The sequence below is a fragment of the Notolepis coatsorum genome (genome assembly GCF_963971535.1).
Source record: "Notolepis coatsorum genome assembly, chromosome: 15".
NCBI lineage: Eukaryota > Metazoa > Chordata > Actinopteri > Aulopiformes > Paralepididae > Notolepis > Notolepis coatsorum.
This window is the reverse complement of record NC_140179.1, coordinates 2,430,616-2,493,997: the sequence shown is the minus strand read 5'-3', so window position 1 is coordinate 2,493,997 and position 63,382 is coordinate 2,430,616. Positions and strand designations below refer to the sequence as shown.

At 46.7% G+C, this 63,382-nt stretch overlaps 2 protein-coding genes across 2 annotated transcripts; one reads left to right on the top strand and one right to left on the bottom strand.

Moving 5' to 3' along the window:
• Positions 1-3,131: 3,131 nt before the first annotated feature.
• LOC311242217 (dehydrogenase/reductase SDR family member 11-like) lies at positions 3,132-25,078 on the top strand (the record flags this gene model as incomplete). The annotated part of the gene is made up of 7 exons (XM_084331174.1): positions 3,132-3,263; positions 9,275-9,484; positions 10,134-10,228; positions 22,249-22,378; positions 24,204-24,296; positions 24,398-24,463; positions 25,037-25,078. 7 exons carry the CDS (start codon positions 3,132-3,134, stop codon positions 25,076-25,078), a joined length of 768 nt encoding a protein of 255 aa, XP_084187300.1.
• Positions 25,079-59,576: 34,498 nt separating this feature from the next.
• On the bottom strand, positions 59,577-62,454 carry LOC311241940 (inhibin beta B chain-like; the record flags this gene model as incomplete). The annotated part of the gene is made up of 2 exons (XM_084330894.1): positions 59,577-60,397; positions 62,061-62,454. 2 exons carry the CDS (start codon positions 62,452-62,454, stop codon positions 59,577-59,579), a joined length of 1,215 nt encoding a protein of 404 aa, XP_084187020.1.
• Positions 62,455-63,382: the final 928 nt, after the last annotated feature.

The following is a 63,382-nucleotide window of genomic DNA, read 5'->3' as shown; positions in this document are numbered from 1 at the left end:
AACTCCAGGGAAGATGTTAAATAAGCTAATTTCCCAAAATGTTGGAGTTTTCCTTTAAAGCAAGGGTGTCAAACTCATTTTCACAGAGGGCCACATCAGCATTATGGTTGCCCTCAAAGGACCAAAGACCGTATAAATATTAATTAATGTAAAATAAATGTAGCTACTCATTTACATATTGTTAAACATGTTGTTTCTGTATTTATTACTTATTCAAGTTATACATATTGCATATGCATTTGCATAGATGTAAAAATATATGTTAGCTTATGTTATTTTAACAAATAATTTTAGTTTATCAGAACCCCATATTACTCCATTAATCAATCAAACCATTCAAGTAAATAACAAAGAAGAAGATCATCAAATACAAGCTATGACATTAAGTTTGTTCAAAACCTTTTTGTCACAGTCAAGAGGGGCAGAACTAACAACTGCGCTGCAAAGAACACGTGGGACAGATGTAGCAGATGTTACAAAAACAAATGGCTGCACACAACCTTGCAGAGGCCATACATCCAACTAATGGAAGATAGTTTAATTAACTTTAATTAACAGATTGCAGAATGGGTACAGTACAGTACAGCTCAATACACACAATTTTTAAGGGGATGCAGACCAGAGAAAGACTTTCGACTTGTTTACATCAGGGTCCACCATTTTCAATTCGTAATGAAATTGCTATTATGTGTCTGCATGAACACACAACTGTGACTGTACTCAAAAATAACAAAATAAGGGTTGTCTCAGTTCACAACTATATTGGTCAAGTTTTGGGTGGGACTTGTTTGCGTCCCTACAGCTTCTTATTCAATTGAGCGAGATGCTCGGTTATGTCACACAGCCAGTTTGCATCTGACAGTTCAGACAATATTTCTTCAACCCTTTGTTACCTATTCCGCCTGGATCTTTTTTGTATTTTGGGCTGTAAAATTGTCAAAGAATGTCTGAGGAGTAAGTGCTTTTGGCTTTTTTCCTTTGTTACTTCATCAATACCTCAGATGTTCAACATATATGTAAGAATGTGTAATAACTAAGGCTGTCAAAGTTAAAGCTTTATTAACACATTAACCCACAATTATTTTAACGCCGCTATTCTTTAACCCAAGATTAATGTTTAATGTTTCTGAGCTCTTGGGGGGCCACATCAAATGACGTGGCGGGCCACGAGTTTGACACCTATGTTCTAGAACATCGAACATTCTAGAACATTTGTGGTGATGTCGATGTCATGACCGAACCTTCTAGAACATTTCTATACAGTATATTCAGCAATTCTCTCAGCCAGGTCAGTGTGCATCTTTGGACCATCCATTTGGATATCTTTGTTTTACACTGGAGTGGCTGTGGACATAATTCTTCTTTATCAACGAACGTACTACTCACGAGTAAGTAATTGTAACCAGTCATAGTACTGTATCTACAAAACCTTCTGTTGAATCATCTTCCATTGATTAATTTGCTTAGATTTTTCAGGTATAATAATAAACTTTATAATAAACTTTATTTGTAGAGCACCTTTCATACAGAAACTACATCTCAAAGTGCTTCACAACAGAAAAAAGACAGGCATAAAATGAGCACATGAGACATATAAAATCTGTTTTTCACATTAGGATCTAACATCCCAACAGGCCACCTTGTTTATGGTTTGATTCAGTTTTAAATAGACAATAATAAAAAGATGCCAAAGATGTCCATCATTATCATTAAGTTATGGTCAATGTGTTACTCATTCAATATATACATAAATCAAAATAAACACAACCATTTTATGCCTGATATTCTATATTCTATAATCATATTTCAAATTGCATGTGTCCGGATGGCAGAATTCAGTACTTGTAGGAGCCAAAACTATATTTAGGTTATTGTATTATATAATTGTCATAATAGAACATTCTAGAACATTTGTGATGTCACAGTATGATGTCATGTTCCGAACATTCTAGAACATTTGTGATGATGTCATTGTTCTAGATTCTAGAACATCGAACATTCTAGAACATTTGTGGTGATGTCATAGCCAAACATCGAACATTCTAGAACATTTGTGGTGATGTCATGACCGAATCTTCTAGAACATTTCTATACAGTATATTCAGCAATTCTCTCAGCCAGGTCAGTGTCAGGTCTGGTCAATTTGAGCATGGTGTTATTCACAGTCAAAGATACACATTTTTTGTATTGATATTCTCATTTGGTTCATTACTATTTACTCAACCCTAGTAACAGACACACTGGGAATACATTCCCTGAGATCCATAGATGGCCCTAGAATCAGATACAATACCAAGAACATGCAAATGCAGGGACTATTTTAATCGTCATGTTGGCGTGACTATGCTTCAAAGGGTTAAATCGGGGGCGCCCCCCAGTGGCGAACCACATAGCGCGCTCAGTCGCGGCACGGCCGACCCGGGTTCGACTCCCAAACCTGTCGTTATTTGCCTAATGTCTTCCCCCCACTCTGTCTCCCATTCCTCCTGTCTCTCTACTGGACTGCCCAGTAGAAATAAAGCGATAAAACGCCAAAAAATAAATCTTTAAAAAGGGCTAAATCAAGCATTTTTAAGGGCTTTAGAGGAAATGTCAAAATATCGTGATGTACATCGTGTATCGTAACATAGCCAAAAAATATCGTGATATCATTTAGAGGCCATATCGCCCAGCCCTAGACTCTCCTCCCCATCATATGTACTGTATATATTTTCTGTTAGGATCTCTGGGTAACAGTACTGTATATTTGCATATCATATACATCACAAATGTAACAGTACTATATACCTGTATGTCATGTATGTCATAAATGTCATGATGTCATTGTGTATGTCATAAATATCACTATGAATTGAAAATGGGGGACCCTGATGTAAACAAGACAAACGTCTTTCTCTGGTCTGCATCCCCTTAACAATTGTGTGTATTGAATTTGAGCCGTACTGTATTGTACCCATTCTGCAATCTGTTAAATAAAGTTTTCATTCATTCAGCTTTTAGTTTGAAAACTTCGGACCGGAAGTCCACACGATCCAGGTGTCAGTGTCACATGTTAAGTGTATTTAGTTAGTAGACTAATCGATAAGAAACATCTTCAAAGATTCCCACCTCGCTCGACTTTGGCTGACATCATGGATCGCTGGAAGGGTCGAGTGGCTCTGGTGACCGGAGCGTCGGTCGGGATCGGTGCGGCTGTTGCCAAGACACTCGTTCAACACGGCATGACCGTCGTGGGCTGCGCGCGGAACGTGGAGAAAATAGAGGTGCGTGATTCTATTCAATTCCATGGATTTTTGACATAATGTAGACTGTTGAATGTTTTTGATGAACGTAATTACGTTGTGCGTTTTTCTGCGCCTCATTTTGGCTACATTATATGCTAAGCATTCTGTTCAAGTTTCAAGTTTCTTTAATAGTTGTCATACAGAAGTACAGAATACTTTCATACAAAATGCTTCTTACTGTTACGCTCCAGAGACTGTGCTAGACAAGATAGTATCAAATAACATAGTATAGCATGTAGTTTAGAAGAAGAAAATTAGGTCACAGTGTTCGGTATAGACATATGTACAATGTTCTGAGTTACCATATAATATACAATACTATGCAGTGTACTAATGTACAGTACTATATAGTGCAAAGCAGAAATGGGATGAGGTACAATTTAGGTACAATTTACAGTAAGGTGTACGAGTTGTAGTGCAATCCTTCATCAATAAATATAAAGTGTGGGGAGTGGGTGCTACAGTGTGTTTGTTTAAAGTGGGTGTGTGCTATAAAGTGTGTGGAGTGGGTGCTACAGTGTGTTTGTTTAAAGTGAGTGTGTGCGTGTGGATGTGTGTGCTATGTGCGTTTGGTGGTTGTTGTTGTGTAGGGGAGGATCTATGGTGGTTGTTGTTGTGTAGTGTTCATTCATTGTTCGTTTAGCAGCCTGATGGCCTGGGGATAGAAGCTTCTTCTGAGTCTTTCTGTGCTCGCCTTGAGACTCCGGTATCGCTTGCCTGACCGCAGCAGTTCAAAGAGGCAGTTGTTCGGGTGACTGGAGTCTTTAATGATTCTCTTAGCCTTGCCCTTGCAACGCTTGTTGTAAATGTTCTGGAGGGTGGGGAGCCCCCCTCCAATTGTGCGTTCGGCTGAACGTGTCACTCTTTGTAGTCTGCTTCGGTCTTGTGCAGTGCTATTCCCAAACCAGGAGGTGATGTTGCCGGTCAAGATGCTCTCTATTGTACATGAGTAGAAGTTCTTAAGGATCTTCTGACTGACTTGGAACTTCCTTAGGCGCCTGAGGAAGTAGAGGCGTTGTCGTGCCTTCTTCACAACACTGTCAATGTGTGTGGTCCATGACAAGTCCTCGGATATGTAGGCTCCGAGGTACTTAAAGCTGTTGACTCTCTCAACCGGTGCCCCGTCGATGCTGAGGGGGCTGTAGTCCTTGACCCCCGACCTCCTGAAGTCCACAATCATCTCCTTTGTTTTGCTGACGTTCAGGGAGAGGCTGTTTTCCTGGCACCATCCCGCCAGGACCTTGACCTCTTCCAGGTAGGCCCTCTCGTTGTTGGCAGAGATCAGGCCCACCACCACTGTGTCGTCAGCAAATTTGATGATTGTATTGCTACTCCGCTGAACCACTGTTTTATGTTGCACCCTCGAATTGATTGAAAAACTTTGAAAATGGGGGACCCTGATGTAAACAAGACGAAAGTCTTTCTCTGGTCTGCAACAATTGTGTGTATTGAGCTGTACTGTATTGTACCCATTCTACAATCTGTTAATACAATTTTCAATCAATCAATCAATTGCAGAATGGGTACAATACAGTGACTACGGCTCAATACAAACAACTAGCCAGTAAGAGGATGCAGATTGCAGACCAGAAAAATACTTTCGTCTTGTCTACATAACTTATCATAAGGGTCCTCCATTTTCAAGTCATCAAGACATTTATGACATACACAACAAGATATACAACTATACGGTACTGATACCCTGGTCCACCTGGGGGCCGTAACATTATTCACTTTTCATGTAATTCACTTCAGATAGTAACAAATACATACAAAGTAAGATATTGTTTTGACTAGAGATACAAGAAAACATGCTTAATCCCATTTGGAAGAGTAATGCTGCAAGTTCCGTTTTCTCATATTTGAGGTACAGCGTGGAGAACTAGCAGGTAGCAGGTGTAATCTTCTAAGCAGATATAAGCCTACTTCAAGTGTTACTGGACTGTGCCAAAGTGCAGAAGGAATAAGTAACTCAATCATATGATACAATAACCTATAACTCCTCCAAGCAATGGAACCTTGGTGTTGTCCTCGACGACCAGTTGAACTTCTCTGCTCACATTGCAGCGACAACCAGAACCTGCCGATTCCTCCTGAGCAACGTCAGAAGGATCCGCCCCTTCCTGACAAAAGAAGCCACCCAACTCCTTGTCCAATCAACAGTCATCTCCCGCCTCGACTACTGCAACGCACTGCTTGCTGGCCTCCCGGCCACTGCCACTAAGCCTCTTCAACTCATTCAGAACGCAGCGGCCCGCCTGATCTCAAACCTACCGAAGTCGGCCCATGTCACCCCACTTCTTAGGGACCTGCACTGGCTCTCCATTGCTGCACGAATCCGCTTCAAGGCCCTCGACCTAGCATACCGTGCGGCAAAGGGAACTGCTCCCGCCTACCTCCGGTCAATGGTCTCTAACTACACACCCTCAAGACCCCTACGCTCTGCATCTTCTGGCCGCCTCAGACCTACTCCTATCCAAGCTCCGGGAGGCAGGGGTGTAGCTCCAGATTCTGGGCCCCATGAAAGATTGTATTTGTATAGTGAATGCGAGTGCGCGTAAGCGAAAAAAAATTTGGCCATTTCTTTATTGATGAAAACGCATAATATGGTTTTTACCTATACATTCGGATCAGCAGTTCAGCACCTGCACTGTTGGTGGGTGAGCCTAGTAAAGGATGTCGCATTGCGTTCATCTTCAATGAATGGACCAATGCAATAGTCTACCAAAGCCCCCCCTCTCTCTATATATATCTCACACACACACACTTCAGAAACAAACATAGTATCAATGAGAGCATCAATAATACACCTGAGTGATGTCTAGTAAAAAAAAAAAAAAAAGAAAAAAAAATCTTTTTTTTTTGGGCCCCCCCCAGTGCTGGGCCCTTGGAATCATCCTAAGCTACCCCCCCCCCCCCCCAGCTACGCCCCTGCCGGGAGGGTCATCAAAGAGAAGTCACCTATTCTCAGTCCTTGCCCCACAATGGTGGAATGAACTACCCACCCCAGTTATGACAGCCGAAACACGTCCAATCTTTCGCCGTCGACTAAAGACGCACTTCTTCAACCATTATCTGAATTTAAAAAAAAAAAGAAAAAAGAAAAAAATCTAACCCTAACTAACCGTACTGTCATGCACTTGTCCTAATAAACTAACCTACACTGTAGCACTCAACACTTTGATGAACATTGTTGCTCAGCTGATAGAGTTGTGCCCTTCCTGATGGCTTGTCGTACAGAACATGTAAGTCGCTTTGGATAAAAGCGTCAGCTAAATGACTAAATGTAAATGTAAATGTAAACTGACTGCCATTGCTATTGTGAAAGATTGATCACCCAATAGCCTCTTTTATTTAGCTGCTTATCCTATCCCTATTGCATAATTTTTCTAATTATTTTCATTGGATGATTTAGATTTTTGAAATTATATGTGGATAATAATGTATCTTTAGGGGTGATACATGTTTCCTATAAGGCTTTTACAATCTTGGCAAGCCAAAACATCTGGAGTGAAATAAAAGGAAGATTTTTGGCCTTATATTATAGGATCAAGAAGACAGATGCAGTATGTCAATTAACCTCTTGATGGAAGGAAAAAGGGAAAAAACATGGTCTGGGTGAATACTCCTTTCTGAATGGCCGGCAGGCAGGGCCGGACTGGGGAAATAATTCATACCGGGAGATATAGCGCGAAATATAGCCCCAATCAGGCCACTTTTTAAGCCGGGGGTCCCCCACCAGGAAATTTGTTGTTACAAAGACTTAATTTCCTGCATTCTGGTGAATGTTAGTGCATGTGCATCACAAACTAATGAGCCAACAATTGCTTAGTACAATGTACTGTTATGGACCTCAAATAAAACTGTTGTGACACTAGCAATGCTACTCTCTCCACCTTCAAAAAGAAAAAAGCAAGAGCACTACATATTTTTCTATTTACTATTATAATACAGTTAACCACTCTCTCCTGTAAGGGCCTTTCTTTTTCTTTGTTTTATCCCTCTCTCCTCCACCCTTTCTCTTTCTTCCACTGTCCATCTTGACATCAACGTTAATTGACTTTCGCTCTACTGTATCTCTCCCGAGTCCCTCACTACCTGGCTCACTGCCTGGCTGTTATTCTGCATCTGAGTGCCGTCTGCCATTCCATTCGCCGCCTCCGCTGTCAATCAGTTGTATCGCCTGGTCCCGCCTCCACCAATCACAAGCGGCAGCACGGCTCCATTGTGTGTGTGTGATCCGCGTGAGGGAGAGAGTCAGATAGTTCTCCAACTCTGTCGCAGACAGTGAAATCCTGGTTGTTCCCCACCCACCTAGGTTATCTAACTATTGCGCCGCGCCGCCGCCACAACTAGAAACAATGGCCTGGCAAAAAAAAAAAAATAATAATAATATTATTTTTTTTTGTTTTTGTTTTTTTTAATATTTTTTTTTTAAATCTGTGCAGGCCAGGCCACCGGGAAAACTCCCGGTGCTCCCGATGGCCAGTCCGGGCCTGCCGGCAGGTGTGCATTAAAACTGTTTAATGTACACATAGTTTGGCTCAAGTTTATCATCTAAATTCACCTGCTACCCAACCTGCAACCATAGCAACATTAACACTTTGCCGCCCAACCACGAGTTAACTCGTGTTTCGATTCCACCCGTTGAGGACCAGAGCCACGAGTTAACTCATGGCAAGTTGTTATTGTTTTATTCCATATTAATAACGGTATTAACATCCCCGATCGACTTGCAGGATCTGCCCGCATATTTGATTTCCGAAACATGCAATACCGGCCAGATCCTCTTAGGGGCGCCATCGCTCCACTGCAGTATCATTGAGGCCGAATGGGGGAAAAAAAAATTTATTGTCTTGGGGCGTTTCATATGAGCCTGGATCCCAGCCAAACATCATCCATCTTTGATCACGTTACCGAACGCAGATTTCAGCCTGGAATAATGGGATTTATGATCAGCCAATGGACATATCGATCTACCAGATTCCGATGAATAATGACGAAATGTTGCCGGCAATCACATGGGCTGACGGTAGGATACTATTCACCCAAATTACAGCCGGATTGGACATTGTTGTAACACGCAAGCGATCGATCAGTTGAATGTGGCTACTTGAACGCACACTGTATTGCTAATCAATAATATTAATCGGCGTCCCCCGCCGCCCCCATTTCATCCATAGATGCTCTGTAATAGTCCGGATGCTAAGCAGTTTGTTTTATTTCATTCGTATATATACAACAGAAATGGCTTTGATATAACGTGACTAGCCTTTAGCCTCATATCTAGCTTCCCAGAAAAAAGAGGAGACGAAAACTGCGATAAAGCTTATATTCACGCCGCTATAAAATGACAACCAACCGATAGATTTTTATTTTCTTTAAGCCATTATGAAGGCACGGTTTATGCACTCAAGTGACAATGAGAATGGACAGATAGCAATACTATAAAGTATATATATAGCTGTTAGAAAGTACATCGGTTTGTTGACAAACCCTGGTCGTCCAGAACCATATTACACTGCAAACCGTGGTTGCCAATGTGAAGAGCACAGCTGTCAACGCCTACTTGTTTTCAACTACGGCGAAGCACAGCTTGATAAACGAACAACCAGGAAGGAAAACGCACAATGGCAAGTGCAAAACTTTCACCAAAAATGTACAAATGCTTTTATTTTATATTGTTGGCAAATGACCATGGCATAAACAGAAAGAATCAACTTGTAGATGTACGTTTTAAGGCACTTGGCTGCATCCACGTTGTGCCTTAAAACTTAAGTTTATTCTGAATACATTTGTGAATACCTCTCCTACCTAATTTGAGCATTTTGTGCATTTTAGTTTTGTATATATTATATAATGTTGTACGTATATTGTTTCTGGTCTTTTGCTGTTTTGTGAAGCACAATCTCAGGAGGGTCACACAGAACCAAAGCATTTCACTATAATGTACATGTACCTTATATGTGACAAATTAAACTTGATTTCAGAAACTGGCAGCAGAGTGTCAAAGTGCCGGGCACAGTGGCACCCTGGTTCCCTTTAAATGTGACCTCTCCAACGAAGAGGAGATCCTGTCCATGTTCTCTGCCATCAAGGCCCAGCACCAGGGTGTGGATGTCTGCATCAACAACGCTGGCCTGGCTCACCCAGAACCACTGTTGAGCGGCAATACCAGCGGCTGGCGGAACATGATGGATGTAAGTGTGGATTTAATTTTTTTTTTTAAATAACAAGGACATTTTTAAGTATGTCGCTTGCAATACTTGCAATGGGGAACTGCGACACTGGATGGAAGTCTCTGTGATGGGTCAGTCTACGAGGAGTCGTCACTTGCCCATTAGGCTGAGAGGGAGGTTTGCCCTGAGAGCGAGGTTTCCCCTGAGAGGTTATTCTCGAGGTTCGAAGGGGCAAAGTGGGTATCGAACAGGAAGGAATACTGTCCGGTTTTAAACTGTGTGGATAATCAAAACGGGGGAAGGTAAAGGCGGTTTTAAACTGTTAAACAGTAATTCAGAACGATTTCTATTGCACAATTTTACTCAGTCTACTCTATTTTACTCTTTTTATTGTCTATTTTTAAACTGCAATATAATCAAACCACAGACAAGGTGGCCAACAAGGGATGTTGGATCCTAATGTGAAAAACTGATTTTATATGTCTGCGCTTTATGTGCTCATTTTGTTCTGTTGTGAAGCACTTTGAGCTGCAATTCTTGTATGAACGGTGCTCTACAAATAAAGTTTATTAGTATTATTAATACTATAATGCATTTCCCTGAAGGTAATCTATTGCACAGTGTTGTTTCTAAGCTGGATGTCTTTGGATACGTGCATTGCATCTTGCAGGTGAATGTCATCGCATTGTCCATATGCACACGGGAAGCATACCAGTCAATGAAAGATAGAAAGGTCGATGATGGACACATCATAAACATGAACAGGTACAATGCCACAACTCTTACCTAACTGAGAGAGTTATCTTATTCTGGGTTCCCCTCCGGCCTTGAGGACCGCTGAATAATTGTCAACTTTACCCGCACTCCACCTCTGCTTCCAAATGCATGTCGATTTCAAATCTCACTAATCTCAAACTTACTTACAGTCATGTCTTAATATTAATAGACCACCGGTGATCGGGGCTCAACCAAAACAGGGTTTTTGGATAAAGTACTAAGACTAACTGTAACTGAGGGGTACAATTCCCTGACTGTATTAATCAAGTATTAGTATCATTAAACTACTACCGTCTTATGTACATTACTGGCCAATACCGTACACAGGTATATGATGAGAACTTCTCCACAATAACACGGTTTCCACACAAATACTCGTTTAGAATATTTATTACAGCAAGAGGGTATTATTACATTACTTGAATGCGCTTATAAGGCAAATCGAATGTGCATAGGCAAATCAATAGTGAATGTTAGGAATTAGATCTAGGGATATTCTGGGAAGGGGGGGTGTACTACCGGTTGTAAGCCAGCAGGGGGAGGCAATGCTCTATACAAAGTCAAGGGTCCACGGAGGCGATATCACCCCTGTGTCAGCGGGGAAAGCAGCAGCTGTAATCCTAGGGTGCGCGCCGCAGATGAAGCCGTGGAGTCTCTGCTCCGACAGAGACGGGCTCGAGTGATGTCCTCACGGTATATGTGTAGATCCCCCAGCAGCGGGGTGTAGACGGTTCTCTGCTCCAGCAGCTTGGTGAAGAATGAAGGATAATAATAGTACTCCTGCCCGAAAGTGGCTCTGCAATAACCGGGGTAAATCCTCCGTGGTGCGCGGTAGTTCACAGTTGAACTTGACGTTACTATCCTTATTAGCACGCGGCAATAAGTGCTCTATGTAGACGCACAATTACTCACTTCACGTGGTCTTTGACTCGTAATGAAGGTTTACTAGTGAATAGCGAACGATACGTTAAACAAACGTAGTAGAATAACACGACTCTATTTGAGGCAATACGAGCCCTACTCTACCCCACGTTGCATAATGGGGAGACGTTGCTTGGATAACTGGAACTGTACGAGACTGAACGGGACAAAGGACTAAGAGGAATTCTACATTTCTTGCGCCCTATTTATATGCACGGTGAACAAATAGTACCATTCGTATTTCGGTAGCCGTATTCCTACGCGGAACTGGGGCTAGTAAGGGCATGTTCGTCGGCACCTTTCGAGTCAGCTCTAGGGGGTAAGTCACTGGCGCCTAGGGGATCGCTTCCAATAGGAGAACGAATATTATGGTCTGTCCTGTACCAGGTAAAGGGATATTCCGTGTATATGTACAAAGAATATACAAGGGATATCAAACGATATACAAATATTATACATGGGATCTCAGGCAATAAATATATATATTCGGTTTAATCTGACCCTTTGTAACAGCCGCCCCCTAATTAGTCCCACCTAATTAGCTAAGCAGAGACAGATTAACCGCACTGTCCACCACTCAATGTCCGTTGTGAGGGTAGGCAGGTCACAAAGTCAGGGGTCATGGTCGTCATTAAGCGAGTCGGGGAGCCTTGGCGACTCTATCAGCCTCGCCACGGGTCGGTTGTAGGTCCGCCCTTGGCCGAGCACTTCTGCCACTCTGACCTTTCCGTCGGCACCAGTGGTCACTTTGCTTACGCGGCCGGCCGGCCACGCAGCTCGGGGTAGTGACTGGTCTATGGTCATGACGACTGGACGGGATGAAGGGGGGCTTAGGAGGGAGCGGGCCTGAGACTGCTTTGATCTGTGCTTGGCTGTGCTTTCTCCTCCTCCGTCTGTTTCTCTTGTTTGCTCTGTACCCCGTCTGAGGAGGGGCCGGTCCCGGCCGCCCCGTCAAGGAGTCGCTTGGGGTGCTGGGTTCGAGGTCAGCCACGTCTGGAGCGCAGCTGAGGGGGGTGGAGTTCCGAACTCCCTCTGGTGCCCACGGTTCTCTCACGGGCCTCTCGCTTAATGTCAATAGCCTCTGCTGTACGGGGGAGAGGCCGGTGTTGCTCGCCTCTGTGTGTAGGCAGCGTGTGGTCGTGGGTTGACTGTCAAGTCCGTAGAGGGGGCCCTGGAGCGTCCATCCCAGTCGGGTCTGAACCGCGACTGGGCATCCTTTAGGTCCGACGTGGGCCGCCTCAATTGGGAGAATGAGGTCCGCGTGGTCGGAGCCGATGAGCAGGGTCGGTGTGGCGCCGTCGATAAGCGGTATAGGTAGTTGACGTAGGTGCACATACTTAGCCATCAGCTGTGGGATGGGGTAGGTGTACTGAAACAGGCCTATGTCGTGGCTGGTGAAGACGTTAGTTATACTATACTGCTTCTCGGGCTGGTCCACCGCTGCTATCTTGAAGGAGACCTTTTCACCCGTTATGGTCTTCTGGTCCCTTCTGATGGTGCGTATGGTCATTGTATCTTTGACACCTCGCAGGCCCAACTGGGCTGCTGCGGAAGCGAGGAGGAGAGTCTTTTCAGACCCATCGTCCAGGACGGCGTAAGTGTCCAGGACCTTGTCCTCGTAGCTCAGGAGCACTCTGACCACTTTGAGGAGCACACGGGGGGTCCCGCTATGCTGGTCAATATGGAGCACTCCTGTGGGTGGTGACGTAGAATCTATATGGTGCGAGTCGCACCGTGGCTCCCAGTGTCTGCCGTAGCAGTCGGGACACCAGGGAGCGGTCTGGTGGAACTTTGGTGCTGGTGCCACCGCCTCGGCATGGTACATTACCGCGACGGGCCCACTCTGTTGTCCTGGCTGACGCCTGTTGATGTCATGCAGGACCTCCAAGTGGGTACCACCGCACCTGCTGCACTTCTTTTTCAAGCGGCACTCAGCTGCTAGGTGGCTGCGCGCGCAGCGGAAGCAGCGGCGGTGGTCCTTGACCCACTGACTCACATCATCTGTGGTCAGCTTCTTGAAATCTTCGCACTGATACAGCCGATGTTCTCCCTCACAGTACTGGCACTCAATCTTCCACTGGTCCTCTTTCGTCGAGGGGGTGTTGTGGTTCTTGTGTGGTACTGATTCGGCTTGGTGCATAACGGTCACCAACCGGCGGTTATCCGTTTGTCCCCGAGGTCCGAGTCTTGGGCTTGGTCCACTCCATACGAACGTGTCGAGTCGTAGGCTACTGACCTCCCTGGCGAGGAACTCAGATAGGTCTAGGAGGGATGCCTCTGGACCGTTGGGGTCGCGGTAGTCTCTCTGCCGCCTGAAGCGCTCTTGTCGGGCGGGAGGGAGCTTCTCTAATATCCTCTCTACGTTGGAGTTAGCATACAGTTCGTAGATACCCTTTTCCTTTTGGGACCCCAGCATCCCTACCAGGGACTGTACTTTGATAGACAGGTCATCTAACGCTCTGTTGTCTCTGGCTGGGGGGAGACGGTCAATGTCTCTTATCTCCTGTATCACGTAGTCCCATACGCGTCCATACCGTTGGTCGAGTGCTGCTAGAGCCGCTGTGTATGGGGTAGTAGAGTTGGCATAGGCCAGCGCTATATTGTGCGCTCGGGGCACCTTGAGGTGCTTCAGTAGGGTAGCATACTTGTGGCGTTCATCAGCTACATCAACCATCATTGTCTCTAAGCACATCCGTAGTTCCGTGTACTGTGCTCGGTTCTCATGGGTGAAGTCTGGAAACGTCGGTGCGCCATGGTACGATGCCATGGATGACTGGCACATCGGTGAGCGTTGGGGAAGAGGCCTCCTAGGCGAGTCTCCCCGTGCGTGTCGTCTTGGGCTGGTACTTGGTGGGTACCGAAGGTCGGGTACCCAGGTGCTGTCCCTCGGGGCTGGCGGTGCGTCAAACTCACCCGTGAGTTGAGTCGGGGGTTTGTAGCGCAGGGCCTCGGGGCTGACTTCTGGGCTGTACTGGACCTCCTGGTCCAGAGTACGTTGCTGCTGGTCGGGGCTGTACTGGGCCTCCTGGGCCAGAGTACGTTGCTGCTGGTCGGGGCTGTACTGGGCCTCCTGGGCCAGAGTACGTTGCTGCTGGTCGGCTTGACATTCCTCCTCTTCCTCCTCCTCTCCCTCGGCTAGGACCTGGAGTCTTCTGTTCAGTCTCTCGGCGTGGTCCGATTCTTCCCGGTTGCTGGGTCTCGTATGGACCGGCCGGGAAGGGGGTTCGGAGACGTGGACAGGATCCTCCTGTTGGCGGAGTCCCGGGTCGCTTCGTCGGGTAGGGGAATGTGTCCTAGACCCGTGTCTTGACGATCTCTGAGAGCTCCGTGTGGAGTGAGGGGGTGTCGCCATGGCAACCAGTTTGTCCATCAGCTCCGCCTGCAGCCGGTCGCGCTCTGCCTCGCGCTGGGCATGGGCTGCGTTGCGCGCTGCTTCGCGCTGGGCATTGGCGACGTCGCGCTGCGCATTGGCGCTGGCCTGGGCAGCGTCGCGCTGTGCGTTGGCGGCGTCGCGCTGGGCATGTGCGACATCGCGCTGTGCATTGGCGGCGGCGTGCTGTGCATTGGCGGCGGCGTGCTGTGCATTGGCGGCGGCGTGCTGTGCATCGACGCGGCTTCTCTCAATGTTCTCTTCTGTCTGGAGGCGTCTGGTCTCCAGTCTTATGCGGTCGTCTTCACTCCTTTGTTGCGCCTGGAAGCGCTCTCGCTCGCCTGCAAACTGTTCGCACTCGCGCGTCTGTTGCGCTTGAAGTCGATCGCGTTCGGTGGAGGCTGCCAGGGTGGCGATGAGTGCTTGCGCCAGCATCTTGTCCGCCGCGCTGGGGGAAGACGGCGTTCGGGGCGATCGGCTCCCGGCAGTACTTGTTGGAGACCCGTTCTCCTGTTGCGTACCGAGGAGACCCATCTCCTGGGTGCGCGTCTCTTCTTGTGGTGGGTCGGGTTCCATCCCGGGAGGGCTTTCTTTATCCTGGAGCGCTCCGGGGACTACCTCGTCGGCGTTGTCGGGGGATAAAGTCGTGTCAGTTCCCTCCTGGTCCCCACCGTGAGCTTGGTCAGTTACATTAGAACCCACTAGGGCCTCTGTTGGCGGGGTAGCCTGGTTGCTAGGGTCGGACATAATTTTACTATCCGCTTTAGTTATTTTATCCGTATCTAATTTCCCTTTAAAGCTAGGTATTGGACTGACAGAGTATGCCTCTAGATAGGGAGGTGGCTGCCGTCTGCGCTGCGGGCGATCTAGCTTAGGAGAACCGTTTGTGGAGTGTTCGTCATCGGCCATGTCAATATTAATATTATATTAATATTACGCTAATTATTATCCGGGGCTCGAAGGACCAATTGTAACTGAGGGGTACAATTCCCTGACTGTATTAATCAAGTATTAGTATCATTAAACTACTACCGTCTTATGTACATTACTGGCCAATACCGTACGCAGGTATATGATGAGAACTTCTCCACAATAACACGGTTTCCACACAAATACTCGTTTAGAATATTTATTACAGCAAGAGGGTATTATTACATTACTTGAATGCGCTTATAAGGCAAATCGAATGTGCATAGGCAAATCAATAGTGAATGTTAGGAATTAGATCTAGGGATATTCTGGGAAGGGGGGGTGTACTACCGGTTGTAAGCCAGCAGGGGGAGGCAATGCTCTATACAAAGTCAAGGGTCCACGGAGGCGATATCACCCCTGTGTCAGCGGGGAAAGCAGCAGCTGTAATCCTAGGGTGCGCGCCGCAGATGAAGCCGTGGAGTCTCTGCTCCGACAGAGACGGGCTCGAGTGATGTCCTCACGGTATATGTGTAGATCCCCCAGCAGCGGGGTGTAGACGGTTCTCTGCTCCAGCAGCTTGGTGAAGAATGAAGGATAATAATAGTACTCCTGCCCGAAAGTGGCTCTGCAATAACCGGGGTAAATCCTCCGTGGTGCGCGGTAGTTCACAGTTGAACTTGACGTTACTATCCTTATTAGCACGCGGCAATAAGTGCTCTATGTAGACGCACAATTACTCACTTCACGTGGTCTTTGACTCGTAATGAAGGTTTACTAGTGAATAGCGAACGATACGTTAAACAAACGTAGTAGAATAACACGACTCTATTTGAGGCAATACGAGCCCTACTCTACCCCACGTTGCATAATGGGGAGACGTTGCTTGGATAACTGGAACTGCACGAGACTGAACGGGACAAAGGACTAAGAGGAATTCTACATTTCTTGCGCCCTATTTATATGCACGGTGAACAAATAGTACCATTCGTATTTCGGTAGCCGTATTCCTACGCGGAACTGGGGCTAGTAAGGGCATGTTCGTCGGCACCTTTCGAGTCAGCTCTAGGGGGTAAGTCACTGGCGCCTAGGGGATCGCTTCCAATAGGAGAACGAATATTATGGTCTGTCCTGTACCAGGTAAAGGGATATTCCGTGTATATGTACAAAGAATATACAAGGGATATCAAACGATATACAAATATTATACATGGGATCTCAGGCAATAAATATATATATTCGGTTTAATCTGACCCTTTGTAACAGCCGCCCCCTAATTAGTCCCACCTAATTAGCTAAGCAGAGACAGATTAACCGCACTGTCCACCACTCAATGTCCGTTGTGAGGGTAGGCAGGTCACAAAGTCAGGGGTCATGGTCGTCATTAAGCGAGTCGGGGAGCCTTGGCGACTCTATCAGCCTCGCCACGGGTCGGTTGTAGGTCCGCCCTTGGCCGAGCACTTCTGCCACTCTGACCTTTCCGTCGGCACCAGTGGTCACTTTGCTTACGCGGCCGGCCGGCCACGCAGCTCGGGGTAGTGACTGGTCTATGGTCATGACGACTGGACGGGATGAAGGGGGGCTTAGGAGGGAGCGGGCCTGAGACTGCTTTGATCTGTGCTTGGCTGTGCTTTCTCCTCCTCCGTCTGTTTCTCTTGTTTGCTCTGTACCCCGTCTGAGGAGGGGCCGGTCCCGGCCGCCCCGTCAAGGAGTCGCTTGGGGTGCTGGGTTCGAGGTCAGCCACGTCTGGAGCGCAGCTGAGGGGGGTGGAGTTCCGAACTCCCTCTGGTGCCCACGGTTCTCTCACGGGCCTCTCGCTTAATGTCAATAGCCTCTGCTGTACGGGGGAGAGGCCGGTGTCGCTCGCCTCTGTGTGTAGGCAGCGTGTGGTCGTGGGTTGACTGTCAAGTCCGTAGAGGGGGCCCTGGAGCGTCCATCCCAGTCGGGTCTGAACCGCGACTGGGCATCCTTTAGGTCCGACGTGGGCCGCCTCAATTGGGAGAATGAGGTCCGCGTGGTCGGAGCCGATGAGCAGGGTCGGTGTGGCGCCGTCGATAAGCGGTATAGGTAGTTGACGTAGGTGCACATACTTAGCCATCAGCTGTGGGATGGGGTAGGTGTACTGAAACAGGCCTATGTCGTGGCTGGTGAAGACGTTAGTTATACTATACTGCTTCTCGGGCTGGTCCACCGCTGCTATCTTGAAGGAGACCTTTTCACCCGTTATGGTCTTCTGGTCCCTTCTGATGGTGCGTATGGTCATTGTATCTTTGACACCTCGCAGGCCCAACTGGGCTGCTGCGGAAGCGAGGAGGAGAGTCTTTTCAGACCCATCGTCCAGGACGGCGTAAGTGTCCAGGACCTTGTCCTCGTAGCTCAGGAGCACTCTGACCACTTTGAGGAGCACACGGGGGGTCCCGCTATGCTGGTCAATATGGAGCACTCCTGTGGGTGGTGACGTAGAATCTATATGGTGCGAGTCGCACCGTGGCTCCCAGTGTCTGCCGTAGCAGTCGGGACACCAGGGAGCGGTCTGGTGGAACTTTGGTGCTGGTGCCACCGCCTCGGCATGGTACATTACCGCGACGGGCCCACTCTGTTGTCCTGGCTGACGCCTGTTGATGTCATGCAGGACCTCCAAGTGGGTACCACCGCACCTGCTGCACTTCTTTTTCAAGCGGCACTCAGCTGCTAGGTGGCTGCGCGCGCAGCGGAAGCAGCGGCGGTGGTCCTTGACCCACTGACTCACATCATCTGTGGTCAGCTTCTTGAAATCTTCGCACTGATACAGCCGATGTTCTCCCTCACAGTACTGGCACTCAATCTTCCACTGGTCCTCTTTCGTCGAGGGGGTGTTGTGGTTCTTGTGTGGTACTGATTCGGCTTGGTGCATAACGGTCACCAACCGGCGGTTATCCGTTTGTCCCCGAGGTCCGAGTCTTGGGCTTGGTCCACTCCATACGAACGTGTCGAGTCGTAGGCTACTGACCTCCCTGGCGAGGAACTCAGATAGGTCTAGGAGGGATGCCTCTGGACCGTTGGGGTCGCGGTAGTCTCTCTGCCGCCTGAAGCGCTCTTGTCGGGCGGGAGGGAGCTTCTCTAATATCCTCTCTACGTTGGAGTTAGCATACAGTTCGTAGATACCCTTTTCCTTTTGGGACCCCAGCATCCCTACCAGGGACTGTACTTTGATAGACAGGTCATCTAACGCTCTGTTGTCTCTGGCTGGGGGGAGACGGTCAATGTCTCTTATCTCCTGTATCACGTAGTCCCATACGCGTCCATACCGTTGGTCGAGTGCTGCTAGAGCCGCTGTGTATGGGGTAGTAGAGTTGGCATAGGCCAGCGCTATATTGTGCGCTCGGGGCACCTTGAGGTGCTTCAGTAGGGTAGCATACTTGTGGCGTTCATCAGCTACATCAACCATCATTGTCTCTAAGCACATCCGTAGTTCCGTGTACTGTGCTCGGTTCTCATGGGTGAAGTCTGGAAACGTCGGTGCGCCATGGTACGATGCCATGGATGACTGGCACATCGGTGAGCGTTGGGGAAGAGGCCTCCTAGGCGAGTCTCCCCGTGCGTGTCGTCTTGGGCTGGTACTTGGTGGGTACCGAAGGTCGGGTACCCAGGTGCTGTCCCTCGGGGCTGGCGGTGCGTCAAACTCACCCGTGAGTTGAGTCGGGGGTTTGTAGCGCAGGGCCTCGGGGCTGACTTCTGGGCTGTACTGGACCTCCTGGTCCAGAGTACGTTGCTGCTGGTCGGGGCTGTACTGGGCCTCCTGGGCCAGAGTACGTTGCTGCTGGTCGGGGCTGTACTGGGCCTCCTGGGCCAGAGTACGTTGCTGCTGGTCGGCTTGACATTCCTCCTCTTCCTCCTCCTCTCCCTCGGCTAGGACCTGGAGTCTTCTGTTCAGTCTCTCGGCGTGGTCCGATTCTTCCCGGTTGCTGGGTCTCGTATGGACCGGCCGGGAAGGGGGTTCGGAGACGTGGACAGGATCCTCCTGTTGGCGGAGTCCCGGGTCGCTTCGTCGGGTAGGGGAATGTGTCCTAGACCCGTGTCTTGACGATCTCTGAGAGCTCCGTGTGGAGTGAGGGGGTGTCGCCATGGCAACCAGTTTGTCCATCAGCTCCGCCTGCAGCCGGTCGCGCTCTGCCTCGCGCTGGGCATGGGCTGCGTTGCGCGCTGCTTCGCGCTGGGCATTGGCGACGTCGCGCTGCGCATTGGCGCTGGCCTGGGCAGCGTCGCGCTGTGCGTTGGCGGCGTCGCGCTGGGCATGTGCGACATCGCGCTGTGCATTGGCGGCGGCGTGCTGTGCATTGGCGGCGGCGTGCTGTGCATCGACGCGGCTTCTCTCAATGTTCTCTTCTGTCTGGAGGCGTCTGGTCTCCAGTCTTATGCGGTCGTCTTCACTCCTTTGTTGCGCCTGGAAGCGCTCTCGCTCGCCTGCAAACTGTTCGCACTCGCGCGTCTGTTGCGCTTGAAGTCGATCGCGTTCGGTGGAGGCTGCCAGGGTGGCGATGAGTGCTTGCGCCAGCATCTTGTCCGCCGCGCTGGGGGAAGACGGCGTTCGGGGCGATCGGCTCCCGGCAGTACTTGTTGGAGACCCGTTCTCCTGTTGCGTACCGAGGAGACCCATCTCCTGGGTGCGCGTCTCTTCTTGTGGTGGGTCGGGTTCCATCCCGGGAGGGCTTTCTTTATCCTGGAGCGCTCCGGGGACTACCTCGTCGGCGTTGTCGGGGGATAAAGTCGTGTCAGTTCCCTCCTGGTCCCCACCGTGAGCTTGGTCAGTTACATTAGAACCCACTAGGGCCTCTGTTGGCGGGGTAGCCTGGTTGCTAGGGTCGGACATAATTTTACTATCCGCTTTAGTTATTTTATCCGTATCTAATTTCCCTTTAAAGCTAGGTATTGGACTGACAGAGTATGCCTCTAGATAGGGAGGTGGCTGCCGTCTGCGCTGCGGGCGATCTAGCTTAGGAGAACCGTTTGTGGAGTGTTCGTCATCGGCCATGTCAATATTAATATTATATTAATATTACGCTAATTATTATCCGGGGCTCGAAGGACCAATTGTAACTGAGGGGTACAATTCCCTGACTGTATTAATCAAGTATTAGTATCATTAAACTACTACCGTCTTATGTACATTACTGGCCAATACCGTACGCAGGTATATGATGAGAACTTCTCCACAATAACACGGTTTCCACACAAATACTCGTTTAGAATATTTATTACAGCAAGAGGGTATTATTACATTACTTGAATGCGCTTATAAGGCAAATCGAATGTGCATAGGCAAATCAATAGTGAATGTTAGGAATTAGATCTAGGGATATTCTGGGAAGGGGGGGTGTACTACCGGTTGTAAGCCAGCAGGGGGAGGCAATGCTCTATACAAAGTCAAGGGTCCACGGAGGCGATATCACCCCTGTGTCAGCGGGGAAAGCAGCAGCTGTAATCCTAGGGTGCGCGCCGCAGATGAAGCCGTGGAGTCTCTGCTCCGACAGAGACGGGCTCGAGTGATGTCCTCACGGTATATGTGTAGATCCCCCAGCAGCGGGGTGTAGACGGTTCTCTGCTCCAGCAGCTTGGTGAAGAATGAAGGATAATAATAGTACTCCTGCCCGAAAGTGGCTCTGCAATAACCGGGGTAAATCCTCCGTGGTGCGCGGTAGTTCACAGTTGAACTTGACGTTACTATCCTTATTAGCACGCGGCAATAAGTGCTCTATGTAGACGCACAATTACTCACTTCACGTGGTCTTTGACTCGTAATGAAGGTTTACTAGTGAATAGCGAACGATACGTTAAACAAACGTAGTAGAATAACACGACTCTATTTGAGGCAATACGAGCCCTACTCTACCCCACGTTGCATAATGGGGAGACGTTGCTTGGATAACTGGAACTGCACGAGACTGAACGGGACAAAGGACTAAGAGGAATTCTACATTTCTTGCGCCCTATTTATATGCACGGTGAACAAATAGTACCATTCGTATTTCGGTAGCCGTATTCCTACGCGGAACTGGGGCTAGTAAGGGCATGTTCGTCGGCACCTTTCGAGTCAGCTCTAGGGGGTAAGTCACTGGCGCCTAGGGGATCGCTTCCAATAGGAGAACGAATATTATGGTCTGTCCTGTACCAGGTAAAGGGATATTCCGTGTATATGTACAAAGAATATACAAGGGATATCAAACGATATACAAATATTATACATGGGATCTCAGGCAATAAATATATATATTCGGTTTAATCTGACCCTTTGTAACACTAACGTTCTGGGAGCAAGATTACACACTGTTGACTTCCTCGCTCACATCCTTGCTTGCATAGAATCTTGCTTCCAAATAAAATTGGGGTGACAAGATGCTCTGATAATTGAGCTGAAATCTGATGTTGATTTTCACAAGAAATTTATTTTAAAATATTTAAATTCATGGCACAATTCATAATTCTGTTAGAGCTGAAAATATCTGTGGGTGTCACTATAAAGTCACTGTTACACCGTTGCCACACAGTAAGTGTAAAGAGTAACTAGAACCATATAATTATAACCATGTCGTTTCTCAAGCATGTGGCATGTGTTTGTTTGTTATTGCAGCGGGAGCGCCAACATACCATTCTATATATTACCAATATTTGTATTATAATTATCTTTATGCTTATTATCCTAGGTGTCAAGGATAGATGGTAGACTGTTATTTGACAATAATACTGCTGTCCCTGTTTGTCTGTCGGTCATAATCTCTCTCTCTCTCTCTCTCTCTCTCTCTCTCTCTCTCTCTCTCTCTCTCTGTTGTAGCATGTTTGGACATCACGTACATAACAGTGCCGATGCGCATTTCTACTGTGCAACCAAATACGCCGTGACAGCCCTGGCGGAGGGCCTGAGACAAGAGTTACGCGAGGCTAAGACCCATATTAGAGTCACGGTAAGAATTGTTATTAATTCCCTGTCTTTGTTTATAAAAAGGAAAAAGAATAATAAAGACTTACCGTCCCCACTCAAAATATTGTCCAATCGAAGCATAAGAGAATGAAGAAGTCGTCATTAGTCATGCAGCAACACACACGTGCAACATGGGCGACACACACATGCAACATGGGTGACACACAGGAACACATGCATTGGGTCGTCACTGAAATGCCTCTCTGCGCTTGACCCATCCCGTCGTCCTTCCCCCCAAGGGCATCCGGGAGCAGACATGGGCTTCGGCATGGGCTGTGGCATTGGCTTCTGCGTGCACCGCACCCACAGGCACCAATCCAAGTGCTCCTGTCCCGTCTTCGTCAGGGACGTGGCAGCACTGGTGATCTGTTCTGCATTTTGATATTTTTTTCTGGAGGGGAAACCCTTGCAGGTGGGGGGGGGGGGGGGGGGGGGGGGTAGAACATGCAAACTCCACACAGAAAGGCCCGAGAGATACCCCACCTGGGTACCCGGCAACCTGGTCCCCAAGCGGGAACCCATGGGAAACCCATGACTTTCTTGCTGTGAGGCGACAGTGTTAACCACTACACCACCGTTTTGATTGATTGATTGATTGATTGATTGAAAACTTTATTAACAGATTGCAGAATGGGTACAATACAGTACAACTCAATACACACAATTGTTAAGGGGATGCAGACCAGAGAAAGACTTTCGTCTTGTTTACATCAGGGTCCCCCATTTTCAATTCACCAGGACATATATGACATACATGACATACAGATAGACAGTACTGCTACATCTATACATTTATGACATACCAGATTTGCAAATACAGTACTGTTTGTGATACAAAAAGAGTCCAGAAAAGAGAGTATATACATTTGACGTAGAAACTGTATATACAGTAGGTAGGTGGGGGGGGGGGGGGGGGGCTGTACATTGGAGGTGGTTGGGTGGGTGGGGTTGGGTAGAAGGGGTGGGTGGGGAACACTGTACAACTGTACACGCAAAACTGTACATTGGAATATTGACAACCATACTTGGTCATTTACTGTACATTGGAGGGGGTTGGGTTAGGACATTTACAGGGGCCAGTTTCGAATTGCAGTCTCCCGTAGGTGTTCTTTGAGAGTGTTTTTGAAAGTGGGTAGTGATTCACATTCCTTTACAGCTTTGGGTATGGCGTTCCACATTGATGTGGCATAATTGCGAAACGTGTGTAGTCCCTTGTTTGAGCCGAATCTGGGTTTAACATGATTTGTGGAGCTCCCTCTGGTGTTGTGATCGTGGTATTCACTGACCTTTGGGAAGTATTTTGACATGTACATGGGTACCTTGGTCGTGTAGTGTATCTTGTAGACCAGGCCCATTGCAAGTTGCTGTACTCTGTCGTCTACTCTAAGCCATCCTAGGTTGTCAAAGTGGGCAGGGGTGAGGTGGGTTCTAGGAGTAAGGTCAAGCAGTAGTCTGACCAGTTTGTTTTGAGATGTTTGTAATTTAGTTTTTAGCACCTTTGAGGTGCTTTGGTACCATGAGGTGCAAGCATAGTCGTAGTACCCTTGAATGAGTGCTCCTGCCAGAGTCTTCAGGGTATTCTTGTTTACCAGAGAGGAGATCCGGTACAAGAATCTAGTTCGTTGGTTGACTTTTTTTATTACATTGGATGCCATTTTGTCACAGGAAAGATTAGCCTTAAATGGATTTGTAAAATGGCAGTGTCGTGGCAGTGTTAGGCTACCTGTTAACACAAGTACACTGAAGACAATGACAATGAAGTGTGCACATTGTAAGCGTGGTTGTATTTTGTTCCACTCCTGTTGCAGTGTGTATCTCCGGGTATGGTGGAAACGGAAATCGTCAATCGGATGTACAGTCAGAACCCGGAGAAAGCTGCCCATGTATTTACTACAATAAAGGTAACCTATGTAATGCTTCTGCTGTGGTCTACACGGGAATCTAGTAAATTCTAGACACCAACCCGAAAAAGGAAAAATCCATCCCCTGTCTTCTTTTTCAGTGTTTGCAAGCAGAAGACATCGCAAGCGCCGTCGTATATGTGTTGAGTGCCCCTCCACATGTGCATGTAAGCAGCCGTCTTGCCTTCTGTAATGAGTTAACACAAGATAAGATAAGATATTCCTTTATTGATACCCTTGGGGAAATGCAGGCATCGTAGCAGCATGTGGGAGGGGGGGGGGGGTACAGGTAATAGTAGAAGACATAAATACAGGCAATAAAATTATAGTACAGTAAGGTTAAAAGTAGCGTAAACAATATAATTAACTCTGAATATACGCATCAGAGCAAGTAGGCAGTGTGATCAAAGGTGCAGATGATGGTCTGTATCAGTTGTATTATACATTACAATATGGTTACAATAAACACTAGAGTCTAAATATATACTGTGAGTAAGTAAAGTATACAGTATACACAGGTGCAGTATACATGAGGTACCCTAACTGGCGTGATATACATAATTCGTTATGTGTTGTAGTCCATGCAGTTTAGGTGGGAGTCGGACACTCATTGGTCAGACATTCCTAGTATAGTTTTCGAGTTCTGCTGCCGTTAGTAACATGCGGGCCAGACTATGTTTGTTGCTGTTTTACCTGAATATTAATGTTAACCATTTATTAATTGAACTTTCTTTGTGCAGATTGGAGATGTTCAGGTGCGACCTGTGGAGCAGGTGTTCTAACGGAAAGAAGTGACTCACGCTACACAACTGGAAATGATTGAATTAATGCAATTACGCCTCATCGGTTTGGGATTTATTTCCAGCAAACAGTTTTTTTTAACTGATTCTTTTTTTCTTCTTTTTTATCTGATCATATTGACGAGATGTGCACAGTGTTACTTATGGTATTTCCTAGACCTTTTTGCGGATGATTGATGACTGACATTTCTATACATTTCACTTGAATCCTAATAAAGATTTCAAAGTTAGTTTTCGACTCCTCTTTCTCTAATCTGTGCTGGTTTAATTATTGACAAATGCAAGCAGTGGTAAAAATGAAAAGTGGATCAACTATGAACTCCAGTCAGTGGTCACAATCATGTTAACTACCAGTGTAAAAGGTGGCGCTTCACAAAGCAACAGGCAACAAACTGAGACACATGGTCAAAACCTTTATTTAAACTCAAAAGGCAACTGAGGTTTCCCTCATTTACAGTCATGTTGAGTGTACATACAGAAATAAGCACACAAAAAATATAATATATATATAAAAAGACAAAAGTAAGGATATCAAATCATGTACAACTTCATTCAAATGTTTCCTGGAAATTGACTATATTCACACAGTGGCCATCTTGCTCTTATGTCATGCTCAGGTTGGGATTCCTTTCCACCATGTTCACACTTGTGGAGGAAAAAACTAAAAGGAATCCCAACCTGAGCATGGTACAACAGAAAAATGGCTGCTGTGTGAATATGGTCAATTGGATACCTTAAAGCAAGGGTGCCCAAAACTGTTGAGGGCCAAGGGCCTAAATGTGGCTCCTCTTAAAGCTAATGTCTGGCCGTTCTGTAAAAATGTCACGTCAAGTTTAATTTCTAATAATAGTTCTTCCTTATAATGCGTTTCATGTTCTCTGTGCTCTATTTGGTGATGATGTACTCTTATCGGGAGTAATCTGATAAAGTGAGTATCATTCAACGTGATGAAACTTTACATGACATTTCTACAGAACCGCCAGCCATTAGCTTTAAAGGAACACGCCAACAGCTTAACGTCTTCTCCAGAGGGAGACAAGAAGATGGATACCAGTTTCCTCTCTGTGCGTTCAGTAGAAGGCTGCATGTTAGCCTAGCTTGGCACAATGAATTGTCCAACTAACACCTCTCCCGAAGGCTGACCGGTCATGTCCGCTTCCATTCATTGTGCTAAGCTAGGCTAACGTGCAGCCAGATAGCTTTCTACTGAAAGGTGGTTGAGGAACCACAACAAAGTGAATTGTACTATTTTATTTTTATTTTTTGCTGTAAGGTACTGAATGACGTGACTCGTGACAATAAAGGAATCTGAATTACTGCAGAAGTATATCACAAAGTCTTTCTTGGGACTTGCAGCGAATACCAAGTTAATAATTTAATTAACTGCAAGAGTACCATCAGGTTGGAATGTCCACACTGCAAATTGTTTTATGTCGGATGGACAAAGAGACGTCTCCAGGACCACTTGGCGGAACACAAGTAGGCCTGTTCCATTTGTGTTGGTAATGGTCCGACATTGCAACTCCTTACATGAGCTGCTGTGATGCAGCTGGAGCATGGCTTGGTGGCCTGGATCAAGGACTACCTCACTGACAGACTGCAGTCTGACGTACTGATTAGCAACACCGGCGCCCCCCAAGGAACTGTGCTGTCACCCTTCCTCTTCACCCTCTATACCTCAGACTGAAGTTCTACCACAACTCAAGCGTGTGCCACCTGCAGAAGTTCTCTGACGACTCCTCCATTGTAAGCTACATCACCGACGACGATGAGTATAGAGCCCTGGTGGAGAGCTTTGTGGGGTGGAGCGACAGCAACCACCTCCAACTCAACACCAGTAAAACCAAGGAGCTGGTGGTGGACTTCCGGAGGGGCAAGAAGAGGCCCCCCCCCCCCCCGATTCCCATCACTATCTGAGGTGGAGGTGGTGGAGTCATATAAGTTCCTTGGGGTACACCTGAACAATAAACTGGACTGTCGGACAACACAGAGGCCCTACAGGAAGGGACAGAGCAGGCTGTTCTTCCTGAGGAGACTCCGGTCCTTCAATGTTTGCAATAGACTGCTGCAGTCATTCTACCAGTCTGTAGTGACCAGTGGCCTTTTCTATCCTGTGGCATGCTGTGGCAACTCGAGGGACACCAACAAACTGAACAAGCTGGTGGGGAAGGCTAGCTCTGTGGTGGGAGTCGAGCTGGTCAGACTAGAGGTGGTGGCAGAGAGGGGGATGAGAAGGAAGCTGGCTGCTACGCTGTAGGCGTCTATGCCAAATACAACGCAGTTCGGTTTCCGGGTTCCTCTGATTGGCCACTAAGCCCACGTGACCACGCCTAGCATGCCCCCCTTATCGCCCGCTGCCGCGCTGTGAAGCGGAAGAGCCAGCGAGGCGACGCGAGGCGGTGGTTTCAGCAGCAGCGGCCGTCTTCTTCCGAGGCGGCTCGTTCTTATTAATCCCTAATGTCATGTATGTTGTGTATGTCATAAATGTCGATATGAATTGAAAATGGGGGACCCTGATGTACACAAGACGAAAGTCTTTCTCTGGTCTGCATCCCCTTAACAATTGTGTGTATTGCGCCGTACTGTATTGTACCCATTCTGCAATCTGTTAAATAAAGTTTTCATTCATTCATTTCTCCCCCACTACTCCCAAAAGTAACACTAAATAGATAAAGTACAACAACGCCAGACTCAAGAAACTGTGTTCCCTTTGGCACAATACACACAATTGTTAAGGGGATGCAGACCAGAGAAAGACGTTTGTCTTGTTTACATATCGACATTTATGACATACACAACATACATGACAGCTTTGGCTGTTTGTACGATGAAACTCAAACTTCTAAGATATACATTAACTTGGATTTCAGTGATATTCAGCGGTTATGTCAGTGTTCTTAAAAGCTTGTAGTTGTGCATGTCATAAAAAAAAAAACTCGCATCATTTGGGTATTTCTGAATGTTTTGGCATATGAGTCTATATAGGATGCATTTTTGTGTAATTGTTTGATGCAGACCAGAAAAAGACTTTCGTCTTGTGTACATCAGGGTCCCCCATTTTCAATTCATATCGACATTTATGACATACACAACATACATGACATTAGGGATTAATAAGAACGAGCCGCCTCGGAAGAAGACGGCCGCTGCTGCTGAAACCACCGCCTCGCGTCGCCTCGCTGGCTCTTCCGCTTCACAGCGCGATAAGGGGGGCATGCTAGGCGTGGTCACGTGGGCTTAGTGGCCAATCAGAGGAACCCGGAAACCGAACTGCGTTGTATTTGGCATTAGGCTGGTCAAGCTGCGTCTCTACTTTCCGTAGCTCCATTTCTGCAGACCCCTCTCTGATTGGTTGAGCCCATTTCTGTAGACTCCTCTCTGATTGGCCGAGCGCGCGCATGCGCATGATCCGCGACAAGCTCCTCTAGCCAGGAATCGAAACTCCGTTAAGCTCCAGAGAGAGAGGCTGAAAACCCACAGTTCTTGCCCGACGGATGGGAGCCGAATCCCGGATCCGAGTTTTCTGATGAATACCCCCAAAACATGGAGGTCGCGAACGCAATTTATACGCATGGAAGTATTGATTACGCCATAACGAATCATTAAAAAAATATACCGTTAACTGGAATATGTTGTGTGTGCCTTTACACATATGTTGGATTATGTAATTGGTTTGTCATTAAAAACCAATAATAATCGCTCGCATAGCCGGCTTCGCTGACCAGAGCTCTCTCAGATTCAAAGTTTTAATTGCAGCCTGGAACATACATGTTCTATGTCGTTATGGCTTGCTCAGCACCTGTCTGCATATATCTCGCTTCAGCGTATATACACTGAATAAAAAATTCCACCATGTACCTTTACATGCCAGCATTCATCTGGCCACACCCCCATCCGCTTACCTACATAAGCAGGGTGGGGCCACACACTCATCTCCTTCGCAAATTTCATCACAAGCTAGGTGCTGCTCACATGCCCACTTGACGTGGAGAAAAATATTTAGTCTGAGGAAAGGAAGAACAAGGAGATACGTTGACATCATATCTTTATTTTCGAGAAAATACGGCGATATTGTCTTCGTTACTGGAGTGTCTGGATCATTCCGACCTTCAACGGTTTTTTCGTATTAGGAGCTCACGCCGCTGACATGCTTCCCAACTACAATCCTCCTTGCTGCGGCTGGATGGGGTTACCCTCCAGCAACACAGCTGGACTGTAGGACGCACCGACTATTGTGAGAAGCGGTTGTTTCCAGGTTGGGTACGTACTGTTTTGCTTACGAGCTCTGGTTGTTGTTGATGCTGTGGGGGTTAGCTAACAATTTACGAAACGCAGACTCCAGGCTAGGGTCCTCTGCTCGGCTTAAACGGCAGTCGGGGGATCTTGGTCTGACGCCCATGATGGCTAATCTAGTGGGCCGCGCTAGGTCCTGGTGATCCCAGGATTCTAGAGCGGATGCTTATCTGTCCCGTGCAGGCCCCATCTTTCATATACAAATGAAAGTATACCCTAACGAGGAAATGTGGGCATAGGATCTTCTTTATCGGAGGTTCCATGCTCAAAGGGCCCCGTGTATGTCTGGACCACCGTTGACAACTGTGTTCTGACATTTCTTTTTATTTTCCCTGTTAGGGGAGGGATTGGGACAGTGGCCTGTCTGAAGTGTGGCTTGTTATGTCATTGTATACAGTTCAGGTGATAGCTGCTTAGCTTGCGTGCTAGTTTGTGGACTACTGTGTTAGCCAGTCAGCTGTTAGCTGCGGCGTTGGCTCGCTGTGTTTACCAGGCTGGTATACGTTAGCTTGTTGCTATCAGCCAAACGGCTGTTAGCTTAATGCTACACTGTTGAACGTTTTCTGTGACTATAACATGCCTTAAACACTCTGACTACGACGTCATCTTTGACAGAGGATGTTAGTCGAACCTACCGGGAGCCCGGCCGGCGAGGACTGCGTCAACATGGAGAACCGTAGCGGCTGGGTGGCGCAGCGACGCTGCCCTCGTCGTCAACACAGGAATGCTGTCGGTGCCCCGTTAGCCAGATTGCAGTTCGCTTGGCCTGCGCTCACGGTAGGAAGGTCCCGACCGGACCTTAAACACTTCTTCTTCCTTCCCTTCTAAATGTTTTGTAATAACGATGTTTTCCAAAACGGGTGTTGCTGCAATACATTTAGGATACGACGTGTGTTGTGTGTGAATTGTCTTGTCACTGGTATAGCTTCTCTCTCCATACAAATCGGGTTGTTGTTTTACATGTGTAAAAATGATCTGGTTAGTTGTGTTGAGAACATCAGGTGTGTTCAGGTACCGTGAACTCATAACTAAGGGGGTTAATTAACCTATAAAGCTATGCTTAGTGACATATGAGTGAAGAATGAATTCTTTTCTCAGCCTGTAATGACAATGAACAGTGTGTTCACATATTAACAGGGTTACCTGTTCAACTGGGCCGTATCAAGGGTAAGGTAGGAGGGGTGATCCCCCCGGTTCCCTGGGGCTTCCCCACCCTCCTCTCAGACATGTTGTTTACAATATATTGTGTCACTGTGTTTGTGGGGATACGATGTAACCCTTAGCTTAGTTGCTGGGGTTGTGCTAACCACTTGAGAAACTATATTTTCCTAAAGAAAAGATTGTTTGGTCGCTTTTCGTGTGTGCTTAGTAAGGCCTGTGGCCGATACTAATCGAGGATTCTGTATTCTCTCGTTATGAAAAACGGCGTTCCTCTGTAGCAAGAGTGTACTTGCCATTTTTTTTTGTGATAAAGGGTTGTGTGTGTCTTGTGATCTACAACTGGGTTAGGTTGGCCACAGAAGCACATGTGTAAGTCTGGTACCGGGGCTCTTAAAGGGGCCCTCTCTATTCTGGTCCCACGCCCTGGAAGATTGGGCGTGTGCACCGCAGAAATTCCTCCGCCATAGAGTACGTCACTGTGCGCGTCTCTGTTGGTAAGACTTCCGTGAGTTGTTCAGGTCCATGTGATGGATCTGTTTCAGGGAGTTGTCAGAGCTCCTCCTCACGAAGCTCCTCCTCGGGCCTTCTGTGAGTTAGGACTCTCCTTCCCTGTGAGGGAACCTCCTCAGAGTTCAGAGCCTCCTCCTCAGATTGTCAAGGTGAGTAGAACTTCAAAAAGGGGTTCTGCTCTATTGTGTGTGTATTCGATTCAATTCGATTATTGAGTGTGTATTGGTTCAGTGCCTCCTCCTCGGAGAGCCCTACCCCAAATTTTACATAGCTCAATGTTGCAATATATTCTTTTCAATCTATACAGCTCGCGTGGAAAGTCTCTCTGGGGATTTCCGTCTCCTCCCTATGGGAGGGTGGTCGGATGTAAAAATGTAAACAATTTTTACCCTCAGCTGCGTCACGAGGGATTCATGTCAGTCTGTGTTCTTTCTTTTTTGAATAAAAAGAGGAAGGTACATGAAGCACGACGGCTCTGTGTCGTTCTCTCAGGCGACTTGGAGGAACAATGTTTGGTGTCTTGCTAGACTATCCATTGATGTGTTTGGGTCTCGACGCATACATAGTGCTGGCTCGGTGTGTTTCTGTTAAGGAATCACACAGGGGCTAAGTGCGCCTTGGTTGCTTGTTAAAACAGCGTTTTTATAGGGCAACTGGGATGGAGTTTTGTCTCTTCCGAGCGCCAGTTTACTAGGTTGTCTCGATGAATTCTCGTTCATATCTGGGGGATGTTAACGGAATAGATCTGAACATAGGTAGAGGGGTCTCACGCCCTTGGGGTGGGCCACTGAGCATGGTCCAAATGGGACCGTCTGGGTGGCGCCCTCTTTTCATGTTTTAGATCGACACGCATACCTACCCCCTCTCCTGGAGTGGGCATGTCGGCGTGGTTAGGACACGGGACTGGTCTGGTCACGCTGGTCCAGGTCAGTTAACCCGTTGTCCGCCGGGGATGCAGATCTGCTGTTCTGGTACCCTGAGGGACTTGTGCTTTTTTCGGGGGGGAAAATGCCGGGTCGGTCCGGGTGTCACAGGGTTAGGCGCTATGGAGACCCTTTGTTGGGTACATATTGTACTCTGCACTATCGTAATGGCTTACGGCCATGCCAACCTGTACACGCCCGATCTCGTCTGATCTCGGACGCTACGCAGGTTCGGTCCTGGTTAGTACTTGGTTGGGAGACCGCCTGGGAATACCAAGTGCGGTGTGCTTAGGGCTGGTTCTCCATTCTTTTCGCTCCTCTCTCACGCGTGGCGAAGAGGGGGCTGTTGGGGTGGTCTTGGACCTCCTCTGGTAACCCTGTGCTTCCCGTGCCGCCGGGCCCGGTCCAAAGTAAAGTTTCGTTGATACCGTAGGCCTGGGATAACCCTTTTTTGAAAACTGAAACACTTGTACTGCGGTATAGCCAGTGTATGCCCGCAGGTGTGTTTTGGAGTTTTTTCTTGAGGGGTTATAGGAACAAGAGGTACCAAGAGGGTGGTTGATTCCCTGGTGTGTTGGAGCAGTGTCAACTCCCGGGTTACCCGGTTGAGTGTGCCCCTGCACGTTCATGACGTCTGCCAATCATGTCAGCCTTCTCTGCCTCGACCCCTCTGGGTGGGTTTTTTTTAATGGAGGCTTTGTCATGCAACAACGCCAGCATACGCCCCTTCCGCCGGGGGGGGCTGTTTTCAGCTGACTCCTTTGGCGCCTGTCTCGTCCGCAGTGCTCCAGGCTCAGGTTACAGCCTGTTGCCTGGTTTCCCCGGTGCGCTGACTGCTTCCGTTGGTTAACCTTTTTTGTGTGCTTACGGCCATGCTGACTGCCTGTTCTGCAGGGTCAGTGTGCCAGGCGGTGTGCTATTGGGGGGAAAGGGCCCGCTCATGGAGGGGCCTTATCCGAATACGCTGGCGATGTGGGGGGCGGTGTCACTAAGTGACCACCTGGTGGGGTCTTGATGCCTGGCGTCATTGACCTCTCCGGGCCCCCTTTTTCCAGGGGATCCAGTCCCTTCAGTGGGTCTGGGTCTTCCTTCGCGCTCCGCTGCTACGGCCTTGCCACGGGGTTGGGTTTGCTCTTGACCCCGTGATTTCTGGGGGCAGTAACGAGGTTGTTCCTTCCGTTCGTTCCCGGGTGGCATGCGGGTTGTGCGTGTGTGTAGTCGTGGGGTCAAGCCACGGTCTGCTCACCCTGTGCGTTGAGTTGCTTGAGTGCCTTTTCGCTCGGTCGGATCCATCGCCCTCCCGTGAACCTCCAATAGGGGGGGTATCCTCCATTAGGGAGGGTCGGGGGGGCTCGGTCCTCCCCGGTCTGATGGTTGTGGGGGGCCTCAGCGGGGTACATTCGTCGGGCTATGGCTCCGCGCAGCCCCTGTTATGCAGACAGGTGCTGAGCAAGCCATAACGACATAGAACGAAGGGTTATGTATATAACCCAGTTCTATGGATGCGGCCCTTGATTTTTCATTGTGGTGAAATTTGTTGGGAAGGAGATGAGTGTGTGGCCCCACCCCTGCTTATGTAGGTAAGCGGATGGGGGTGTGGCCAGATGAATGCTGGCATGTAAAGGTACATGGTGGAATTTTTTATTCAGTGTATATACGCTGAAGCGAGATATATGCAGACAGGTGCTGAGCGCACCATAACTCATAGAACTGGGTTATATACATAACCCTTCGTTTCGGAACCAATGTGTAACTAGACAGTTACAATATAACATTTATATTAGTTAGTTCTGCAGACCCCTCTCTGATTGGTTGAGCTCCATTTCTGCAGACCCCTCTCTGATTGGTTGAGCAAAGCCCCTCTCTGATTGGTTTAGCTCGTCACGCGGTAAAAGGCGGATGTAATGTTATCATTATCAAGAAGATAAAAAGAAATGTACTACCAGATTCGCGTATAACGTTATTTTGCGTGACTTCGCGGTTTATTCATAACGTTATGCACATTTCACAACACAGCCAGCTGTCAGAAACTGTACATTGTAACGTTATATAACATAACGTTATGTTATTTCGCGGTTTATTCACATAACGTTATTTCACGTGACAAGTTCAACTTGTTTACACTCCCCACTTACTGTAACTGTACCATGACGCACTCCCCACTTACTGTAACTGTACCATGTTCTACATATAACCTCATCTCATGCACCTTGTTGTGTATCCTGTTTATTTTTCCTCATTATTATATTCAGAGTTAATTATATTGTTTACACTGTCTTTCTGTTATTATTAGTAAGACAAATCAAACATATAATAACATGTGTTTCATCATACCAACTGATCCTGGTGTGACAATACCTAACATTTAGATTAACCCAGTGTAACATTTAGATAAACACAGTTAATGCCTAACTAGACAGTTACAATATAACATTTAGATTAACACAGTTAATGCCTAACTAGACAGTTACAATATAACATTTAGATTAATTAACCCAGTTAATGCCTTAAGAGAGAGAGGCTGGTGGTCAAGTCAAGTCAAGAGTTTTATTTGTCACGGCATACAAGTTTACAATGAAATGCGGGTGGTCTTGCCCGCAACGATGTGCATAATACAATAGTAATAACATATAATAGAATCCAATAGAACGACATTGTGCAATAAAACAAGTAAACAGAGTAGGGCATATCGGTATATGTACATAAGTTATTTACAGAGCATGGTAGGACATGCTAGGTCCTGTCAATAGAACGACATTGTGCAATAAAACAAGTAAACAAAGTAGGGCATATCGGTACATAAGTTATTTACAGAGCATGGTAGGACATGCTAGATCCTGTGGTAGTGCAATACACTGTTAGCTCCGGATGAGGCACTGGGTCTTTATGTACATGCTATATTGGTGGTCAATGTCACTTCGGATTGTTACGACACATCTCTACTGCTTGTGACAGGCTGTGGTGCGTTCCAGACTTTACTCCTGTTGGGAAACTATAGCGATGGTCTGTGCTGCTCGCCACACTTTTCTTCGGCCTCCCCACATACAACACATATCACGGTAAAACAGGTACAGGATGTTGTCTCATGTGAAAGTGTATACATCACCACAAACAATATATGGGCTGACTTTGTAATGTCAGTACTATCCAGTCATCATACATACCCATAGCAGAACCGCAGGTCAGGACAGATGGAGCGGTCTGCTGAGGCGTAGATGTACTCATCCCCATGTTCGACCTGCAGATCATACTTGAACACGTCCAGTGCGGAGGACGGCGAGTGTCCAGACTCCAACAGCTCGGTGAGCTTCTCTACGGCTCCGCTGCCCACATCCTTGTGACGCACAGCATCAGCCACATGGATGTTGTGATTGTGGATATTGCTGATATACACGCTCATGGGATAGGCGGGAATGTGGGGATCAGTGCTCCTGGTGTGGTAAAACATATTGTTAAACAGAGAAATAAAAAACAAAAAATATAAAATTTGAATTCCATTTGGAATGTAAATGGGTTTGTGTGTTACACATACGTGCTCGGTCGTCCACTGGAGTCCACAGTGCGCACAAGGGTGATCTTCATTCCAGCCGGGCAACCTGTGTTTTTAGACACCTTGCCAGGTGTTGGTGTGATTGGTGTGCACCTGGTGTTGTGCTGGCACCTGTAGTCTCTCTGTATAAAAACTATAAGATATTTATTTTACCAGAAAGATCCTCCCAAGATGTTGCTTTGTCATGAACCCATGAACCCAAGTAATGACATCCACTGTACTTATGCAAATGTGGTTGAAATGGTAAATAAGAGTCAAATGATCCAGAGCCATCATATATTTGGAGACAAATATTATAGTATCAGCCATAAATGACCTTTCAGCTGAACGTACTGAAAGTGGAAAATCACTTCTCAGGGAATGTTGACCATACCAACTCTAAAAGAACAACATACTCTGAAGATGATCTTCTTGGGTCTTGTATGGGCCACTCTCCAGGTGACCTGCATCGACCTTGCCCACACCAGGATCTCCTCCTCAGACTGGTGAGTCATTCGCACAGTGGCCTCATAAGAGGTATGGTCAACGCAGGATGGGTTCACCGCACGTCTGTACGTGCAGACATGATATGTGTAACCCTCCGGTAAAAAGTCCTTCAACACACAAGCAACAAGATGTTATTTTTTTGAAAGCCAGTAAATACTGACAAAAAAAGCATAGACACTTAGAAGAAGCAATGTACAGTCCCCCCCACCCACCCAACCACACCTACCCAACCTCCTCCAATGTACAGTTTCTACGTCAAATGTATAGCCTCTCTTTTCTGGACTATTTTTGTATCACAAACAGTACTGTATTTGTAAATCTGGTATGTCAATGTCTAGATGTAGCAGTACTGTCTATCTGTCTACCTGTATGTCATATATGTTATCATGAATTGAAAATGGGGGACCCTGATGTAAACAAGACGATTAATTGAAAATGGGGGACCCTGATGTAAACAAGACGAAAGTCTAGACCTACCACAAGTTCAGGGCATCCAGATTAGATTCACATGGCGGAGTACAGGGAATACGCTCATCATTGCTGACGCGTCTTGTAAGATTTGCTGCCATATTAATGTATTATACATTCAATATATACTTCAATATATCGAACATAACATAACATTATATTTGCGGCATTACATTTGCGGCATCTTTTTCTTTTTATCTTCTTGGCACGATAACCTCGATAACCTTACACGCACCTCCCTCGCGTACCTTAGAGAGGGGCTTCGCTTACCAATCAGAGAGGGGCTTCGCTTACCAATCAGAGAGGGGCTTCGCTCAACCAATCAGAGAGGGGTCTGCAGAAATGGAGCTCAACCAATCAGAGAGGGGTCTGCAGAAATGCAGCTACGGAAAGTAGAGACGCCTCCACGCATGACGCTCCTGCGTCGCCTCCATTAGTTTTGTGGGTTATCTTTCTGCATTCATTTGATGCGTCTCCCCCAAACTGCTACCTCATTAGCCTGCCCTTTAGCCATTATAAACCCGTTTGTCTAATACAGCACGCGCAGCGTGGGAATGTGAATTCGCCCGAATAAGCCCGACTCATTCAACAGACAGCGGATCTTACTTCAAAAGGTATGTGGGGCGATTGACTTTTGGCAATGAATGATGAGCAGTGTAGAGGCATGCGGCGCTTTCATCCCATCAGCTGATTGGGGATCTGTTGATTGATTGATTGATTGAAAACTTTATTAACAGATTGCAGAATGGGTACAATACAGTACAGCTCAATACACACAATTGTTAAGGGGATGCAGACCAGAGAAAGACTTTCGTCCCCCATTTTCAATTCATCAGGACATATATGACACACATGACATACAGATAGTCAGTACTGCTACATCTATACATTTATGACATACCAGATTTGCAAATACAGTACTGTTTGTGATACAGAAGGAGTCAAGAAAAGGGAGTATTGTAGTGACTGTACATAATTCACAAGGAACTCGTTGGGAATGGTAGTTCCCCCCAGACGATTTATAGGGTGGCACTTCCTGCCACCGGCATTCTTATTTTTACTGTCGACACGACTACGTCGACTTGTTGTTACGCTGATGAATAAAGGAATTAGGTTTAACTTCGAGACACCGCCTCCGACTCCTTCTTCTCAGCGCTACACTGGTGACCCTGACATTAGTCTCGAAGAAGTTTTTCCGAGACGGAGAATACGACGAACATGGCAAACAACGCTGGTTTTCTCAGACTGCCTGAGTTTTGGGAGCAGTCGGCGGCCGCGTGGTTCGCCCAGGCGGAGGCGCAATTCGCCCTACGGGGAATCGTGGATGACGCCGCTCGATACTTCCACGTCGTCTCGAGTCTGAACAACACTACGGCGGCGAGAACGGTAGGCTTCATTACCGCTCCGCCGGCCCGGGATAGATATGAGGCGTTTAAGACGCACCTACTCAGGATTTTTGAGTTGTCGCCGTCTGAGCGGGCCCGACGCTTGTTGGATATACGTGGCTTGGGAGACAGCAAGCCGTCGGCGCATATGGAGATGATGCTGAATCTACTGGGCGCCGAGCAGCCGAACTTTTTATTTAAAGAGCTGTTCCTCAGACACATGCCGCCACGGGTACAGACGGCGCTGGCCAATACAAACATTGTGGATCCCCGTGCTCTGGCAGAGGAGGCAGATCGGTTCTACCTGGCCACGCAGCACTTAGCCCCAGAGGTGCTGGCCCCGACACGGGCGCACATGCCCAGAGGGGGAGGGGCGAAGATGGAGAGGGGCGCCGCGGCCGACGGCAATAATGACACAGGCCTGTGTTATTTCCATGCACGCTTCGGCGCGAAAGCAACAAAGTGCCGCCCGCCTTGTACTTTTGTCAGGGCGGGAAACGCCAACACCTGCGCCCAGTAGCGGCCGTGAGCGCAGGTACGTCGAACAGGCTACTCTTCATTAAGGACACACTCTCTGGTCGAGAATTCCTCTGCGACACCGGAGCACAGAGGAGCGTCCTACCGGCGACGGTGGAGGACACCGCCGGCGGGGGGGGGGGGTCCGCGACTGACGACCGCCAACGGTAACCCGATCCGCACCTACGGCACGAGGACCGTGGAGTTGTGTTTCGGGGGACAGCGGTTCACGTGGGAGTTTGTCACGGCCGACGTCTCGTTCCCACTACTCGGGGCGGATTTCCTCTGCGCACATGGGCTCCTCGTGGACGTGAGGCACGGCCGCCTGGTAGACGCCCAGACGTACGCTTCCTTGACTTGTGTGCGCAATGAAGTGGTATACAGCGGGCTGGCCAGCTCGCTCGCAGAAGGTGACGTGTACCAACGCCTACTGCGGGAGTTTCCCGGCTTGACACAGCCTACGTTCTCGGCCGCGACCACCAAACACGGGGTCGAGCATCACATAGAGACTCAAGGAGCTCCCGTGTACGCTAGGGCCCGCCGGCTCAACCCTGACAGACTAGCAGTCGCTAGGTCAGAGTTCGCCAACATGGAGAAGTTGGGGATTGTCCGACGCTCGGACAGCCCCTGGGCCTCGCCGCTGCACATCGTGCCCAAACCGGACGGGGGATGGAGACCGTGCGGGGACTACAGACGCCTCAACGACGCTACCACGCCAGACCGCTACCCGGTCCCCCACATCCAGGACTTCTCAGGGCACCTGGCGGGTAAGCTGTTCTTTTCGAAAGTAGACCTGGTACGCGGTTACCACCAAGTGCCGGTACACCCCTTGGACGTCCCGAAGACGGCGGTGGTAACACCCTTCGGTCTATTTGAGTTCCTACGGATGCCGTTCGGACTGAAGAACGCGGCACAGTCTTTCCAGAGGCTAATGGACTCGACGCTCAGAGACATGCCGTTTATTTTTGTCTACCTGGACGACATCCTCGTCGCCAGCTCCTCGCCCGAAAAGCACCTGGAGCACCTACGATGCCTCTTTACGAGGCTGGGCCAAAACGGCCTGATCATCAACCCGGCTAAGTGTCAGTTCGGGTTGACCTCCATACGGTTCCTCGGACACCTCATCGACAGGAGGGGGGCCGCCCCCCTCCCGTCGAAAGTGGAGGCCGTTTCCGCTTTCCCACGACCCCCGACGGCCCGGGCGCTCAGGGAATTTCTCGGGATGGTGACGTTTTATCACCGGTTCATCCCCCGGGCGGCCCACACCATGCGGCCGCTTTACGAGGCGCTGAAGGACAAGTCCCCCAACCAGCCGGTCGACTGGACGGCCGAGAGGACGACAGCCTTCGCGGCCACCAAGGCGGCCCTGGCGGGTGCAGCCATGTTGGCTCACCCGTCACCGGGGGCCCCGGTCGCCATTACCACCGACGCGTCAGACTATGCGGTGGGCGCAGTGCATGAACAATACGTTGACGGCGCCTGGCAACCGCTGGCGTTTTTCAGCCGTCAACTGACCCCCAGGGAGCGCAAGTACAGCGCATTTGACAGAGAGCTCCTAGGTCTCTGGTTGGCGGTGCGCCATTTTCGTTTCATGCTGGAGGGCCGGGAGTTTACGGCCTTCGTCGACCACAAACCACTCACGTTCTCCATGTCCAAGGTGGCTGAACCGTGGTCCGCGCGACAACAGCGCCAACTCTCGTACATTTCCGAGTACACGACAGACATACGGCATATCGCCGGGAAAGCCAACGTGGTCGCAGACTGCCTATCCAGGGTCGTCATCGGAGCTGTGCAACTGGGCCTCGACTACGTCGCCATGGGCTCGGAACAGGCCTCCGACCACGACATCCAGGCCCTCAGGACAGCGGATACCAGTCTGCGCCTCAGAGACGTCGCGATTGGCGGCTCGGGCGCGTCCCTGCTCTGTGACCTCTCCACCGGGCAACCCCGGCCGCTGGTCCCTATAGGCTGGCGCAGGCGGGCTTTCGAGGCTGTGCACGACCTGTCTCACCCCGGTAGGAAGCCTTCGAGCAGGTTGGTGTCACAGAAGTTTGTGTGGCGAGGGCTCAAGAAAGACGTGATGGCCTGGGTCGACGCGTGTGTGTCCTGCCAACGGGCTAAAGTGCACCGACATACCAAGGCCCCGCTTGTGACATTCGTGGTTCCCGAGAGGAGATTCGACCACGTCAATGTTGACCTTGTGGGCCCGCTTCCTTCCTCTCACGGGTTTACCTACCTGTTCACTATGGTGGACAGGACCACCCGTTGGCCGGAAGCCGTTCCCCTCGCCTCGACGTCTTCTTCCGACGTGGCCCGCGCCTTTATCAGCACGTGGATCGCACGTTTCGGGACCCCGTCTGACCTCTCCTCCGACCGGGGCTCGCAGTTCACCTCAGAGCTCTGGAACGCGGTCGCCAGCGGCCTGGGGGTTAAGCTGCACCGTACAACCGCGTACCACCCGCAGGCCAACGGGCTATGCGAACGTTTCCACCGGTCCATGAAGGCGGCGCTGCGCGCAGGCCTGACGGACGGCAACTGGGTGGATAAGCTGCCGTGGGTCATGCTCGGACTTAGGAGCGCCCCCAAGGAAGACCTGCAGGCCTCGTCCGCGGAACTGTTATACGGCCAGACATTGCGCGTCCCGGGGTATTTCATTCCGGACGCGACAACCCCTTGGTCCGCGGCCAGCCAGCGTTCCACCCTGCGAGAAGCGGCTCAGACCTTCGCCCCGATTCCCACGTCGCAGCATGGTACCCCCGTTTCCCGGGTGCCGCGCAGCCTGCACACGGCGGAGTATGTTTTTGTTCGCCACGATGCGCACCGTGGGCCCCTACGCCCCCCTTACGATGGCCCGTTTAGGGTCCTGCGACACGGTAACAAGGACCTCATGGTCGACATGGGCGGTAGGACGGAGACCGTGTCAATAGACAGGATCAAGCCCGCTCACGTAGACGTTTCACAGCCTTTGGAGTTGGCCCTTCCCCCCCGCAGGGGTCGTCCGCCGTTGCCCCGGGTGCCACCGCCCACAGAGTCGCTACTAGCAGTTAGCATGTCGGCCTATGCCTGATACTGCAGCCGCGTCTCACGCCCATGTCATCATCTCTCCCAAAGCTATATCGTGAGTCCTGTAACGAGTAGGCAAATATAATGAAGTTCACTGCGCAAAATGTTCATTGTGCAATCTACCACCCCCTCCTAATAGACAGTCTCCTCCCCACCGCATGTATATATTCTGTCAGGATCTAGGGGTAACAGTACTGTATATTTGAATACCGTTTATGTCACAAATGTATCAGTACTAAATACCTGTATGTCCCTATGCCATAAATGTCATGTATGTTGAGTATGTCATAAATGTCTATATGAATTGAAAATGGGGGACCCTGATGGAAACAAGACAAACGTCTTTCTCTGGTCTGCATCCCCTTAACAATTGTGTGTATTGAGCCGTACTGTATTGTACCCATTCTGCAATCTGTTAAATAAAGTTTTCATTCATTCATTCATTCATTCATTCAATCATTTTGCATATACTGTAGGTCACGACTCGAGCTGTAGCTTTTCCATCATGCACTGCATTTCAGGTGCTTCGTTCGATAACCCTGGCCCACGACGCTGCTGGCTATTTTACAATACACACACCCTAATTAGAAATATCTCCTGTTATGGTTTTAGTGTCAATTCTATGTACAGTATGCAGTAGAGGTAAAATGCCATGTACATTTTGCTTGGGGGAAAAGGAGACTAGTTTTGCCTAGTTATAGCAGGAGCAGGATTTGCAAGCAGCTATGAGATGCATCCAAATAGTTATATGATGTGTGCATCCAACTGTAACTGCAGTCAATGCTCCAAAATTCAGTCCAATGAGGTTATATGGAACCTGGGCTCATTTTAACAAAATAATCTGAGAATAGTATGACCCATCCTAATTTAGCCCAATCCTAGTAAGGAGGGTGATTTAAAGAACTGATAGCAACTGGAATGGACTCTTGCTAGGTGACTTTGTCTTTTCATTTTATTTTTAATTTTTTATCCCCTAGCTGACATTCTAGAAACCCAAAGTAACGAGCAGCAAACATTTAAAATACTAAAGAGTTAACATGCTGGAAGGACCATATAATAAACCTACTTTTATACTTATACCTACTTTTTTATTTGATTAATATCCCATTATAATATAGGCCTTATTGTATAGTATAACCTAACTAAGGTTGTCTCTTAATCGACCAATAGTTGTCGAAGTTGTTCACCAGTCTAATCAATTAGCTTAGTTGATTCAGTTGACAAACAGGCAACAGACAACATGTGAAATTGTGTTTCCCACACACAATCATGCACAATGGCCTCTTTATATACATTTACATTTTGTCATTTAGCTGACGCTTTTATTCAAAGCGACTTACAAGTTTTGTACAACAAGACGGCAGCATTATATCTAGTGCTTGCGAGAGATGTAAGGGATAATGTATAGCTACGAGGTCATTGTCGCAAAATAATTGACCGACACAGAGTTTAAAATACCGAGGCGCAGCGCCGAGGTGTTTTAAACGTCAGTGAAGGTCAATTATTTTGTGACAATGATCGAGTATAGCTATACATTATCCCGCTTATTACATGGCTAACTTACTAACAATATATCGACAAGACTAGATCAAATGAAGACGCGGCTGTGGCTCTGTCAGCCCAAATAAAGTGGTCTCTGGTCTGATTGCATGACTGAGTGCAGCTGTGCATATGCTGAGCTGCACTGAGGCAGTGTGTCAGTGGGGCTTGATTGCGAACAGCTGCGCACAGCGGTCATTATTGTCCCACAGCGGTCATTATTGTGTGATAACGGACCTCTGACGCGCGCTATTGACCAATCACAAGCAAGCATTTCGGCGAATGTGAAAACGCCATGTAATAAGTGCTTATAATTTTTCAGTTAATAGCTTACCTTAACTCATTCATTGCCATGCGCTTTCCGTATCTCTCCCGCTCCAGGGCCCAGGCCAGATTAAAACGGTCACTTCCGCAGTGTTTCACGATGTTTGCAGAGCTGTGTGTGTGTTCTGTCTTATAGCTGTGGAGACAATGGTGTGGCTCGTTTGGCAGACACTACTTGTAGTCCAACATGGAAAAAAGAGTTTGTTTCTACACACTGTAGTTTGTAGTTTATTACACACTAAACATCGCCCATTTCCTAGATAATTCAGTCTTTTCCCATAGATCGCGAGATAAAACGTGTTATATGCAATAAGCCCAAACCGTTCTGGTTGATCCCATGAAACCCCAAATACTCCCAAATCAAAGGTATATACCATATACACATGTGCCTTCACAAAATTATGGGGGATGCAATCGTTACAAAACGCTTGGTTTATGTCCGGCAAAGTAAGAAACTGTGATCTTTACAGAAACATGTTTCAGTTTCAGTAAAAATAGACATAGGGGGTCCTTACCTTAGCCAGAAGGTAATCCAAAAAGAATAATTCCAATGATCCCATCGGCGTTCGCGATTACTCGTTTATATGTAATTACACGTGTTTACGGGACAGTATAGGTTTTGAGGCGAGCAGATATGTTTGCGATTGCTTTGCAAGAGCTCCTCCCCCTCAGAGCGAGTCTTGATAGTCCAGTTAATTCATTGTCTGTCCTGATCCATTTCTTTCTGAGTTCAAAAGGTAGATGATACTGCCATCTTGTGAGATTCGATTGACATTGCAATTTCAACGTATGTAGCTGTGCCACAGTGATTCAGAGAGCTCCGGCCGAGTGTGTAGAGCGGGGATCAAAGGAAAAATATCAAACGATCTAATAACGAGTATACTCGTTATTGGCGGTCAAGCGTTGGCGAGCAATAACGAGTAAGTTATTGGCGGGGAATGAGTTAATAATCAGCATGGGGGAAAAGCATAACAAAGCACAACAGTATTATAGTCATTAGTGTTATAGCATAATCATATGGGCCTAATAGTATATAATAGTGTTCTAGCATAATCATATAGGCCTAATAGTATAATAGTTAATAGTGTTCTAGCATAATCATATTGGCCTAATAGTATATAATAGTGTTCTAGCATAATCATATAGGCCTAATAGTATAATAGTTAATAGTGTTCTAGCATAATCATATAGGCCTAATAGTATAATAGTTAACCGTGTTCTAGCATAATCGTATAGGCCTAATAGTACATGTATGGCGACTGTCCAAACATACTGTAGTCACAGAGAGACTAAATCGGGGAAATAATGATACCTGCCAGACGCGCCGCTCGCCACATAATCACTGCTCCAGGATACTGTGTTTGGTTAGTTTATTGGAGTTAAAAACAGTTCATATAGTATCAAAAATAAAGTGAGTCACGGTTTGATTTAGCATAGTGTAGCGTGCGTGCGGTCAGCAAAGTGTGACTTCCCCGTTCACTCCCTCATCATTACCGTACCAGAAACCCGCCGGTGAACAGCTGACTTTACTACTACGACACCACGTGACCCATTTGTGAATGACGTGACCCTAACAACCCGAGTTGTGTATACCTGTCACCAACAGTACAATAGTCAATAGTGTTCTAGCATAATTGTATTGGCCTAATACAGGGAGGGGCAACTGGCGGCCCGCGGGCCGCATGCGGCCCTCACCGACGTTTCATGCGGCCCCAGGCCAATATAAAAAAAAATTAAAATTATAATATTTTTTAATTTTTTTATTTTTTATTTTTTATTTTTTTGTATTGTATTCGACTAAGAAGAGTTGGCAGTCGACTATGGCTCCTTTCGATCGATTAGTCGACTATTTGATTAATAGGGGTCAGCCCTAGTGTGGACATATGAAACGCTGTTGAAAGTGCCGTGCAGCAATATGGGGGTTTTGATAAACTGTCGGCTGTTGTTACCGATGGAGCACCGGCAATGAAAGGAAAACGCACAGGATTCGCTGGGCTTCTAAGGCAGAGTGGCGTTGAGTGTCCAATGCTGCACTGCATTATACATCAGGTAAGTTCGCTAACATAATTTCCATCTATTGTGGGTCACTAATAATGACCAATGCGAATCGAGTGTAGTCAAATTATATGCGAGAGTCGTTAAATCGTTTTTCTTTTTTTTTATCTGATATAGGAGGCTCTCTGTGCCAAGAAGCTTGACTATACAGCCATGTTATGGATTTGGTTACCAAGGTTACCAATCTAATTCGTGGAGGCAACAGGTCACTAAACCATAGAAAGTTTGTCTCCTTTTTGGAAGAGATGGACACTGATTATGGCGACTTGCAGCTACACACAGAAATCCGATGGCTGAGCCGTCGGAAAGTACAGGAGCGACATTGAAACACTGGAAATGCAATTCAATGATCGGTTTGAAGATTTCAACGGCATGCAGTCACGGATAGCGCTGTTTGCCGGCCCCCTCACCGCTACGGTGTCAGAGCAGCCCCCACCGTTGCAGCTTGAACTGTGCGAGCTACAGTCAGATCCTTTTTTTCAAGCAAAGAGAAATGAGAGGGGAATTTCATTTTGGAAACTGCTACCTGAGCCCCGCTTCCCACTCCTCAGGGACTTTGCCCTCTCTATGGCCAGTATGTTTGGGATCACATACATATGCGAGAGCAATTTCTCAAACATGAAGCACATCAAGTCAAAGGAGAGAAACAGGCTGTCGGATGAAACATTATTTCATCTGATGCAGATTGCATGCACAAACATTGAAGTTGACATTCCTGCTATTGTGCGCCAACAAGAGAGACCACAAGTGTCTCATTAAAGACAGGGGGGGAGGAGATGATGAAGAGGTGTAGAGGGGGGGGGGGAAGGAGATGATGAAGAGGTGTAGAGAGGGGGGAAGAGATGATGAAGAGGTGTAGAGAGGGGGGGGGGAGATGATGGAGAGGTGTAGAGAGGGGACCATTATTATTATTATTATTATTATTATTATTATTATTATTATTATTATTATTATTATTATTATTATTATTATTATTATTATTATTATTATTATTATTATAACCATTATTGACCCACTGTGGGGCGAGGGTGAATGTCATGCCAGTTTGATAAAGGGTCAATGGGAGGCATGTAGTATTGCACTTTACTTTACTTGCACTTTACTTGTTTACTTTTGTAGTGTTCAGATAACACTAATAACACAAAGACAAAGCAGCATTCCTGCTGCATTTCACTACAACAGTAAATCAAAAGTGCAATAATAAATGATTTTGTTAAATGTATACACTTTTATCCTGCTACTAAACAAAACATTCCTGAGTGCTTCATATCCATAACATGCATTTCAGTGTTATAATGTTTTGTTTAGTAGCAGGATAAAAGTTTATACATTTAACAAAATCATTTATTATTGCACTTTTGATTTACTGTGAAATGCAGCAGGAATGCTGCTTTGTGTTTGTTGAGCAGTGGGCTTTAAGTTCATAAATTTATTTTATTAGAAGCCTTAATTATAATTGATCATTTTTGTATATATTTGGGGTTACACAGCAATACTTTTAAATTCAGCTGTTTATAAATTCATAAAGTTGAAATTGCATTACTAAATGCATTTGAAATGGAATAAAAACAAAGTTACAACAAATTATAATTGTTTATATACCTTGTGACTATTAGGGCTATTTGAGTGATGGGGTACTACTGGCGGGACTGCCGATAAACAATGCGGCCCCCCAGATTGATTGTGGACATTTTGTGGCCCTCACCATATACAAAGTTGCCCACCCCTGGCCTAATAGTATAATAGTTAATAGTGTTCTAGCATAATTGTATTGGCCTAATAGTATAATAGTCAATAGTGTAGCAGTGTAACACAATACTCAAAATATTAAACAAGTTTAGTTTAATTTATTTATTTAGCACATTATTAAAAAAAAATTACATTGGATTATCGACTAAACCTTACTTAAGTTGGTCCCAAGAAGAGGGTCTCGTGTATTATTGGGTTTAATAGGACATTTATTGTACATTGGAGGGGGTTGCGTTAGGACATTTACAGGGGCCAGTTTCGAATTGCAGTCTCTCGTAGGTGTTCTTTGAGAGTGGTTTTAAAAGTGGGTAGTGATTCACATTCCTTTACAGCTGTGGGTAGGGCGTTCCACATTGATGTGGCATAATTGCGAAACGTGTTTAGTCCCTTGTTTGAGCCGAATCTGGGTTTAACATGATTTGTGGATCTCCCTCTGGTCGTGGTATTCACTGACCTTTGGGAAGTATTTTGACATGTACATGGGTACCTTAGTCATGTAGTGTATCTTGTAGGCCCATTGCAAGTTGCTGTACTCTGTCGTCTACTCTAAGCCATCCTAGGTAGTCAAAGTGGGCAGGGGTGAGGTGGGTTCTAGGAGTAAGGTCAAGTAGTAGTCTGACCAGTTTGTTTTGTGATGTTTGTAATTTTGTTTTTAGCGCCTTTGAGGTGCTTTGGTACCATGAGGTGCAAGCATAGTCGTAGTACCCTTGAATGAGTGCTCCTGTTAGTCTTCAGGGTATTCTTGTTTACCAGAGAGGAGATCCGGTACAAGAATCTAGTTTGTTGGTTGACTTTTTTGATTACATTGGATGCCATTTTGTCACAGGAAAGATTTGCCTCTAGGATGGAACCTAGGTATGTAATTTCATCTTTCCTTGTGACAATATTGTCACCCACTGTAACTGAGAAGCCGTCGGTCTTGCTGAGTTTGTTATTTGATCCGAAGAGAATGGACTCTGTTTTGCCCATGTGTAATGATAGTTTGTTATCAGCGAGCCAGGTGCAGATTCTGCCGAGTTCTGAGCTGAGGGCTTTTTCAACCTGTAACTTGTTCTTGTCAGAGACCAGCAGGGCTGAGTCGTCCGCAAACAAGTTGCAGTCACAAGCTGATGAGACCATATCAAGGACTTTTGCACCAGAAAAGGAGTATGAGATAGGGCTGGGCGATATGGCCTCTAAATGATATCATGATATTTTTTGGCTATGTTATGTAGGGATGGGTACAGAATTCGGTACGTTTAAAGGTACTGAAAATGGTATCGAATATTGATACTTTTCAAGGTATCGTATCGAAGTTTGAAATTCCAGTATCATGACAACACTAGCTAGTAGTATAGTTGATGCGATGCCATTAGCTTAACTCACATAGTACCGTGGTCTGAGTTCTGGCCTGGTTCTGAGTGAACCGGGAAGCTTCAGACAGGCAGCAAACGAGGTCATGAAAAAAAGTGTTATTCCACACAATAACCTGCAGGCAAAAGTTGTAATCATCCACAGCAGAAAACATTTCCTATGCTTCAGAGTGACATGATGTGTTGGAACTAGTCTCAGTGTGATGTCACTAAATGCTTCAGTGTGACATGATGTGTTGACTAGTCTCAGTGTGACGTCACTAAATGCTTCAGTGACATGATGTGTTGAACTAGTCTCAGTGTGACGTCACTAAATGCTTCAGAGTGACATGATGTGTTGAACTAGTCTCAGTGTGACGTCACTAAATGCTTCACAGTGACATGATGTGTTGACCTGTCTCAGTGTGACGTCACTAAATGCTTCAGTGACATGATGTGTTGACTAGTCTCAGTGTGACGTCACTAAATGCTTCAGAGTGACATGATGTGTTGAACTAGTCTCAGTGTGACGTCACTAAATGCTTCAGAGTGACATGATGTGTTGAACTAGTCTCAGTGTGACGTCATTAAATGCTTCAGAGTGACATGATGTGTTGAACTAGTCTCAGTGTGACGTCACTAAATGCTTCAGAGTGACATGATGTGTTGAACTAGTCTCAGTTTGACGTCACTAAATGCTTCACAGTGACATGATGTGTTGAACTAGTCTCAGTGTGACGTCACTAAATGCTGGGTCTTGAAGCATAGAAAATGAGGCACACTGTTTTCTGCGGTGGGTGATTAAAACTTTTGTCAGGTGAGAACTCCGACCACGAGACTCTGTGTGTAAACTGAGGGCACTGCATCAACTATACTACTATAGTATTTCATACCACTTGATGTCCAAAACTCTTGAACTCCTTTAACACTTTGAATGCCACCCACGAGTTTTCTCGTGTTATTACCCCCCGGGTTGAATGCCCACTCACGAGAATATTCGTTTTTTCTATTTTTTTTGCTATCTGAAATATTTCATCAACCGAGTCGACCGTTGGAAATTCAGCTACCTCAGGCGCTCAGATGTGGAAAAAAGCGCCCCCTATCGTCTCCCAGGTGGTAATTCACACTTTTGGATTGAACTCAATGCAAATGAATGAGAGAAAAAAAACCTGCACTCCACATTTTACTTCTCACTCATGTAACCGGGGTCTACCAGAGTTCACTCTGGAGCCTCGGAGCCGCGGGGAATATGTGTTTTACTGTATACACAGTGAATCAATAAAAATATTGATTTTTTCGAATGGCGATCAGGAATTGGAATAATCCATTTGGATACCATCTGATCTCAGGTAAGGAATCTATGTTACAAGTCTAAGGATAATTAGACTCGTTTTCACGGATATATTAGCTTTTATGTGATTATGTGATATTGCTGTTTCACTGTGCGCGCTGTCAGGAAATAGGAGAAGCGATTTTCAGCGCGCGGCACGAGCGTGCATGCATACACATATACTATCGATCATCTAGCGTTTATTTGAAAACGATTCATAAATAGGCCGACAAATGACAACGTTCTAGAATATTCCAGGAAAAGGCGATTATCAGGGAATCTCTTCTTTTTTCAGTGAAACCGAGTGCTTTTCAGAATGGTAGAACACGGAAATGAAGCGATAAAAAAACAATCTGCTTTGACAATGTTGACTGGAAAACGAGTCTTTGATAAGCGACGGGCAGATTAGACACATCTGCCATAATTTAAAACATAGATTAGGCGATATTAACGTTAACATTGAAGTGGCCTTGGGCATTCAAGGGACTAATAAGGAATTACGCTTGGGCAGTCAAAGTGTTAAGGTGACACTCTCATCATCAAGTACCAGTGAAAAGACATGTCTAACATAAAAAAACAACACTCAGCCAAACCTGTCAATCTACAATTACTCTGGGGAGAGTGAACGTTGTACTTTGCCAGACTCTTATTGTTACTGTTTTTTATCTGGTATTTTTAGGCCACAGCCCCACTGATATCCAGTACAGTGGAGGAGATGGCGTCTTGCAGTCACCTCTCTCAGCTGGGACTAAAGGAGCTGTCTGTCTACTTGGTGGACTGCATTAAAACACCAGGACTTAAAGGAACTGTGAATGAAGGAGGAGGTAAGGCTCTAAAGGGTAAATCCATCTTCAGTGTTCATACAGATACTTGAAATAAATCATGCAAAGATGAGGCGATCGTTCAAACTATATCCCCAATTGTTTTTATGCATGTTTTTCCATGATTCTCATTACCATTATTTTCAAGGTGACATAATACTGTGCTTTTTGAAAAATTAAAGATAGAGCTGATAGCGATAGCAACTGAACATTTTGAAAGATTAAAGATAGAGCTGATAGCGAATCTATTAGAGGCACAGGGGCGACACAAAGAGTAGTATGGCTCATTTGACAGGCATTGTTTATAGTCCAAGACTGACTAACCAGTTAATTTGTGCGCTATTCCATGCTAAACATCGCCCCTTTCCAAAATAATCCAGTATTTTCGCGAGATATGACGCGTTATATGCATTATGCCCAAATCGTTCGGGTTGCACACTTGAAACCCCAAATACTTCAAAATCAAAGATATATACCATATACATAATTTATGTGTCTTTTTTTTTTTTTTTTACTTCAGCTTTTATCGTTTAGCGTTTATCGCTTTTCTGGTCAAGCATGACCGACAGATGCAGGGTGAAACGGGAGGGAGAACAGGGGAAGACATTCGGCAAATGACGGCGGGTCCGGGAATCGAACTCGGAGTCAACCAGATCCGTGACGCAGCACGGTATTCCCCGACGCTTTCGCGTCGAGGTACATGGTGAGCTACTGGAGCTCCCCTAATTTATGTGTCTTAACAAAATCATCAAGGGGGGGCGGGGCTCGTTTTAACTCGAAACTGCGATTGTTACCAAAAGCATGTTTAAGGTCCGGTAAAATACGACACTGTGATCGGTACAAAAACATGTTTTAGGTTAGGTAAAATAGACATAGAATAGACCTTACCTTAGCCAGAAGGGACTCCAAAAAGAATAATCTCAGTGATCCCATTGCGATCGCGATTACTCGTGTATATGGGAAATAATAGGTTTGAGGCGAGAAAATCTCAGAGCGATCACTCTGTCCTGATTCCCTCTGAGGGGGAGGAGTAATTGCAGTGTGTGTGTGCTAAAGTGGCCCCACACTAAACTATCCCAGTTCAAATGTTAGGCGATACTGCCACCTGCCAAGATTCGATCGTCATTGCAATTCCAACGTAGGCATCTGTGCCAGGGAGACCCAGGGAGCTCCGGCCGAGTGTTTAGAACGGGGATCAAAGGAAAAAGATCAAAGGATCAAAAACCGAGAAAAGTCGAGTTTGACGCTCACTGGTTGACGACGAACCCCGACTTTTCTCAAGTTTGGCGGGCAAAGAGTTAAGAGTGTAGTGTGAAATAGTGGCCTGACCCTTTGTTACTTTCAAAAGCAATGGTTACAACAAATTACATTTAAATGATTGTATGCCCTTCTTTCTAGACTCCATGGCCTTACAGCTGTTTATCGGTGAAGAGGAGGTTCCCCCTGAGCAGCAGGAGAGGAGCCCCAGTCTGGTCCAGGAGGAGCCAGAGCGAGGCCTACAGATTAAAGAGGAACAGGAGGAACTCTGGATCAGTCAGGAGGGAGAGCAGCTTCCTGTCTCTGTGAAGAGTGAACATGATGAAGAGAAACCTCAGTCCTCACAGCTCAGCCAAACCCAGGACACAGAGCCCCTCCAGATTAAAGAGGAACAGGAGGAACTGTGTCAAGATCTAGAGGAGGCTGATGGCTCCAAGATGACCTTACAACCTATGAAATGTGAAAATGAAGGTGAGAACACTCTGTCCTCACAACTCAGCCAAAACCGGGACCCAGAGCAGATTAAAGATGAACTAGATCAAGGGCTGGAAGAAGCTGATCTCTCCAAGATCACAGTAGACCCAGTGAAATGTGAAGATGGTCAAGAGAACGCTCTGTCCTTCCAGCCTCTTCAAACCCAAAGGGAGAAAAACAGAGAAGCATACTCTTTACCCAGCACCTCAACTGAACACATGAAAACAGAACCTGAAGGAGAGGACTGTAGAGTAGCAGAACTAGCCAGTAACTTAGATCCAGCTGGTGATTTAGAACCAACTAGAGATAGCCAGCCTCTCTCTTCAGACTGTTCTCTAACTGAGACTGATGACGGTGATGATGACAGTTCTGGAACTGAGACTGATGACAGTGATGATGACCGTTCTGGAGCTGAGACTGATGACAGTGATGATGACAGTTCTGGAGCTGAGACTGATGACGGTGATGAATGGAAGGAGAGTGGAGGTCCAGGTTTGATGGCAGTAAAACAAAAGAAGACACAGAAAATACAAACGTTGTCTAACAGGCCTGGGTTCAGCAAGAAAAGAGATCTGAAGATGCACATAAAAAATCATACCGGAGTGAAACCATTTGGTTGTTCAGTTTGTGGGAAAGGGTTCAATCAGCAAACACATCTGAAGACACACATGATAACTCATACTGGAGAGAAACCTTTTAGCTGTTCAGTTTGTGGGAAAGGGTTCAATGATAAAGGAAATATGAAGAATCACATTCGAATTCATACAGGAGAGAAACCATTTGGTTGTTCAGTTTGTGGGAAAGGGTTCAATCACCAAACGCATCTGAAGAAACACATGCAAATTCATACAGGAGAGAAACCATTTGTTTGTTCAGTTTGTGGGAAAGGGTTCAGTACAAAGGGAGAACTGAAGTCACACATGAGAACTCACACTGGAGAGAAACCATTTAGCTGTTCAGTTTGTGAGAAAGGGTTCAGTATGAAGGGACATCTGAAGAGACACATGACAACTCATACAGGAGAGAAACCATTTGTTTGTTCAGTTTGTGGGAAAGGGTTCAGTACAAAGGGAGAACTAAAGTCACACATGAGAACTCACACTGGAGAGAAACCATTTAGTTGTTCAGTTTGTGGGAAAGGGTTCAGGCATAAAGAAACTATGATGATACACACAAGAGGTCATACTGGAGAGAAACCATTTAGTTGTTCAGTTTGTGGAAAAGGATTCAGTAGGAAGGGAGAACTGAAGAACCACACTAGAACTCATACAGGAGAGAAACCATTTAGTTGTTCAGTTTGTGGAAAAGGGTTCAGTACGAAGGGAGAACTGAAGTCACACATGAGAACTCACACTGGAGAGAAACCATTTAGTTGTTCAGTTTGTGGGAAAGGTTTCAGTCAGCAAACAAATATGAAGAAACACACTAGAACTCATACAAGAAAGAAACCATTTAGTTGTTCCGTTTAAGCCGAGAGTAGACTTGAAAAGAATAAAGAGAACTGGTCCCCAAACACAGTTTGCAGTATATTAAATAGAAACCTCATGTACTTTTCTAGAAGAAGAAGAACACACACACGCGAGATGGGCGACACACAGGAACACTCACAGACATAGGCTGGCGTGGGCCGCGCCCGGGGACCAATCCAAGTGCTCCTGTCCATCTTCGTCAGGGACACAACAGCGTTAGCGATCTGTTCTGCATGTTTTTTCCTTTGGGTTTAAATTATCTGGAGGCGAAACCCTTGCGAGCACGGGGATAACATGCAAACTCCACACAGAAAGGCCTGGGAGATACCCCACCTGGGTACCTGGCAACCCATCAACCTGGTCCCTAAGCGGGAATCGAACCCAGGACGTTCTAGCTGTGAGGCGGCAGTGTTAACCACTACACCACCGTGCTGCCCAAAATAATTCTGGACTTATCCTTAGGACTTATTTTTGTTTTGTGATTGATTTCCGTTTATCTTCATTCATATCAAACACAAAGATTCTGTACCTCTTTTTTTGATTTAGTCAATAAAATATATCTCATATGCTTGTTTTGACTCTTTCATTATGAGTGTTATAATTTAAAATGCTCTGTTGCCATTAGGACATGATATTTTACTTAGAAAGTAGAATACTCTACAGAAAATAGTTGCTAAATTAAATAGAAAGCTCTATAGACATTAATGTTGAATTTTTCAAATGTATTATTTTGGCACAAACCCGGTGCCATTTAGCTCCATTGTATTGGAGTGACAGCGGACATCTCTACTGCAGATATGTCGTGCCCTAGTGGGCTTCGCTCATAAGTAGTTCAAGGTAGCAGTCAGAAGACTGAGGTGTGACAGCAACAGTGTATTCCTTCAATAACTGGTGGCGCCAGAGAGCATCTGACAAAACCTCAGAGCCTGTTTCACCACAGAACTGGTGGGTCACGTGCTTGAAGCTCTGATCCCTAGGAAGACTTCAGTTTAAGTTTATTTGGATCCCCATTAGCCACAGCAGTGCTGGGGCTATTCTTCCTGGGGTTCATAACACGTCAAATACAGTTACAGACTTATACACTCACAACATTCACATGTCATACAGACAATTAAAACAACAATAAAAACTCCTAATCAAATTCATAATACAATACAACAATATATATGCCTAATGAATTCATAATACAATACAGCATAATATACTATTTAGCTTTTACATACATTATCTATGTTTATATCAGCCAATTATACAATCTTTTAATAATATATCCCTATCAGACACATGCCTTTTCATCTACGTATATACTTATCTCTTTATCAGACACATACATTTTCATTTACGTACACACTATCTATTAGGGAATGTCAATTTCTTTAGTTGAAAATGTTGTTTTACCATGATTTTGAAACAACATTTATTATTCTCCTGCTTAACATGTCTGGGAAGAGAGTTCCATTCCTGCATACCACGGAACATGACAGTTTGCGTCATTGTATATTATATGGTAACTCAGTTACGTCTATTCTGCATCGAACATTGTACATATGTCTATACTGAACACTGTGACCTAATTTTTTTACTTCTAATTTACATGCTATACTATGTTATTTTATTTCATACTTATCTTGTCTTGCACAGTCTCTGGAGCGTAACAGTAAGAAGCATTTTGTATAAAAGTATTCTGTACTTCTGTATGACAACTATTAAAGAAACTTGAAACTTGAACTCCATCATCCCGGCCTCCTTTGACCAATACCAGTTTGCTTATAGGCAGAACAGATCAACTGAAGATGCTATAGCCATTGTGCTTAATTCAAAACACCTACGTAAGAATGCTCTTTGTCGTCTATTATCTCTGCCTTCAACACTATACTCGCCCATAAACTCATCAGCAAACTCCAAACCCTGGGTCTGTGTAATATACTGTGTAACTGGGTGCTGGACTTCCTCACAAACCGCACACAAGCCGTGATTAAGACGGGGAGGACGTGACCCTCTTTGCGCCGCCCCTGTGCCTCAAATAGATTCGCTATCAGCTCTATCTTTAATCTTTCAAAATGTTCAGTTGCTATCGCTATCAGCTCTATATTTAATCTTTCAAAATGTTCAGTTGCTATTGCATGCACTCATCTGTGTTTCACTACACACTTGAGTGCATGCTTACCAACTGTTAGTCTGCAACACTACTATTACCGATATCTAAGAAGGGAGATCCCCCCTTGAATGGCCCTTCTAAGGTTTCTCTCCTCCACACTGCCTGTGGAGCATTTTTCCCTATTGTTAGGTTTTAGTGAGTTTTTCCTTACCTTCGCGTGGGGTATGTCTGGGAGTGCTTGCATTCTTTCATTTATTTGTATTTATTTTAAATTTGTTGGACCTTATGGTGTTCTTGTTCTGTTCTTGACTTATTGTTATGTTTCTTCTTGACTTGTTTAAAGAAGACGTGTACAGCCCATGGGGACATTAACGTGTGTTGTCGGGCCTTACAAATAAATTTGATTTGATTTGATTTGATTAAGAGAGATCATAGTGGATTTTAGAAGATCAAGGCCTGACCACTCCCCTCTGCTCATCAACAACGAGGTAGTGGAGAGGGTCACTGAGTTCAAGTTCCTGGGTCTCAGTGTGAGTGAGACCCTGTCCTGGAGCACCAACACCGCCTCAGTGATCGGGAAAGCTCAGCAACGCCTATACTACCTAAGGAAGCTGAAGCAGGCTGGCCTGCCACCAAATCTCCTTGTCAACTTCTACCATTGTGCGGTTGAGAGTGTGCTGACCTACGGTGTGTCTGTGTGGTTCTCCAGCTGCACAAAGGCAGAGCAAGAGGCTCTACAGAGGGTGGTGAAGGCGGCAGGCAGGATCGTCGGGACTCCTCTACCAAACATCACCTCCGTCTTCACCTCCCGCTGCCTCCACCGCTCCAAGTGTATCATCAAGGACCAGTCTCACCCAGCACATCACCTCTTTTTAGCTCCTTCCCTCAGGGAGGAGATACCGGTCCATACATGCCAAGAGTTCAAGATTTATTAACAGCTTTTTCCCCCAAGCAGTCAGACTGTTAAACTCTCATTGACTGTCCGCTCACGTGCACCAGCTTGATAACCACTATGTTTACCGCTCATCATGCACTTTATTATTTAAAATATTCTGTTATATGTACAGTGTTATGTGTTTCATGTATGTATATATTGTACTACGGTCTGTGGGAGCTCCCCTGAAATTTCGAGAGTGTTTACCAATCGTATATTGTTATTTTTGATTACATCACTAACAAAATAATAAAACAAAAAAGACTCATTTAATCAGATAAATCACTTTATTCAAATTGAGGATTTAGTTTGAGGATGAAAAAAATAATAATAATAAAATAATTTATTAGAAAAAAAGGACAATTCTTTTTTTATTTAATTTTTTTTATTTGAAAACGAAGGTTTGAACGTCCATTCGAAAAACCCTGACAACGTTTTAATCACTTTATTCAAATTGAGGATTTAGTTTGAGGATATATAAAAAAAAAAAAAATTATATTATTCAAATAGCTTCAATGTTCCGTTGTGATGATAGAGGATGGTGGGCTGTGGAGTGGAGTGGAGATGGATTGATCGGCGACGGTGACATGAAGGGGAGTGACATCAAGTGGGAATTGTTGAGCCTCGACGAGTATAACTTGATCATGGCGAGAGCTCAAAAGGAGGCGCAAGCACTCAGGGAGGGGAGGAGCGATAGCGATATGGGGTGAGAATAGCCAGGGCAAAGGGAAGGAGTCGGGTGGTGACAGAATGGAGTATAGTGGGGAGGAGAGTGAGAGAGAAGGGTGGGAAAAGGTGGGGAAGAAGAGTAAGAGGAAGAAAGTGAGGGGAGATAGCTTGAGTGGTTCAGAGGATGAGGGTAGAGGGAAGGAAGTTGCAGAAGGGTTGAGTGTAGTGGTGCGCTTTGAGGGAGAAGAAGGAGTTAGGAATATAGAGCCGGGTCAGCTGTCAAAACTCATTAGAGCACAGTTAGGAGAGGTAAGGTACGGAAAGGTGTTGGGGGATGGGAACTTGTTTATAGCGTGTGTAAGTGTAGTGCAGGTAGAGAAGGCAAGGGAAATGAAGAGCATTGGCAAAGTGAATGTCTGTAGAGTAGTGGTAGTAGGGGAGAAAGGGGATGGTGGTTGCAAAGGGGTAATCACTGGGATTCCAATCAAGGTTAGTGAAGAGCAGCTGTTAAGAGAGTTGAGGAGTAACGAACGTAATGGGAAAGTTAAGAGTGTAGAAAGGATGAAGAGAGGTGCAGTTTGAGGGTGAGGTTGTTCCTAAAGAGGTGTTTGTAGGGTATATGGCATATAGGGTTAGGGAGTTTATTCAGAATCCGCTGAGATGCTATAGGTGCCAGGAGTTTGGCCATATAGCCTTCGCGTGTAGGAGGAAGCTGAGGTGTGCGAGGTGTGGTGGGGAACACGAAGATGGGAAGTGTGGAGAGGGAGTGAGGCCGAAGTGTTGTAGCTGTGGTGGGGGGCATAGTGTAGCGTTTAGGGGTTGTGAGGTGATGAAGAGGGAGGTAGAGGTTCAGAGCGTGAGAAGGGAAGGAAAGATGTCGTATGCGGAGGCAGCTAGGGTGGTAGGTCAGGGAGATCAAGATAAGGGACAGGGGGGTGGGGAAGGGCATTCGGCGGAGAGGGTGGAGCAGGAGGTTAAAAAGAGGGTGTGGGAGGAGAAATTTAATATTGTGGCCTTTGTGGCAGGAGTGGTTAACGCAAGTTGGTAGTTAAAGAGGCAATTCTGCACTTGGGTATGGAGGGTCTGAAGTGGGAGGAAGTGAATGGTGCGTTAAATAAGGGGATTGTAGGGGACCAAGAAGGCCAGAGTCAGATCTCAGGGGGCAGTGAGTGCATCACTGAGGGGGGCCTGGCCGAGAAGTAGCAGCGTTAGCTGCACTTCAGGATGGTGAAGGGAAAGGGGGCAGAGACCATACTATGGCAACCATACTAGCGTAGTATAAGAACTGAGGAGGGCGGGTAAGTCAAAAGAAGAAAGAAGAAGAAGAGCTCATCAAAAGAACTGTGGAGGGCAGTAATACGCCACGATGCGTCTACACTGCCGGAAATCTAAAGAAGAAGAAGAAGAAGGTTATGCTTTGGCCCTCTTTTGAAGTGGGTTATTCTTATGGTTAGTAACCCTAATCATAACTCTAAGCATAACCCACTTCGAAAGAGGGCCAAAGCATAACCACTTCGAAGCAGAGAATATATATTATGTACAAGGCGGACATTTCTACGCCAGAGGCGTCCCAGAGCCCTTTGGAGCTAAACCAATCGGAGAGGGTCTTCGCTGTACGCGGGCTAGCCAATCAGAGAGCGTCTTCGCAAACTGCGGCTACGGAAAAAGAAATCACGCGCGCAAGGTGGGAGTCTCTTGTGTAGTTCACCGGCGGCCATCTTGCTTCAGTGGACTGCTTTAAAACACTGCCCCTCCACTCATTCCTGAACTTTTTTGTTAAGTCCTTCTCAAATGCCAACTGAATTAAATTGGCCTTAGTTGCGTCGATGAAGCATACTAAGGCGATGTTCTGTAAAGACGTTCTTGAGGGTAGAAAACGAATTCTCACAGAGTGCCGTGCTAGCTTCAGTAGTGTTGTTGTTGACATCAGTGCCCAAAAAGATAATTATAATAATAAAAAAAATTTAAATAAAAAAATTTAAATTTGACCAGGGTGGGCACAGCTGACTCGGTGGGCGGGCCCGGCCCCCTAATGCCCGCCCATGGCGCCGGGTCTGAGGCCAACGCGGGGGGCCTCAGGCACAGCCGCACTCCTCCACGATCATGTTGGGAACGTCCCTCTTGACGATGTTGTTCTGGTCGTTGACGTAGAGCATGGACATGGTGCCGAGCTTGGTGGGGATGCAGCAGCCCCGTATGCGATGCATGAAGGCGGCGGCCGAGCCCTGCACGCCGGCCATGTACGCCGGGCAGCTGCCCTCGCAGTAGTAGCCGTAGTAGCCGGGCGGCGCGATGATCCAGTTGTTCCAGCCGATGCGGCGGAAGTCTATGTAGAACTGCCGGCGGCAGCACAGGCGCCCCCCCGCGCTGCTGCCGTCGTCGCACTCCAGGCCGCGCTTCCGGATGCGGCGCTTGCCGTTGGTCCGCGGCCGCACCCTCACCACCAGGAGGGGCCGGTGGGACGGGTCGCCGGGGTCCACCAGCACCGGCACCACGGCGGCGGCCGCCTCGCAGGCCTCGCAGCGCACCTCCAGGTCCTGCCGCCACCGGCCGCCCTCGCCGAACGCCGCCCGCACCGCCGCCGCCGACAGCGGGAACGCGCGCCAGCCGCTGCGCTTGAGGGCCACCCGTTTCTCCACCAGGGTCCAGCGGCTCGCTGCTCCGCTGCCTCCTCCTCCTACGCCTCCTCCCCCCCCCCGCGCGGGGCCTCCGCCGCCGACGGCCCCCCCCCCGGCCTCCTGGTAGTGGACCTTCACCGTCACCGTCACCTTGTCGGGGCCGGCGGCGGGCGGCATGCGGAAGTAGAGCCACAGGTTGGCCTGGGACACGTGCAGGTTCTGGTTGCCCTCGTTGGAGATGAGGAAGTGCAGGCTGTACTCGGACGACGCCTGGTCATCTGTCGGACGGAGAGACGCGACCAAAACACACAGAGCGAGAGAGAGAAAGACAGTTCAATTAGTGGCACACATTCTAGTACTGTGTTACTCCCAAAGGGTAATAATAGGAGCAAAATGCAATACTTTCACATGTGTATAAGATGATACGCAAGTTGGATATTTATATATTTATATTGGAATAAATGGCCAATTGAGGTACTTTGTCTCTTTTTTTAAGAGGGCTTTTATTATACATTGGAAAATTGCGTCCGAGCACAGCTTTAGCGATGGAATTGGAAGACCTGTACGGCCCATGGGGACATTAACGTGTGTTGTCGGGCCCTATAAATAAATTTGATTTGATTTGATTTGATTTGGATTCAGACTTTTTATTCCCTATAGAACAGTAGACAACTCAGCCAGGGGCAATTCAATTACTTTCTTTTCGACGCAATCTCTCTCTCTCTGGTTTCAACGGGGACCAACATAGTATTTGCATTATCTCCGAGTCAGTTCTGGGTAAAGTAGTTACGCCCTAATACAATTCACCCACGTTTAACCATGTATTAGTGCATGCTCATCACATAACAAAGTCCAAACACTGTTTATAAACGTGATATCGCTGCGAGATCCATGGGGAGCATCATATAGCCTGACTGCTCGCGAATGAGGCGTGCGTAAATTAAATTCGATTAGATCAGATTCAAATGTATTGTCATTATACAGCACAAGTACAGTACAACGAAAAGACGTTTGTCATCCAACTAGAATATCAGTAAAGTGCACCAGCAATATATACAATGTACATGTAGGTGGTTAACTGGGTCCAAAAAATATACAAGTTAGTACTACTAAAGTGTAGTGCTAATCAAATGTATGTACATTGATTGATTGATTGATTGATTGATTGATTGATTGATTGATTGATTGATTGATTGAAAACTGTATTAACAGATTGCAGAATGGCAGGGCCGGATTAACGACCGGGCCGTTCATTTTTTTTTTTTTTTTTTTAGATCGATGTCATACTGTGACACTGAAATGAAAAAATATTTCATCAACAAAAATATTTAGTCAACAAAAATATTTCATCAACTAAAATATACAGTACGTCACACCCCGCGCCTCTCCCTGCCGTCTGCAAGTGGCTAATCTTGAGTTTCCGACCCCCCAGTAAGCTAACCATGGATAAATCCAAAAAAAGGAAAGTCTGAGGAAAATAGAGGGTTTAATTCAGCGTGGACAGATTAATTTGCTTTCACGACTAACGATGCAGGCTTACCTGTAGTCTATGCCTGATATGTGGTGCGAAATTAGCAAACAACGATTACTGTCATTTTGATTACTGTAGTTTGCCTGGTATGTAGCCTTGGTTAGTGGCTGCCCCACCAATGTTTTACATATAAAAACGCCACTGTGCGTGCACGTGTATGTGTGTGTGGGGGCCTCCACAAGAGTCTGGCCCAGAGGCCCCTGAATTCTTAATCTGGCCTTGCAGAATGGTACAGTACAGTACAGCTCAATACACACAATTGTTAAGGGAAGGCAGACCAGAGAAAGACTTTCGTCTTGTTTACATCAGGGTCCCCCATTTTCAATTCATCATAAAATATTCATTCATTCATTATATAAATAGAGACGACTACTGGTCACCAGTGTAAATTGCTGATATAGTTATTATACCTGATTCACCGAAACTGATGATCTCGGACGTCTCCTCCTGCACCTCGTTGTCAAAGTCGGGGATCTCAACCCCGCCGTCCTCGCGCACTTTGCCGGCGTGCAGCCTGCGCAGGGCCGTGACCATCGCAGCCTTGGGGATGGGATGGGTGATGATCGGCCTCTCTCTCATCTGCAGCCGGTTCAATATGTGCCTCTTCACCGCCTCCAAGAAGTCCAAGTCCACTGGTTCCTCCGACTGGTCGGGGGGCGCCCCGGGGCCGCACGAAGCGCACGACTCCTGGGGTGATGACGCCGTGTGTTGGGTCTCCGTCCCGGTGGTCGCCTGCGCTATTACGCAGCGCATGGAGAGGATGCAAGCCACTAAGCAAGACAGTGTGAGACTGTATCTGCTCATTTTCTTCTCGATTTGAGTCTTAAGAGTTCTCTGGGGGAAGAGCGAGAAGAATTTAAGTTAATTTTTTAAAAGATTCTTTTAATTTTTTTTTTACTTTACCAGTTTAGTGTCCCGGTGAACATCCAATAACTATAATCCAAGCAGCTTTGTATTCCCAAATATGTTTTACAACTATTACAACGTTGCTGCTATGAATCTGAGGCTAATAATTCCAGACATGCATTTAACATGTTATCCTCCAGTCATGCTTCTTCGTTTGTCCAAAATGCAAGTTCATATTTGTTTGTTGCGCGTCTTGTAGTTCCAGGGTCGTTTTTGGACACACACACACACACGCACACGCACACACACACACACACACACACACACACACACAGACACACACACAGGGAGAACCCTACTGTAGGACACACATATGCACACACACTAGAGTAGGCCGTAGGGTCTGTGTCCATAAATGTTTTTCCTAATTTTATGGTATGCTTCCTTTCCATTTCTAGATATCAAAAACGAAAGGAAAATGGTAAGATCAAGAAAATGGAAGATCTTACCTCCAAACAATATGAAAGGAAACAAAAACAATGGAGAGAAAATTCGAACAGGCATTATGCTAAAAAGAAAACACTGAATGCCATCTTGGATTTGACCCCTCCCTCCATCAATGAGCCAGATGCCGCACAGGTACCGGAGCAAGATGGAGGCCTACCGGTACCACCAAGCCCCCCAGAACTGCCATCAAACTGCCCAACACCAGAGCAGACGTCCACCCCCAAAGCAAGAAGACGTCCACCCCCCAAGCAGGAAGAAAAAGGAGGATGCAGGATGTCCAGGTAGTACCAAGCCCTCCTGAGCCACCTTTGAACTGCCCAACACCAGAGCAGACCTCCACCCCCAAAGCAGGAAGAAAAAGGAAGGCAACCATAACCTC